We start from the raw sequence: 71,290 nt of genomic DNA, 5'->3' as shown, positions 1-71,290 counted from the left end.
TTTTAATTTTCCATTTAACATTCTTTTGTTTTTAATTCTCTATCTAGCATTTTTTTAATTTTTTTTCCTTATTTAACACTTTTTTATTTTTTATTTCCTTATCTAACACCTTTTTTTTTAAGAATGAAGAAAATAAAAAATTAAACTTTACAACAACATAAAAGTTGAATCTATAAACATAAATTAGTATTTATTTTTATTATTATTGATGATGTAATTATGTTAATTTCAAGTAAAAAATACATGACATAATTATAAAAAAACCAAGTTGAATAAGGACTGATATGGACATAAGAGAATAACATGATCAAATAAAAAAAAATGTTCATATTGTCAAACAACAGGACACATAAAGAACCTATCCCAATATTACTGGATTATGCACCTCTCGTCATTATTATGTTTCATTTCACACAAACTATTTAATGTACCATTGAAGAAAATATTAAATGAATGATCATCTTTCATTTATTTTTCTTTTTATGATCAACATATACTTATTTAGTATCGCCTTATATCTCTTATATTTATCTTATTTGGATTTTTTTTTATATTTTTTATCTTTATCTTGTTTTGTTTTGCCTTTATTTTATATTTTTTAGTTATTATTTATTTTATGCCATTCTTTATTTATTTCTATTTTTTTATTTATTTTATTGTTGTTGTTTTTATTTTCTAAACTTATTTATTTTTGCATTTTTTTTCCTTCTCATTTTTTAAGCATTAAGGGTAACATTTGCATTAGTTTGTTTTTAGGATTTTGCATTTAAGGTAAACACTTCAATATTATTTGTGTGTCCACTATTAATTAATACTAATTGACTTTTTTTTTATAATTATGTCCTGTATTTTTTACTTGAAATTAACATGATTACATCATCAATAATAATAAAAATAAATACTAATTTATGTTTATAGATTCAACTTTTATGTTGTTGTAGGGTTTAATTTTTTATTTTCTTCATTCTTAAAAAAAATAATTTTAAACTAAACATTTTAAATTTATTACTTTTTATTTTTATTTTTTAAAAATTCATTTCTTTATTCACTAATTATATTTCTAACTATTTTAAACATTAAAAATATTTATTTTTTAATGCATTCAAAATTAAAATTATCAAAAAAAATTAATTTATTATTTATTTATTTATTTATTTTTTGAAATGGTGCTAGATAGGGAAATAAAAAATAAAAGGGTGCTAGATAGGGAAATAAAAATAAAATTGTGCTAGATAGGGAAATTAGGTAGAATTTTTAAAAGCTAAATCGATATTCAACTTCGCCTAAAATTTCATATCTAGCACCATTTATAATTTTAATTTCCCATTTAACATCCTTTTGTTTTTAATTCTCTATCTAACACTTTTTTGTTTTTATTTCCTTATCTAACACCTTTTTATTTTTTATTTCCCTATCTAACACTGTACCTGAATGGAGAGATGGGGCCCAGGCACGGTCGGTTGACGTAGCATAATTGCTGACGTGTCGATCTTCTTCTCCTTCGGTCGGTCGTTCCTTCTTGGTGTCTCCTTCGGTCGGGCGGGGGAGGGTACCTGCGAAGGCACTCCGACGCTCAAGTAAGTATGAGATTCTAAGTGTGATTTAGTAAGTGAATGAAAACGTACCTTTCTCTGGCTTGAGCACAGTATTTATAGGATTGCCTAATGGGCTTTCTATCCCTTGGGCTCAGGGTGGTTATGGATAGGTCTTGCCAGTCGTGCTCCAGAATGCCCGGAGAACATATCTTCTCTAAGCGCGCTCTCCTTATTTTTCGGGGGTGTATCTTAACTACTTTGGCTTGTTACATAAATGCCCTTGCATTTATTATACATTCGGTCGGTTGGCCACGTCCGTCCGGTGTCTACCGGTACACTTGCCCCCCAGGCTCGAGGTGAATAAAAGTCGAAGAGTCGTAATGATTGATGTGCATTTCGAGGTGTCAGGCATTAAATGTAACGGAATGACGGGACGTTCACTTTTGGTCGGATGGGACAGAGATCGATCCGACGGTGGAGATCGAGTGACGGTTCGACTTCCGACTGGATGAGGCCGTAGGATGAATGTGCATCTGACGGCTGAGGGAAGAGGAGGAATGCTATAAATAGCGTTCGCATTTGGGTGAATTGTGTGTTTGTGTGAATCCAGCATCCGAGTCGCTCCGAGTGCCGAGTCCATATTGTGAACGTGTGTTGCCGAACGAGCTAAAGTTGCCGACCGACTGTGTGTTTCTGCGCGTTGAGGTTAGTTATGTCGTCTCAACATTCCTCAAATAGGATAGTGAATATAGAGTCATCTGGGAGTGAGGACTCTTCGTCCGGGAGTGGTGAGAGTACAAGTGGGTCGGGAGGTCCAACATACGACTAGGTGGACATTAGCGTTAGGAACTTTCCTACGATTTTTAGAAAACCGGACGACCTAGATAAGGTGATAGCGATGGCGCCGGTTGTGCGGTTTGGTTTACCCTCGGATATTTTAATAGCCGAAATATGTGGGTATACCGACCGGGTTTGCCATGGGAGGGAGAATGCGCTGGTAGATTTCTTCTATGTGTATACAACTTTATTTACTGATTTGAGAGTGACCTTGTCGTTCGATGATTTTACCATGGACGTGCTACGAATCCTTAACTTAGCTCCGACGCAACTTCACCCGAATTCATGGGCGTGTTTACAAGCCTTCCGAATGGTGTGTCAACTTTTTGAGTTGACACCCATGGCGGAAGTGTTTTTGTTTTATTATAGTACGTATCCGGTTAGTCCGGTAAGTTGGATTTCCTTGGTGAGCCGCCCGGGGAGTGTGTGATTCGTGGCGTTTACCACCTCTTACAAGAATTTCAAAGAGAGGTATTTTAAGATATTCGTGGAACCGGACGGCCGGGAGTATTTTTATACTACTGAGGGTGGAATGAGGTTCCCATTTCATTGGATGCAGAATCCCGTTGCCCTTAATTCTAATTTTCGTCCGGCCGTGTCGGTGCTGGGTAAGGCTGTAATGGCGATATTCGACTAGCTCCCGCATAAATTGCCAACAAGGGAAATAATTGCCTTATATGCGTCTCCGATCCCTGGGCGGATTTTATTGGTATGTGATTGCAAATTTTTTGTGATTGAATAACTTCATTAATAGTGTTTAATTCTTGTGTGTTTTGCAGAAATCCTGACACGGACGGACGCATCCTTGAACGAGTACATGAATAATTTGCGCCAACAGAGGAACCGACAGGGGGGTTCGCTTGAGACAAGTGGGGCGTTGGCCGCCCGACCGACTACCGTGGTGCCTGCTGCGGGGACCACAGCTGCGGCCGCAGCAAAGAAAAGGGGGCGACCCCCTAAGGGGAATCAAGAAGGCCAACCGGGGCCATCCCGAATGGTTGGTGAGCCTTTTTTATTGACGGCCGGTTTGGAGATTGCTTCACACCTTCGAACAGAGTTGACGGCCGAGGAGAATGAAGTGCTCTCCACCATCCCTACAACAAAGTTGATGGTGGAGACTTTAGAACTGCAAAGTCGGGTGCTCGTGGCGAGCCGAACGGTGATCGAGGAACTCGAGAGAGTTACGACCGTCACCATTCCTCGCTTGAAGAAGGAAGTGATTGAAGCAAACCAAGCTTCGAAGGCGTCGGCCGGGATGGTCGAGAACCTGAAAGGCCAACTGGAGGAGGAGCGGGCGGCCGTAAAGGCGTGTGAAGAGCAAAAAAGGGGTCTTGAGGTGCAATTGAAGGATGGGGCCGACCGGGAGGAGGCCCTCAAAGCTAAAGTGACAAAATGCCAAGACTTTATGCTCCGCATAAGTGAGGAGTATTTCCGGTTGGGCATCCAACAAGCGACCTGTCTGCATGGGGCACCACTGGAGGACGATCGGTATGATATTGAAAAAATAGTGGTGGATGGAAATCTGGTCCCGGCAAACCCGGACGACAACTCTAATGAGGAGGCCGAGGCGGAGACTCCTGGTCCACAGCCGGACGCCTCATTCGAGGAATTAATGAACAATGTTCCTTAAAAAATTGTTGGACCCGGCATGTGGGCAAGATACACTTGTATTTTGAGTATTTATAATTTAGGTAGTGCGTAGGCCGAACAAGTATTTATAATTGCTAAACATGGTTTGGTTTATATAAGTAGATTGATGCTAAAGTGGATGCCGAACGAGGCATAAACGATTCTAATTACGTTAAAGTAATAAGATAACTCGGATGCCGAACGAGGCATAAATGATTCTAATTATATTTAAGTAATAAGATAACTCGGATGCCGAACGAGGCATAAATGATTCTAATTATATTTAAGTAATAAGATAATCCGGATGCCGAACGAGGCATAAATGATTCTAATTACATTTAAGTAATAAGATAATTCGGATGTCGAACGAGACATAAATGATTCTAATTACATTTAAGTAATAAGATAATTCGGATGTCGAACGAGGCATAAATGATTCTAATTACATTTAAGTAATAAGATAATCCGGATGCCGAACGAGGCATAAATGATTCTAATTACATTTAAGTAATAAGATAATTCGGATGCCCAACGAGGCATAAATGATTCTAATTACATTTAAGTAATAAGATAATTCGGATGCCGAACGAGGCATAAATAATTTCGATGTATGAAGATTTCCGAATAAACCAACGTTGATTTGGATGCCGAACGAGGCATAAATAATTATTATATGAAAGAAAATAGGAGAGACGAGGATTCTGATTTATAATGCCTCGTTAAAACCTTCTCGGTCGTAAACCCCCTTGGGGAAAAACCGACCGGGCGAGGAAAGAGTGCACTTTTATTAATTCAACTGTAATAAAATTTGAGATGCGTGGCATTCCACGTTCTCGATATGTTCTTTCCAGATAAATGTTCTAAATAATAGGCTCCGCCGGCTGCTGTGTCTGCTATGCGGAATGGTCCTTCCCAATTGCTAGAAAACTTGTCGCCTTCCTTCCGGGCGTCACCTCACATTCGCCATACTAAGTCACCTTTATGGAACTGTCTTGATTTAACTTTGGAGTTGTACCGTCTGGCTGCTCTGATTTTGCATGCTTCCTCACGAATTCTACACTTGTCCCGAAGTTCGTTGATGAGATCTAGGCCGATTGAGAGGCTTTCTTAGTTCAGATCAAGATTAAGGGTTTGGCGGCAGAGAGAAGGTTCTCCAATTTCGACGGGGATCATAGCTTCAGTGCCATATGTGAGGTTGTATGGCGTTTCTTGTGTAGTCGTCTGAGGAGTGCAGCGATATGCCCATAAGACTTCTAAGAGTTCTTCGATCCAGTTGCCCTTGGCTGGGCCAAGACGTTTCTTCAGCTTGTTCAGAATGACCTTGTTGGCGGCTTTTGCTTGACCGTTTGTTTGTGGGTGTTCGACTGAACTGGCGATGTGTTTGATGTGGAGTTTCTCGTAAAATTCAGCTAACGTCCGGTCAGTAAACTGCCGACCGTTATCGGTGATGATGATCTGTGGGAGGCCGAAACGACAAACAATATTTTTCCATACGAAATTTTGGACATTGCGAGCGGTGATCGCGGTTAAAGGTTCAGCTTCAATCCACTTGGTAAAGTAGTCAATGCCGACCAGCAAGAATTTACATTGGCCTTTACCGGGGGCGAAAAGGTCAATGATGTCCATGCCCCATTGGACGAACGGCCACGGTGATAACATAAAATGGAGTTCTTCAGGTTTTTGGTGGGACAAAGTGCCAAACTCTTGGCATTTAAGGCATTTTTGGACGAAATTGGTGCAGTCGCCTTGGACGGTCGGCCAGTAGTATCTGGCCCGGAATACTTTGGCAGCCATTGTTCGCGCGCCGGAGTGAGTTCCGCAAATTCCTTCGTGCAATTCTCGGACGACATAGGAAGCTTTGTCGGGTGTCAAACATTTAAGGAGTGGTCGGGTATAACCTCGGCGGTAAAGGTCGTTGCCAATTAAGACGAAACGGGCGGCCTGCAGCTTCATGGTTTTGTCACCGAGAGGATTACATGTGTCGTCGAGTAAATATTGCTTTATTGGGGAAATCCAAGTAGATTCCGCGTCGGTCGATAGGCATTCTTGTAGGTCGATGCTTGGGCGTGCAAGCGTAACATGGATGACCGACCTATGCATTCCCTTACACTTCGTGGTTGCCAACCGGGACAGGGCCTCCGCGCGAGTATTGTGATCGCATCGAACGTGTTGCATGGAAATTTCAGAAAAGGTGTTCATCAACTGTTTGACTAAGTGATAGTATCGTTGTAGAAAGCTTTCTCGGACTTCATATTCGTCATTAAGCTGACCGATGACTAGCCTGGAATCACTTTTACAAATTAACTTAGTGATTTCCAATTCTTGAGCAAGGCGTAGACCGGCTAAAATGGCTTCATATTCGGCCTGATTGTTTGAAGTTTTGAAGTCGAATTTTAGGGCTTGCTCGATGACAATCTCGTCGGGGCCTTCCAAAACGACTCCAGCGCCGCACGACCTTTCGTTGGAGGAGCCGTCCACGTATAAGATCCACGATGAGTGTTCAGTCTCGGCTGAGGAAGGAGTGAGTTCGGCTGCGAAATCAGCAAGAGCTTGCGACTTGATGGCTCCTCGTGGTTGGTACTGAATATGGAATTCGGATAGTTCTATCGTCCATCCGATCATTCGTCCGGCTAAATCTGGTTTAGTGAGAATCTTTACAATGGGGTAATTTGTCTGAACAATAATACGATGATTTTGAAAATACATACGCATTCGTCGGGCGGTAATGATGAGAGCCATAGCCACCTTTTCGATCGTTTGGTATCGGATTTCGGGGCCATGGAGGGAGCGGCTGACGAAATAAACTGGCTGTTCTTCAAAATTAATTTCTTGCACTAAGACTGAACTAACGGCTTCATGTGAAACGACAAGGTAGACTATAATGGGCTCTCGGGCGTCCGGTTTCTGGATGACCGGCGGGGAAGATAGAAAAGTTTTCAATTGGAGGAAAATTTCCTCGCATACGGCCGACCACTCAAAGCGGGATGCTTTTTTCAATAATCGGACGATGGGTCTCGTTCGTTCTGCAAGTTTAGGAACAAATCTGGATAGGGCGGTGAGTCGGCCGATGAGTCTCTGAATTTCCTGAATGGAGTTGGGACTTCTCATTTCGGAAATAGATTTACATTTCTCAGGGTTAGCTTCTATGCCTCTATGGGTCAGCATAAAACCTAAGAACTTCGCCCCCTCGACGCCAAACGCACACTTGTCAGGATTGAGTCGCATCTGGTGCTGGCGGAGAGCCTGAAAAACTTCTTTTAGGTCAGCAATATGTTGCTTGCATGAGTCAGACTTGACAACGATGTCATCGACATAGACTTCAACATTCCTGTCGATCATGTCGTGGAATACATGGTCCATTAGTCTTTGATAAGTGGCCCCGGCATTTTTGAGTCCGAAGGGCATAACTTCATAGTAGAAATTATCGGAATCAGTCATGAAGGTTGTCTTCTTTCAGTCGGCTGGGTGCATTTGGATTTGATTATAACCTGAGTAGGCATCAAGGAAGCTGAGGATGTGATGTCCGGCCGCCCCATCCACGAGACGATCAATGGTAGGCAGAGGGTAAGAGTCTTTTGGGCATGCCTTATTGAGGTTCGTGTAGTCAACGCACCTTCGCCATTTTCCGTTTGCTTTCTTTACCATAACCACATTGGCTAGCCATGTGGTGTAATGGGCTTTCCGAATGAATCCAGCTTGTAACAATTTATCGGCTTCGTCACGTGCGGCTTGGCGTCGTTCCTCGCCTAGATGTCTTTTCTTTTGAGCTATTGGCCTAGCCTCTTTATACAGTGATAATCGGTGAGTGATGACTTGTGGGTCTACGCCAGGCATGTCAGCGGCCGTCCATGCGAACAGATCAGCATTTTTGACAAGTGTAGTGCCGATGGCCATTCAGTTGTCCGGCTTCAGTGAGGTGCCAATATGTGTAGCGTGGCGATCGTCGCGAAGTGGGAACGGATGTAAGTCTTCTCCTACCTCCATACGGGGATCGTCCATACGAGGGTCGAGATCAACAAGGGCTATCATTTGTCGACGAGACATGCGCCGTCCAGAATGTCGGGTCGGGGATCGTCCTCTTTCTTGCGGGAGTCGGTCGTCCGGATTGGTCGTGTAGAGCCGTCGAGTTGGCTCACTTTTCAAACTTGCGACATAACATTCTCTAGCGGTTTTTTGATTGACATGGATTGTTGCAATGTCGTTATTTGCCGAAGGGAATTTCGTGGCTAAGTGTGGGGTGGAAACAATGGCTTTTAATCTGTTGATGGACGGACGACCGAGCAGGATGTTGTAGGAAGTTTGGGCGTTAACAAGAAGATATCGTACGTTTATTGTTTTGTGGAGACCGTCTTCCTCACCAAAGGTTGTATACAAGTCTATATACCCCTTAGTGTCGACCCGTTCACCTGAGAACCCTACAATTTGTTCGTTATAAGGTTGAATATCTGCTTCTGGATGCGCATTTTCTTGAAGATTTCCCAGTATAATATATCGACCGAGCTACCTTGGTCTACCAATGTCTTGGCAATTGCGAACTTGTCAATTTCCACGGTGATTACCATAGGGTCGTCCTGGGCTGGATCTATAGCTGTGAAGTCGTCGTCAGTGAAAGTGATCGGAGGTATGTGTGGACGTCTCCTCGTAGTAGCATGAGCGGACTGGATGTCTCGGAGATGTTTCTTTCGGGCGGAATTTGAGCACCCGCCACCGGCAAAGCCCCCGGCTATGTAATTTGCTTCGTGGTTCGGTTCGCCCAAGGTAACGGGTCCAGCAATCATGTTGATGACTTCGCGGACTCATTGGCGAGGGCAGGCGTTTCGGTCGGGACTTGTGCTGCAAGCGCGTGTACGCCGAACGGGGCTTTCACTGCGTTTCCGCGAAGCCTGGCTATGGTCAATTCGGCGTTTGTAATCATTACGATATGACCGGTCGACACCACGGGATGGACGGTCGGTACTCCGTGGTGGGGATCTTGAATTCCTTGTCCTCTTGACGAACTGCCGCAAATGGCCAGCCTGGATGAGCTCTTCAATTTTGTCCTTCAACGCTTGACATCCTTCGGTCGTGTGACCGAAATTCCGATGGTACTGACAACGCTTAGCAGTATCTGCATTCGGTGGTGTTTGATACTGTTTTAGTGTCGGAATTAAATCCTTTTGGAGTGCTTCATCTAGGGCTCGTCCCCTCGGAACAATTAAAGGGGTGTAACTGTTAAACCTAGGGATTTGGCCTCCTTTATACCGGTCGGACCTTGGGGTGGTTCGAACAGTCCGTTCGGTCTCGAATTACCTTTCTTTTGTCGGGGTTTGATCTTTGAGGACTCCGGATCTGACGGCTTTGAACCGTTGGTGATAGTCAATGTGTTCCTCAATTTGCATGAATTTGGTTTTCCGAGTTCGAAGATCTTCCATGTCTTGAGGCGGCTTTTTGATGAGACTTTCGGTAAAACGGCTCGGCCGGATGGCCGAAACCAAATGGTGTAACGCGACTTCCTATTTGATCCCTCGAATATTCATGCATGCCTTGTTGAATCTATCTAAAAAGGTTCTGAGAGATTCACCTTTTTCTTGTTGTACCGCTAGGAGAGACATGGAGGACATGTGATGCGGTCGGCTGGTGGCATATTGAGTGGAGAATTTCGCGGCTAGGATGTCAAAGTCGTCGATGGAGTTCGGAGGTAGCTCTGTAAACCAGGTAAGAGGTTCTCCCTGAAGCGACGTGGGGAATACTTTACACCACACATTATTATTCGTGGTATACAAAGTCATTTGCGTCTTGTAAACATTCAAATGCTCGTCCGGATCGGTCGAGCCGTCATAGAGTTTAATGGCGAGGCCTCTCCATTTGTCAGGAAGTGGTGTGATGATGATTTCGTCTGTAAAAGGATGACCCCTTTTACTTGACTTTCTTTCGACTGTTTCAGCTCTGGAAGCAGGATTGGTGTCGGCCGGTGTAGGTATGCGAGAGGCGGTTCGGTCGGCCATATGGGATTGGCCTTCTCATTCGGGATTATCGACCTGTCGCTGGAGTCGTGCATTCTGCTCTCTCAATAAGGCGATTTCTTCCTCTTGGCGGCGTCTATTCTCTTCGTGTTGACGACGGTCTTCCATCCCCTTTTGCCGCAGTTCCTCCATTTGAGTTTGGAGGGTTTGAATCATAGTCATCTATTCTGCCATAGCGTCGTTGTTGTTCCTTGTCGCAACCATTATAGCTTTAAAAATTGAAATTTTGCCTCGGCCCCACGGTGGGCGCCAATTGTACTTGAATGGAGAGATGGGGCCCAGGCACGGTCGATTGACGTAGCATAATTGCTGACGTGTCGATCTTCTTCTCCTTCGGTCGGTCGTTCCTTCTTGGTGTTTCCTTCGTTCGGGCGGGGGAGGGTACCTGCGAAGGCACTCCGACGCTCAAGTAAGTATGAGATTCTAAGTGTGATTTAGTAAGTGAATGAAAACGTACCTTTCTCTGGCTTGAGCACAGTATTTATAAGATTGCCTAATGGGCTTTCTATCCCTTGGGCTCAGGGTGGTTATGGATAGGTCTTGTCAGTCGTGCTCCAGAATGCCCGGAGAACATATCTTCTCTAAGCGCGCTCTCCTTATTTTTCGGGGGTGTATCTTAACTACTTTGGCTTGTTACATAAATGCCCTTGCATTTATTATACATTCGGTCGGTCGGCCATGTCCGTCCGGTGTCTACCGGTACAAACACCTTTTTTGTTTAAGAATGAAGAAAATAAAAAATTAAACTTTACAACAACATAAAAGTTGAATCTATAAACATAAATTAGTATTTATTTTTATTATTATTGATGATGTAATTATGTTAATTTCAAGTAAAAAATACATGACATAATTATAAAAAAACCAAGTTGAATAAGGACTGATATGGACATAAGAGAACAACATGATCAAATAAAAAAAAAATGTTCATATTGTCAAACAACGGGACACATAAAGAACCTATCCCAATATTACTGGATTATGCACCTCTCGTCATTATTATGTTTCATTTCACACAAACTATTTAATGTACCATTGAAGAAAATATTAAATGAATGATCATCTTTCATTTATTTTTCTTTTTATGATCAACATATACTTATTTAGTATCGCCTTATATCTCTTATATTTATCTTATTTGGATTTTTTTTTTATATTTTTTATCTTTATCTTGTTTTGTTTTGCCTTTATTTTATATTTTTTAGTTATTATTTTTTTTATGCCATTCTTTATTTATTTCTATTTTTTTATTTATTTTATTGTTGTTGTTTTTATTTTCTAGACTTATTTATTTTTGCATTTTTTTTTCTTCTCATTTTTTAAGCATTAAAGGTAACATTTGCATTAGTTTGTTTTTAGGATTTTGCATTTAAGGTAAACACTTCAATATTATTTGTGTGTCCACTATTAATTAATACTAATTGACTTTTTTTTTATAATTATGTCCTGTATTTTTTACTTGAAATTAACATGATTACATCATCAATAATAATAAAAATAAATACTAATTTATGTTTATAGATTCAACTTTTATGTTGTTGTAGGGTTTAATTTTTTATTTTCTTCATTCTTAAAAAAAATAATTTTAAACTAAACATTTTAAATTTATTACTTTTTATTTTTATTTTTTAAAAACTCATTTCTTTATTCACTAATTATATTTCTAACTATTTTAAACATTAAAAATATTTATTTTTTAATGCATTCAAAATTAAAATTATCAAAAAAAATTAATTTATTATTTATTTATTTATTTATTTTTGAAATGGTGCTAGATAGGGAAATAAAAAATAAAAGGGTGTTAGATAGGGAAATAAAAACAAAATGGTGCTAGATAGGGAATTAAAAACAAAATGATGCTAGATGGGGAAATAAAAGTGTAAATGGAGTTAGATAAAGAATTGAGTCATTCAACTTCACACAATTTTTTTTTAATTTATTGATATGTTCTTATAATTTAAATGGATATACTAATAAAGTTGACTTGTTTAGTGAATTGTAGAGTTAAACCCTCAAGTGTAATTATTGTTTTGTTTTCAAAATTAGAAAAAATCATTGTTATAAAACAATTACAACGTAATTAAATAATTTAACTTTAAAAAAACTAGAAAAAGTTCTCCAATATTTAAATAAATGTTTACTTATTAGTGATTAAAATAAAAAATATTCTTGAAATATATATATATATATATTGTTCTATAGAAATCCACGGCTATATTAAACTTACTTTATTATCACATACAAATCCGAAACAGATTTCTTTGAAATCAGATTTTGATTTAGTTGGCCATGAATATGATTTGTGTTCAGAATTCTAAGACGAAAGAGAAAAACGTTAGGTAAGTGTAATTAATTGTAAAAATAAGAAGTATTCATTATATCTTCTTATTATGCTTGCATTATGTTTTACTAGCGAAGCGGACAAAATGTATGTCATTATTTATTTTTATAATTATTATATATTTATCTATATTTATTAAAATTAATTATAAATTTATAATAATTTAATAATAAATTAAATGTTATGAAATAGATAATTTACTGAATGGATTTTTTATCTATTTTTTTCATTTTTAATGTTACATTTTCAATAACCACAAATTTTTTTGATAGTGAGCATATGAGTACACATGATGAAAAGGAAAGAACATGGCAACCCAGAAGAAACAAGAGAAGATAAATGAGAATGAGAAGGAAGTGTCAAGCACATCAGCACAATGTTGTCGCCAAGCAATCTGTCGTCGCTGGACTGGCTCACATCCCATGTACCTGGTGAATATGTGGAGTTCTACTATCTCTAACTCATTACGATCTCATGTAAACACGATCATAATATATTTGAAAAACAAACCCAAACAAGAAAGTAGGGCAAGCTAGACATTTTTAAAACTTTCAATATAACTTTAGATTTAAATAATACAATCACAAACATATGAATCATCACACTTCATTCATTTTGTATTAAACAACCAAGTGTTTACAAATAATTCATGTTCAGTATCACCCATGCGAGAAATCCACTCAGATACATAAATAGACATTTAACTCTACTTATGGAAGACTAGTGCATTGAATTTAGACTCAAAGATCTGCACATGTCATATTATTTCTACTGTAATATCTCTCCAATACAACTATATGTACATATGAGTCAAATAAACTTGAATGACAGGATAAATCCATATGACGTGCTAGAACAATTATCTTTAAATAGTAGACTCAGTCATATGAACCTTCTTCGACTCTCACCACCTGATAATTTTCATCTATATCATTCGAATATACTAGTAGAGTCAGGATATACCTTATTCTTTTAGACGAATTCCTAATTCAATGCACATTCTAACAATCTTAAAATGGTATTTCCTTTCTTAAAAATATTATGTCTCGATCACACTTTCACATAATTCGTAGTTCATATCACACATCAGTATACCATTCATTCACACATAAATTTAGATCTATTAGAATAATATCTTTCCATATTATTACCGATATTATTGCCTCCATTATAGTGTATATATTCCTAGAATATCTCTTTTACCCAAATATATTGATACTGTAATTATTAGAATAATAATAGTAACCCTAGAATATCTTCTGGTGGGTTGTATTAATAGGGACCAAATTGATTGAATAAATCAGCGATTACAATTCCTTCATGGTATCAGACTAACCGATCCATTCTTCTCTTCTTCTCGTGTAATCGCCCAATGTCGACCGACTCCCAAAGTTCGAAATCACCAACCTTTCATCCTGCTTTCGTTGTTTCTAATATCAATAACCACATCAAAATCACTCTTGATACAAAAAACGTCCATTATGCACACTGGACAGAACTCTTTATCAACATTGCCAAGTCGTTTGACGTGGCCGACCATATCGTGCTACCCAAAGCAGACAAGCCAATTACCAAAGACGCCCAATGGGAACGTCTCGATGCTATTGTCAAACAATAGATATATAGCACCATTAGTACGGACCTTTTCCATACTATCATCACATCAGGAGCCACCGCCCAAGAAACTTGGGACCGCCTTGCCGACATCTTTCAAGACAACAAACACTCTAGAACCGTCTTTCTCGAACAAGAATTTGCTCGTATTCATATGGACCGGTACCCTACTGTTTCGGCCTACTGTCAGCATTTGAAGATGCTTGCCGACAAACTTGCAAATGTTGGATCATCGGTCAGTGACAACCGTCTCGTTCTCCAATTGGGGACGGGACTCTCGGTCGATTACGCCACCATTGCCACCCTCATTGAACAAAGTAATCCTCTTCCCTCTTTCTATAAAGCTCGTTCTATGCTTCTCTTGGTAGAAACACGTCGCTCTCGTGCTGTCACAACAGGCACTGCTCTTGTTGCATCAAAACAACCTGATCCACATCCTATCTCTAACACTCCAGCCACATCCACTGGTGCCAACACTCGACCACCATATGGTCGTGGTAAAGGCAATAAAGGTGGGCGCTCGGGTGGCAGTCGTGGACGAGGTCAGTATACTCCGCACCCTCGTGCTCCGCCTACCTCGTGGATGTGGTTGCCTTACAACCCTTGGGGTCAGGTTCCCAATTGGACACCACCGCCTTGCCCATATCCTACGAGTTCTTGGACACCACGACAACCATCAACCGCTTCATCTTCCCCTAGCATCCTTGGCCCTCGTTCTCAAGAAGCGTTCGTCTCCCAATCCGCACCTGCCGAGCCCTCAACCGGTATGTTTGTTCCTACGGATATTGTTGCGGCTATGCAAACACTCTCTCTTCAACCACCAGATGACAACTGGTATATGGACACTGGGGTCACCTCTCATATGACGGCTGACCAAGGTATACTCTCCTCTTATTCTCACTCGAGTCTGAATAATAATATAATTGTCGGAAGTGGTCACACTGTTCCAATTAAAGGTTTTGGTCACACTCTTTTACCTAACACAAACCCCCCTCTCACCCTAAATAAAGTCCTACATGCACCCAAACTTATTAAGAACCTCATCTCTATTCGCAAATTTACAACTGATAATTTTGTTTCTATTGAATTTGACCCGTTTGGTTTTTCGGTTAAGGATCACCATACGAAGAATCAATTGCTGAGATGCAATAGTGTGGGCGACTTATATCCTCTTCACAACACCCCTTGTCGTCCAAACTCCTCCTCGCCTCACGCTCTCACCGCCACCACAGCTACCACTTGGCACAATCGTCTTGGACATCCAGGACTTCCTAGTTTTAATTCTATGCATCGCACTCTTTTCCTTGATTGTAATAATAAAAGCCCAAGTCGCCATTGCCATTCATGTGAACTTGGCAAGCATATTAAACTCCCTTTTTTCCCATCTATGACTCATACTTACTCTCCTTTTGACATCGTTCATAGTGACTTATGGACATCTCCTGTCCGAAGTACCATGGGCCATCAATACTATATTCTTTTCCTAGATGACTTTACAAATTTCTTATTGACATATCCTATACAAAATAAGTCTCAAGCCTTTAATATCTTTACTGACTTTCACAAATACATTTGCACACAATTCACTAAAGTTATTAAAACCTTCCAGTGTGATAATGGAAAAGAATATGACAACCATTTTTTTCGCCGTCACTTCCTAGAGCATAGTATCCACTTTAGATTTTCATGTCCGCACACATCCTCTCAAAATGGAAAAGCCGAACGCAAAATCAGAACCATAAACAATATCGTGCGAACTCTCCTTCTCCATGCTTCTCTACCCCCCTCCTTTTGGCACCATGCTCTTTCAATGGCCACATATCTTCACAATATACTCCCGAGCAAAGCTAACCACAGTCTAACACCGACTCTCAGCCTCTATCTTCTCCACCCATCTTACACCGAACTTCGCACCTTCGGGTGCCTCTGTTACCCCCATCTTCCCACTAGTCGCATTCATAAGTTGGATGCCCGTTCCACACCGTGTGTATTCCTTGGCTACCCCTCACATCATCGAGGCTACAAATGCTACGACCTATCTACCAAAAAATTCTTTATCTCTCGTCATGTAACCTTTCATGAATCTATTTACCCGTTCAAAGAATTACAACCTCCATCCCCTCACTCTTACACATTCCTCGACACGCCTATTTCTCCTTACATCACCCACCACTTACACTCTAACCCAACTCCTCCCACTGCACCCACTCCCACGCCACCTACGTCTCCTATCCAACCTTTACCCCCTACACCACCACCCACTGCACCCACTCCCACGCCAACAAGTTGGGGTTGATTGCAATGAAACTTTTAGTCCAGTTGTCAAACCTGTCACCATCAGGACTGTTCTTAGCCTTGCTATATCCAATGATTGGTCTATCCATCAACTAGAAGTGAAGAATGTTTTTCTTAATGGCCATATCAATGAAACAATATATATGCATCAACCGCCAGGATTTCGTGACAAAGAAGAACCCGATCATGTGTGTCTTCTAAAGAAGTCCTTGTACGGACTCAAACAAGCTCCACGAGCTTGGTATCACTGTTTCGCCACATTCGTGTCCACCATCAGATTCACGCAAAGCTTATGTGACCATTCTCTATTCATTTATAAACAGGGTACGTCCACTGCCTATCTTCTCCTATATGTCGACGATATTGTCTTGGCTTCCTCGTCCGACGATCTTCGCACTACGATTATTTCAAAGCTTAAAAGTGAATTCTCCATGACGGATCTTGGTCCCCTAAATTATTTCTTGGGAATCGCCGTCACACGCCACTCTGGTGGTCTATTTTTGTCCCAACAAAAGTATGCAACTGAGATAATAGCTCGTGCAAATATGTCATCTTGCAAATCAGCTAACACGCCTGTTGATACAAAAAGTAAACTCTCGGCATCTTCTGGCCCGCCTGTGTACGATCCTCTTATTTATCGGAGTCTTGCAGGTGCACTTCAATATCTTACTATTACACGTCCTGACATCTCATATGCAGTGCAACAAATTTGTCTCTATATGCACGATCCAAGAGAGGAACATTTGCTGCCCTCAAACGTATAATTCGATATATAAAGGGTACTCCAACTCTCGGCCTTCATCTCTGTCAATCTCTGTCTACTCAACTCATAACATATACTGATGTCGACTGGGCTGGTTGTCCGGACACCCGTCGCTCCACTTCGGAATATTGTGTATTTCTAGGGGATAATTTGATTTCTTGGTCATCAAAACGCCAACCCACTCTCTCCCGTTCCAGTGTCGAAGCTGAATACAGAGGAGTTGCAAATGTTGTTGCTGAGTCCTGTTGGATTAGGAATCTACTACTTGAATTACATCGCCCGCTTCACAAAGCCACCATTGTTTATTGCGATAATACCAGTGCTATCTACTTGACCGGCAACCCGGTAAATCATCAACGAACTAAACACATTGAAATGGATGTTCATTTTGTTCGAGAAAGGGTTGCTAAAGGCCAGGTCCACGTTCTCCATGTGCCGTCTCGTTCTCAATACGCTGATATTTTCACAAAAGGACTACCACGCGCGTTATTTGTTGATTTCAGATCCAATCTCAGCGTCCGTGAACCTCCCGCTATGACTGCGGGGGAGTATTAGAATAATATCTTTCCTTATTATTACCGATATTATTGCCTCCATTATAGTGTATATATTCCTAGAATATCTTCTGGTGGGTTGTATTAATAGGGACCAAATTGATTGAATAAATCAGCGATTAAAATTCCTTCAAGATCTTTAAAACAATTCAAAATTATATAAAAAAAATCACACAAACACATATAATCAATGTTTCAAATATATGCATAATTAAAATTTACATATATCAATATAAAATTTTGAAATTTTTATACAATAAAAAAATTCTATGATTTTATATTGTTCAATAACATGTATTCTTAGAACTTACAATTTAACTAATATTTCCAAGACTTTCAAACTTCAAAATTCATCTTACATTCAAATTTCAACAATCAACTATTTTCATAACACCTATCAATTCAAAACAACACTTGTTTTACTTCACAAAACAAACCCTGCAAGAAAATTTTAGAACTTATAACCATGTCACATTCACATCTAGATTCTCTAACTTAGTGTTTTATTAAAAGGTAAAACTAGTTTTCCTTACCTAATGAGTACTCAGAAAGAGTTCTAATTCCTAAAAAAGTAGGAATAACATAACCTACACCACAAAGTTTTGATCAAACACTACAAGAAAATCATGAAATAGAAACCAATTTGTAAAAACCAAAATAATTAGTTGCAATAGTAACTAAATTAGAGACCATTTTAGAAACTAAAAAGAAATTTGGTTTCTAAATTAGTTTCTATTATTTTCTATTATTGTTAAATAGTTTCTAAATTGATATCTAATTAGCAACCAAGGTTTTTGCTACCAAATTTAGAAACTAAATAATTGGTAGTTAAACCATTAGTTGCTAATTAGATACTAATTTAGAAACTATTTAACAATAATAGAAAATAATATAAACTAATTTAGAAACCAATTTTTTTTTTAGTTTCTAAAATGGTCTCTATTTTAGTTCCTATTGTAACTAATTATTTTGGTATCTAAAAATTGGTTTCTATTTCATGATTTTCTTGTAGTGAAATATCTAAACAAATTATTAGTTACTCTTAATATTTTTTATGAAAATTACATATATTTATTAATTAATGTGTACTCTGGAATCAAATTCGATAGACAAGTTATACATTAATCAAGAAGTTTATTGATAAATCAAATTTGTTCTTATATTACAAGCTAAAATATATAACTTGAGAGAGATTCTTTCTTTCCTTATATTTTTATCTGCTGATTTGTTTATATAATTTAAAAAAAAAATTCAATTACCTCAACTTATTATATTTTTTTATATGTATGTTTGATCTTCTTAAATAGTTATCCCTTTCCATGTACACTATTATATATTAGAATTTAATGAAAAAATATTGACACTAATAATATACAATAATCAGATACTCAACTAATTAATATGACATACACTAAATTGATTATTTTTATTGATGAGAAATATATTTGTCTTTCAAAAGGTTAGCTCATGGAGATGGAAATGGTTTCTAGCAGAAAAACAGAGAAATGACTACCTTTTCTCTCAGTGAAACCCTAATCAGACTGAGTGCATTAAAAGGTGACACCTATAGGGCTTACGTTAGTGGTACTCAAGTTTTAGAGTTTAATCATCATACATATCTTACAAAGTCAACAAATCCCAGAAAATTAATCAAGAATTTTTTTGTATTAAAAAGAAAGTATGATTAAATCTCATACTTGTATAAAAGTAAATAAGTCATTATGTCTCATTCACGTGACTTTCTCCAGAAATTTTAAACAATGGGAAGAATCTCATCATTTTTCTTTGTATTTTCACACTAATTTCTTGATCCAAACCTCTAAACTCTCTTCTTTCATATTGCGCATTACAACTTTAGTATTAATTAACAAAGACATGAGACTCTCTTTTTCATTATTGTGATATTTGGTTCTGTAGTGAGTCATGGAAAATTTCAGGGTGAATACATAGATTTTTGCAATTTTGTGATGCATCTGGATAAATGGTTGACCAGAAAGGAAGGAGAAGATAGTTTTTTCTTTTTATTGTAGGAAGATGCAGAGAGATTACAAGAGTGCAGAGATATGATTGCTGCACAATATTTGAAGTGGTGAAGGTGATATAGATTGTTGAAGCGGTGGTGATGATTATTGCACTAAAGTCAATTCAATTAATGTTGACAGTGAATTCAATGTGTATGTGGGGTGTGCAGTGCATGGTCATCATCATCTCTGATCAAAGTGGTCACAACACAACACAACACACACACTCACCAAAGCATCTGTAAACTCTTCTCTATCCTCCTTTCCTAGAAGGAAACAAACCGTAAGACAGAAAAAATTAGAATGAAAGAAAAAAAAAATATATATTCAGAAGAGAAGTTATTTGTTGAAAATGTAATCAGTAAAAAATATTTATTTATTTATTATTATTATTATTATAAAAATAAAAAATATATTTAATCAATTAAATATTTCTAGTCAATTATGTTCATACAAGAATTTCAACCTTTATTTAAAAAAAAAAAGACGTAGCCAATGAAACTGTTTTACACCATTTTTATTTCATTAAAAGACAATATAATTAATTATGTTACACATAAATATAACATTTTCTGGATTTTTTAATTTCTTATATTTTGATTTTCAGGTTTATTCTCTATGTTTTCAGTTTTTCTTCAGCAAACTAAGTGTTAAGGTGTGCATGGATGAGAAATGAGGTTGAGCATATTTTGTGCCTCAATCACCTGCATCATTATTCGATAGATATTTTTGCTTACATGAAAACAGAAAGAGTCTGAAATTTGGCATGGGAAGGTTCTTGCTGTTGATATGGGAAGATAGAAGATGATGGAGGATGTAGTTTTGCTTATATAGATATTGGCTCGGTCCAATGGTCTACAATATATGTGCTGTTCATTTGAGTGAATACAATAATCATATAATAACTTTTAAATGTACAGATCTAGAGATAGGGGAAGAAACACATTTGAATAGTTATATGATACTTAGCCTTTAATAGAGGTATTTCTTAACTATGAAAAATATTACAAGTTCATATTTGCTAGAAGATACTCGTTCAAAAATCAAAGTTCAGCTGTGTGCTTGACTTTAATTTGTCTACATGTTAACTTACCTTTTTCAATCCAAGAGACATGAAACAAATATCTACTACTTTATCTTTTGGGGAAAGAGGAAAACAAAAGAAAAAATGTTTATCTTCTTCCTCGAATATACTGCACCGTTTTCTGACGCCAATACAACCGAATGGTGCACACAAGGGTGACCAGAGATAAAGGATGGGAACAAAAGAATAATTGATGACGAATAGAACAAGAAACATAGTAGCATGCTTTTACCACATGTCACCGTTGCATGGCCTTGGATGTACATAGTTGCAACGTGTCCAGAACTAGCAAACGTGGCATGTTGCGGTGACGACAAGATATTTGATTTTCTGAGAGAACTGTGAACTCAATGTACGTGGCAGTTCAGGGCTGTTGTTGTCTCAGCTCCAACATATCATGTTCAGATTAAGAGAATTCAAAGCTTATTTAGTGCAGACCACATGCGAGTTCTGAGATTCTAAACAACATTCTTGCCTTTCGTTCATCGCGAAGAAACTAGAGACTCTTTCGTTGTTCAGTTGGATTAAGCAACAAGATGAAGGTTTGTTCTTGTTTTCAGTGTAATTGACCTTTACCTGAGAAGAGGTTCTTTCTTTTCCATGCTGCTAACCTTCTAATAAGATCGAGTGGTTTTGTTTTGAAAGTTTGTTGTGTCGTTAGTGTAGTTCTTTGTTACTTAAGTAGTTAAGGTGCTTTTGGAACTTCTTTAAGGTTCAGGAAACGAGGTCCCATGTTCATGCACCTGGGGAAGAAGAGAAGGTTATGACAAGGAAGCAGAAAGCTGAGTCCAAGGCACATGAAGTGGAGCATTCTCCTAAGAAGGCCAAGGTGGAAAATGAAGATGGTCATGTCAACGGAAAAACTGTAGCTGATGTTGCAGATGAATATGATGAGTTTTGCAAAGCCACAAACGAGCACCTTCCTTTGGAGCAAATGAAAGAGATTCTGGAGGCTAATGGCCTTGATTCTTCTGGCTCTGATCTTGAAATTACACGAAGATGGTTGGTTCTGGTTTCAATAAGACCATTTCTTGAAAGTGGATTTTCATCTTTAATGTAATGACTCAATACAATGACCACATTTTTGTAACAGCCAAGACTTGCTGTTTTATGGTGCATTGGACAAGTGCTCTGTTTGCAATGGGAGTTTGGAGTTTGATGGCAGACGTTATGTTTGCAGAGGATTCTACAGTGAGTGGGCTAGTTGCATTTTCAGCACCAGAAACCCTCCAAGGAAACAGGAACCTATTAAGCTACCTGATTCTGTTCAGAACTCTCTGCCTTCAGATGTGAGATTTTGTTTTTCCTTCTTTTTGTATTTCATTTTTGTTGCTTGCATCCTAAGATTTTGTCTTTCGTTTTGCTGGCTTGTATTCCTATGTGTTTGCCACAGTTGCTAAAGAAATATCAGGACCCAAGTCACAGGCCACATAGGGATCTAGGCTTAGCTGAAAAACCGTTTACCGGGATGATGATATCTCTGATGGGTCGTCTTACTCGGACACATGTATGCACCACTGTCACTGTAGTTCCATTAATACCCTTTATAGATTGGATTTTGACATTCTGTTTTTGGCTACCAAGCATTATTGGAAAACAGCAATTGAAAAGCATGGAGGGAAAGTGGCAAACTCTATACTTGGTACTATATATTAGAGTTGGTTTTGTCATCCTTTGTTCCCAGGAATTACCATAACATGGCTTGTTAAATTTTGCAGGGGCTACTTGTTTGGTAGCTTCACCTGCTGAGCGAGAACGTGGTGGCACATCCAAACTTGCAGAAGCCATGTTAGTGTTGTTTAAGTTTTTTGGCAACGTTATTCCTTTGTCTTAATCCTCATTTATGAGTGTGATAATATCTTGGTTTTGTTTGGTTACAAGTTATGAACATTGCAATTACAAAAATGATCACACAAATAAAATGTACATAAAATCTAGTGTTAGTGGCTAATGTGCCACATTAGTAGTAATACAATATAGAATTCCTAGTTGATTATGAAGGTGTTTCTCTGTAGGGAGAGAGGTATACCAGTGGTTAGGGAGGCTTGGTTGGTTGACAGCATTGAAAAGCAAGAACCACAGCCTTTGGAAGCTTATGATCTTGCCTCTGATCTTTCTGTGTATGGCAAGGGAATTCCCCAGGACAAACAAGATCCTGGGGAGGAGGCTATTGAATCACTCTCAGCAGAAGTAATTAATTTCCTCTTGCACACTTCATGCCTTTTTTATTAAAGTGAATTCATGAATAACACATTGAGCACACTTTTATTTGTGTTTGATTAAATTTGTTCCAAACAGCTCAAACTTTATGGGAAGAGAGGGGTCTACAAAGATACCAAGTTGCAGGAACAAGGTGGAAAGATATTTGAAAGAGATGGGATATTATACAACTGTGCCTTCTCCCTTTGCGACCAAGGACGAGGACTGAATGAGTACTATTACGAACACCAATTTCACTTCTAGTCCATATTGACATATATAGGATAAATTTACCTAATTTGTTGGTGTTAATTTGGGGCAGCTACTGTATCATGCAACTGATCGTTGTCCCAGAAAATCGTTTGCATATGTACTTTAAGAAAGGGAGAGTTGGCGATGATCCAAATGCAGAGGAGCGATTGGAAGAGTCGGACAATGTGGACAGTTCTCTGAAAGAGTTTGCGAGACTCTTCGAGGAAATAACAGGAAATGAGTTTGAACCTTGGGAAAGAGAGAAGAAGTTCCAGAAGAAGCCATTGAAGTTCTACCCCATAGACATGGTACAATACATTTATTCTCTCTTAAATTATTTGCCCATGCCTCCTCTTTTAGCTAACACAGAACTCTGAAATTGAATAGGATGATGGAGTTGAAGTTAGACACGGAGCACTAGGTCTTCGGCAGCTGGGGATAGCAGTAACACACTGTAAACTTGAGCCAATGGTTGCAAATTTTATGAAAGTTTTGTGCAGCCAGGAGATTTACAAGTAACTATAATATCTGATCATTATGATGCATGGGATTATTACGCAGTTTCAAAATAACATACACTGTTTTCAGGTATGCATTGATGGAGATGGGTTACGACTCTCCGGATCTTCCAGTAGGAATGGTTACAAATGTTCATCTAAAAAGATGTATGTACATGGGCAGTTTTTACTAGTTCTCTAATGTCGCTCAAGAAACAGTACTGACAATTGACCCTTGTCAGGTGAGGACGTTCTCTTAGAATTCATAGACAAGGTGAAATCATTGAAAGAAACTGGGCTTAAGGCTGAGGCTGTTTGGACTGATTTTAGCCAAAGATGGTTCACTCTGATGCATTCCACAAGGCCTTTCAATTTTAGAGATTATCATGAGATTGCAGACCATGTAAGCACAGTTAGTCACTAACTTGATTGGTTCAATTCGACCACTACCTCAAACGACCAATCTCTTATTTTCCTAGGCTGCGGCTGCCTTGGAGGGGGCGAGAGACATAACCCTCGCTTCTCACCTCATAGGAGACATGACTGGCTCAACCATCGATGACCCATTATCAGAGACATACAAGAAATTGGGTTGCTCAATTTCTCCCCTGGACAAAAGTTCAAATGATTATCAGATGATTGTGAAATATCTTGAAACTACTTATGAGCCGGTCAAAGTTGGTGACATAGTAAGATTCTGACTTTTTGCTTTGTGTGTTTAATGTAACCATTCACATATCTTCTCGAGTGTTCACTTCCAATGAACTTCAGGATTACGGGGTGTCAGTGGAAAACATTTTTGCGGTGCAAACAGGTGGTTGCCCTTCTTATGAAGACATAGTTAAACTGCCAAATAAAGTTCTTTTATGGTGTGGTAAGATACGCAAGCATTTCCTTAAAATTGAATTTCCTTAAAATTGAAAGGGGAAAAGCAAAAAAGTCTTATTTGATTAGCTTGATTCTTCTCAATGACTGTACATATTTTATGATGCAAGGATCACGAAGCTCAAACCTTTTAAGGCACTTGCACAAGGGATTCTTGCCAGCAATATGCTCACTACCGGTTCCGGGTTATATGGTATTTTAAATAAAAATAGTTATTCAAATGTAATGTTTGTGAGAATTCACTCATCCCTTGTTACGTACTTTTGGCAACAGTTTGGCAAAGCTATTGTCTGTTCCGATGCTGCAGCAGAGGCTGCAAGATATGGTTTTACTGCTGTGGACAGGCCAGAAGGGTTCTTGGTTTTGGCCATTGCTTCTCTAGGGAATGAGATTACCGAATTTAAAAGCCCACCCGAGGTATCCAAAATGGACTTGTTATCGACTTTCACTAGGAGCATTTCTTAATTTGTTTTCTACGTTACCGACTAGGAACAATTATTTTGTTTTCAACACCATTGACACAGGATACTTCATCTTTGGAGGAAAAGAAGCTTGGAGTGAAAGGGCTTGGGAAGAAGAAAACAGATGAATCAGAACACTTTGTTTGGAAAGATGATATTAAAGTTCCTTGCGGTAAACTAGTTGCCTCAGATCATCAAGATAGCCCCCTGGAATATAACGAGTATGCTGTCTACGATCCTAAACAGGTATATTACCCATTTTGCTACAGGAGTGGACCAGATTATCAATCCTAGAACATTTTTTATTATTCTGAGATCCGTGGACTTTTTGCTTACCAGGCACGCATAAGCTACTTGGTGGGAGTGAAGTATGAAGAGAAAGGTGTGGAGATTGACACGGCTGAGTAACGGGACCAGAAAGGATGAAAGAAAAGCTTTTTTGTAATTCGCAAGTTCAAAACTACCATCTTGTCTGAAAGGTGTACCGGTGGTTTATCTAGTTAGTAAAAGTTCTTATCTATGTCATTTTGATGTATATTTACGTGTGACAAAATAGGCTGTATGTTGTGTCACATTTTGATGTAAGTCAATGACCAGTAGCTTAGGTTAAGAAAAATATTTTGTCCTACTCATGACGGCAATAGAGTGGAATTACATCTAGTATGTCGTTAAGTCTTAGTTGACTACTCTTCAGTCGGTATGAATGAGATCATGAGTAGAAGAAATGGTATAATTACGTCCTTTGTATAACTTGACTGCATAATCAATGACAATTATGATTATAAAAGGGATCTAATCTACAGCATTATGAGTCACAAAACCAACATGGATATTCTTGTAAGTTTGTACCTCTAAATAGCATTTGGCCACAGAGTAAACTTGTATGAAACATACCACGGAGAAATGCACCCAATTGACCTGACGCCCTGCATATTTAATGAGCATTTATAAGCCGCAAAATAACAGCAACCTATAACCAAAATAACAAGGCTGAACACTACACCTTAAAACGGGCATGCCAATTAATAATTGTTTAGCTTCATCTGCCTGAATTTGCGAAGTCGTTAATATACCATTTCAGCATCCAATAAAGTGCGTGTTCTTCCTTTCTGTGCAAAAGACGGGGCAATTATCAAGTCAAGGATAAAACAGGCAGATGATGGCGGTTACCGAATATGCCTTTTCCCTAATATCCCTCATCTTTTACCAAATCACTTATTTTACTTTAAAAGGTCATTATGTTTTATATAGATGCAATAAAAACATTTTGGTGAAGGCATGCCTGCACTCCAGAATTTTAGTTAGCTAGTTATCACAACCAGAGAAACAAAGTTACCCAATTTAAGGGAGTCCAAGCAAAGAGTACTGAACAAACACAAATAACATATGGACATGCCTAATCATCATTAACGGGTCAAAGCTGTATTGGTCTAACCAAAATTTACACTTGGGTGTTGCCTTGAGGCTTCATGTGGGACAGTACAACGCAAAAACAAATCTTGAATCGGTATTTTGCTTTCCACTATCTGTGCATTTCACAGTATTACAATAACAGAACAACAATTAACAGATGCCCTCTACCACTTGCAGGAGCAGTTCAACATCCATCAATGATACATGACAACAGGAGGAACCTTAAACCTGTCCTCAAGGAAGGGTATTGGCCTGTGTCCATCAACAAGGTCCCTATAAAACGCATACTCAGCCTCATAATCATGCAAATGAAGCTCAGCCTTCTGGTTAGTGTGGTAATGATGCTTGGCAGAGGTCGATTTCCCGAACCCATAAATGCTAACCCTATCACAAATACCCAAAGCCAGCATCACAGCCTGCATCCCAGAAGAGTAATGAAAAAGAGCCCCATCGTGAGCCTCACCCCACTTCTCCAAGCCCTTCCCACTCTCCTCCACGAACCTCTTCAACGAATAATACTTCACAATCCGCGCACACAACACATCAAACCTAGGATCAGTGACCAACAAAGGAGCCTTGTGAGAAGCATTGCACACAGTGTAATCCAAGAAATGCACGGCTTGGCAAATGTACATGACAATCGGAACATGGTCACCATAAGGGTGACAAAAACACCCTGCCCTTCTAGCACATAAATGCAGAATGTTACTGTTCATAAATGATATACTAGTTTTCTTCCCAACCTTGGTCTCAAAATGATCAACCCTAGCATTGTTCAACCTTATCACAGCCTCATGTGCATCAATTTCACTTCCATAATCCCTATTCAGTAAAATCCCACTGTTCCCAACAACAGCACAAGAAGAATACTTTCTTTTGTCATTGGTGACTACTTTGTTGAGCGAATCAATTGGAAGCTTAATTGACCGAGTCAACTCGGACATGATACCGGGTTGGAATCGTCGCTTCCTGAACCAATCGTGTAGAACCTTCCGGAAGTCGAGCCAGTACCGGTAGAAAAGGGGCGACCGGAGCGTCGCCGGGAGGTTGGAAGCGGTTCCGCCGCCGCGGTCGTGGTGAATGAATCTGCGCCAGGAGACGAATGTGCGGTGGCGTGCGTGGCTGCCGAAGTTTCCGTCAAGGAGGTTCTGGATCTCCTGCTTGAACTTCTCTTCGCCGATTTCAACGGCGGCGTGGTGGAGGAGCGTGTCGTTGAGCTGCAGCGGCGGAGGGTTGCGGATCCGGACGCGGTACTCCAGCTCGATGGAGAGGATGCCGCGTCGGAGGACCGCGCGTGAGGTGAGCATAGCGGCGAAGACGAGGAGAAGGAGGAGCGCGAAGAGAGGCCGAACGGTGCGTTTCATCGGAAGACTACTCTTGACGGAGAAGTTAGGTTTCACAACTGCTAAATGTGGAAAAGAAAACGAACCAATGATTGGTTTTAGGGTTTCGATTTCAGATCCATCTTTTTCTTCTGTGACCTTATGCATGGATGAAAAAGAAGAAGAAGAAGAATGAAAGGTTGGATCTTTTGGGTTTTGTTAGAGTTGATGATAATGCATGGGGAATGTAATGTGGAAGTTGAAACTCTTTCTGGGTCAAAAAGTTATTGCATTCATCATTGCAGATTTGGTTATTGGAATAGAAAGTGGGAATGAAGCTGTGAAATTGAAGCCATTATGAAGAAGTGAAAAGGGTGAGAAATAGGAAGAAGAGCATGAAGAATATGTAGTTGTAGATGCTGAACATTGTGTGAGTGTGAAGGCATGTAACTAAAAAGAGTGAAGGAGGAAGAATCAAACCAAACAAAAACAAAAACCCTAATAAGAATCTAGATTATTAAAATGTGTGTGGTGTGTGGGGAAGGAAATGCATTAGTGTTTCTGGGTCATGTCTAGTGGGCACTATGGGAGAATGATAGTGTGCTTTGCAAGTGAGTTTTAATGGAGAAAAAGAGATGAGGGGTGGGTCCATGTGTTGTTACATTCATTGCTCATAGTCTCATAGATCTACCATTCTAGCAATGCATGGATACAACATTGTAGATACTTAGATAGATCAATCATCAATGTAAATGTTTATATGGTTGCATTTTGGATTTGGTTAATGTGGAATTTACCCATAGATCTCTTCATCAATGTAAATATAATTGGTTCATTTATGAAAAGCTATGTGATTTGCAACTGTTCACATGTTGCCAAAAATGGGCATCTTTTTTTTCTTGGTAAACTCAACTCTCCATGGTGTCATAATTGAGTGATGTTCTGCCATTGGGTTAATTTTTGGCACCTCAAATGGGTAATGAAGAAAGAGAAAGCTTAACATTGGAGAAGAAAGCAAAGTGACAAATGAAGATCTACTTTCTATTTTCTCTTTCATTTAATAATTCTCTACTTAATTGAAAACTTCAACTCACCTTTTTAGGTTAAGAATATAAGGAATAAAATTACTTTTCTTTTAAGTTACTATAATCTATTTATACATTAATTTATTGGGGCCATTTAGATTGTTTAAATAGGTTTAAAGTTAGCTTTCAAAAAGCAATGGTTTTAAAAAAGTTCAAAATCTAGGCATCAAATTGTTCTAATATTTTTCTCATTTTAATTTTAAAATATAAAAGAAAAACTTTTCAAATAAATATTACTTTTATGCTCTTCAATTATAATAAGCCTTCAGATATTGTTCAGTTAAAGTATATTTTATTTTGTTTTAAATTTAGTTTTACAATATTTTTTTTATAAATAAAATAAATTTAATTTTTTATTTTAATTTGTATAATTAATTATTTAATTTCGTCCTCGCATTGAGGTTGTTATTTGTTTTTTAAGTGTTAATAATGTATTCTTTAACACATTTAATATTTTTTCCATTTTTAAATTTATTTCTAGAAGTATGAAAAGTGTTCTCTAAATAACACGTCGAATTATTAATACATTTTAACAAATAGAAATATTAAAACTTATACGATTTTAGGACCCTAAAGTGAATTGTATTTGGTTTTAGAAAATGAAATGAGTTAAACAATTTAGTTGGTATGTTTTAAAATTTGTTCATAATTATTTAATTCGCTTAACTAATTGAATTTATCTCAAAAAATAGCAATTTGTTCATATTTGCATAATTGACTTAACAAATTGACTTGACATAGCGAATTCAATTTATCTCAATAAATAGCAATTCGTATTCGTTTGTATTTGCATAATTTGACTTGACAAATTGAATTTGTTTTGACAAATAACTTACAGAACTTATTTTTTTTATAATAAATTTTGTTCATCGCAGTATAATTTTACTCAAATAAATTATTTTTAAAGAAAATATGTTTCTTATATTAATATTTATTATACATTTGCCAATCATTTATTGTACTAATAAAAAATATTATTCACAAGAAATAATTATTAATAATCAAATAAATACAGTTACAAAAAATTCAATTTATCATAAAATGGTTAGAAAACTAATTTATGAGTTAAGATGTAAATTAGTGGTTATTGATTGGTAGTTATATGGATTATATCTTTATGCACATGTATAATATAAATATTAAGTTACAAAATCATCATTATGAATTATAATATTTAGTATATGGATAATCTAAAGCATGTACATTAAAATAATAAGAGGTTAATATCTGATGACAAAATTATACTTCATTCTATGAAATAAGTGTATAATAAATTATTTTGATCTTAACGTTAGTTGTCAAATTAAATGAAATTTAAGGTTTTGATGTTTAACCACAACTTATAATAAATTAAGTGTTAGTTTTATATGGAAGTTATCAAATCTTAGATTTTACATTGTTGATTCTTAATTTTTTTTCTTAGAATGTTTTTATGTATTGATTACATTATGTAAACTTTACATGTTTAACTTGATACTTTTATAAATGTTCTATTTTTGCTAATTTATTCAATGCATTTGCGTTTTGTTTAAGAGTTGTGGGAATTGTGTGTTGTTGACATCTAAGGAAATGATAGTATATCCAATATAACATCATGCACAAACTTGAAAAGATGTTAGTTCATATGTTTTATATTGAAAGTTATAATTACAATGTTATTTTTTTTGGAAATATTAGGTATATATTTGATTTGACTTTTGTATAGTTTTTGTTTGGATAATTATATAAAGTATATGTACATAATATTTATCTTAATAAGAAGAGATTATTATTACGAAGTTAACTTTAAGCCTAACTCAACCCCATAAAACCGGCTCATAGGATTGAGGTTTGCACCCACTTATATACAATGAAAGGCTCTAATCTCTAGTCGATGTGGGATCTTCAACACAAACACTCGCTAGGATAGGCTCGAAATGACTCTGATACCATATTAAGAAGTGGACTTTAAGCCTAACTCAATCCCATAAAACCGGCTCATGAGGTTGAGGTTTGCACCCACTTATATACTATGAAAGGCTCTAATCTCTAGTTGATGTGGGATCTCCAACATATCCCTCACGGCGAGACTACCTATGACTTATTTATTTTTAATTTATATGTTCAAACTATATATCATAAATACTTTTCATTAATTATTTTATTATTATTAAATTAATATTATTATTTACATTAAATAAAGAAGTTAAGTATTGTTATAGAAGAAGTATGATGTAAAAGTAATTATTTTGTTCATTAGTCTCACACTGGTTAGAAAGTTGAGGTTAGAGACAATTTAAATATAATTTTTTCTTTATCTTTTGAAACATTTTTAAGGACAAAATCATTCTAAGTTTCAAAGTGGACAATACCTCATATGCGGTGATTAACCCTAATAATGCTATTTTAACGAACTAGATATCGAAATATTGAAAATTATTTAAATGCATTTTTTTCTTTCGCGTCGTTTGTGGAATGAAAAAAAAATATCCTTATTTCCTTAATCTTTGATTGAAATGTTTATTTCAATACATCCAATAGTCTCACATCACTTACAAGTCGAAATCTACATCTTCATTCCTTAACCCTTTAAGACGCTTTTTAAATTATTTACTCTAACGAACTTAAAATTCAAATAATAATCCAAATTTTTTATATATTAATTAAAAAATATAATTATTTTCTTAAATGAGAATATATATAATAATAAGTTATATGTTCTATGCTAAAACTTATATAGTTAGTAATAAACTATAAAAAAAAATAAAAAGGTGAATATTAATTATCTTATGTTATATTGGTAAATTAAAATAAAAAAAAGGTGTTTTATACTTATTGACACAAAATAAATGTTGAAATTTCTAACTATAATTAATTTATGATTTGATGAAGATATAAGAAATATTCTTTTGGACAAAATTTAATGTAGTATTATAGTCATTCTTGATGTAATTCTCTAATTAAATTTAAAATTTAGTTTTGATAATATGCAAATGCATTTAATAAAGTGTAAATTATTACAGTAAAACTTTAAATTTGATTAGAAAACAATATGAACAATAAGGTGTAAAGTTTGTCCTATTTTTTCTTTAATGAAACCTTTTATTGTGAACATTAAAATGGTCAAAATTTTCAAAACTAATACTATAAAAATATTGTTTACTCAACTAATGAATAAAAATATTAATAAAAGGTACATTGGAAAATATTTAAAATTAAGGTGAATTATATTAATATTTTTTTATTTTTTATCTAACAAGTGATAAATACAATGAAGAATTTACCCTTTTTTTTTTCTTCTTCTTTTTCAATTGTTATTTGAACAATTTCACCCACAACATTTGTACAATTTAGTATTTTAACTCTATTATCTTTCTGCTTTTGGATACTTGTGGAGTAAAGAAAAAACTGATAAAAACATTAAAAAAAATGTTCCAACAAACAAAAAAATGTAAAAAAAAAAAACCTATTTATAACCATTAAAACTAGGAAAATTCTCCCTCCACCCCAATGCCTTCCCCATCACCTTCATATTAATTCCAAAAAATTGATTTTAACATTTTTAAATTTTTTAAATAATCCTGAATAAAACATAATCACTATACATCCCTTCTTAGCTGTAGCAGTGTTTGAGAGAGCACTTCTGAAAAAATTTATTATATTCAACGTTCCAAAAAGTGTGAAGATAATTTTATTTTTAATTTTTAAACCTCGTTGATTTTTTTTTTAGTTTTGTGAATTCTAAGAAATGAATAAGTGAACTAAAGACAATCATCACAAATAAAAACACCATCAAACTTATCTCAACCACAAATTTATCACCAGCCACCATAATCAACTAACATCAAATCACTTGAAAATGGAATAAAAAACATCACATTTTCACTATACTCAAAAAATAATTGTTGAGATTAAAATAATAATAATAATAATAATAAAATATATATATATATAAAGACATACAAGAAAGACATGAAAGGAGCAGGAAAAAATTATCTTAAAACTATCATTATTATTAATGAAATATGTTGAAGTAAAAAACATTACTATCTCCCATTAATATTGAAAAATTAATATTTTAAAACATTTTATCTAATATTCAATATTATAAATTTTCGTGATTAAGTTAATATATATAAATTAATATAAAGTCATCTGGTAAGAGTCATGTGACTCATGTGATGACTTTAAAAAAAATACAAAAAATAAAATACAAAGGCCAAAGTCGTGCACCCAGTGACTATTTCAGAAAAAAAATTTACATATTTTGATAAATAGAATGCTACCATTCTCTTAAAAAAACATCTCTTAAGTACATATTTAGGTAAATATATAAAAAGATTTATTATTTATAAAAATATTATTCGACACAAATTGAATTGTTTATATAAAAGGACATGCAGATTTACTAAAAGAAAACATTTGAGTTTTGAATTACATTATTAATTATAAATAATTATAAAAAAAATGCATGGGGAATAAGAAAGAGTAAGTAACGTCCATAACTGAAACCTAGGGATTATTTACAACACTGCCACCGCATTCTCAGTTCCTTCCTTCTTCTATCGTTCAAAAACCAGTTATAACTGCCACACCCTCTTTCTCTCTGCAATTTCTTCTCCTCACTCACATCACAGAATTTGGTTGCTGCAATGGCGCGAGTGAACCTGGACGGAAAAACGATACCGATGCTGGCGATTTGCATGATTGGCGGCGGCGGCTTCATCGGATCGCACCTCTGCGAGAAGCTCATGGCGGAAACCAACCACAAGGCCGTGGTGGTGGACGTCTCCTCGGATAAAATCATCCACCTTCTCGACAGGTCTCTTCCCTGGGCGCACCGCATCGAGTTCCACCAACTCAACATCAAGAGCGATTCCCGACTCGAAACACTCATCAAATCCTCCGATCTCGTAATTGCTCTTCCCTTTCCAGTGCTTTTTTTCACATTTTGAATACTCTTATTCAGCTGGCTAAATGTTCCTTTGGTTTCGAATGTGATCAATTAATCTGTAAAACATATTACATATAACTAAAGTTTTAAATAATGTATCATCAATACGGTAAGATATGGCTGATGCTCAGGTTTATTCTCAGCTACATATTTCGAGAACTAGTTTTTAATTCCTGTTCTACAGATAATAACCTAGTTCATCCAAAATATTTAAAAAATGTTTTGCGACAATGTCAATGTTTTTGGAGTCTATATGATTGCAATGTATCTCCAATCGTGTACATGTTCGATTTTCCATAATATCAAGATATGTAATGAAATTGTGACTCAAAAGTGATTGCGACCAAAGTTTAAAATCTTCGCATATAATATCTAAAGGAAAATTAAAGTTTGGGAGAGGACCATGGTTCCCTGTATGATAACATAGCTTATTATTTAAAGTAGTTATAGTTTTAATTTGTGTCACTATTGTAAATAGCGGACAATTATGAATAATAAGTGTAGTTGACGCGGCTGCAGTTGTTGTTGCAACTCAAGTCTTGACTTTGGGACCATAATTGTTGATTGTGGTTGCAATTTCATGGTAATTCCTGAGATTGTGGAAAATTAGGAACTAATTTGGTTAAATAAATTGTAATTGAAGGTCGTGCCTTGAATTTTCTGTTGTAATTGCGCCTGCATATTTTTTTTCTTGAAACCTTAATCACAATGTTGTAATGTCACAATTCTAGGTGTTATGAAAAGTTACGTATATATTGACGGTGCCATTGCAAAATCACAAATATGAACCAATGTGTACGTGTAGTTGTAGTGGCACTGTAGTAGCAATTGACAGCTAACTAAAACCTGGTAGGATTGATGATTTGTCATTTTTATTTGAGATTGAATTTTTGTTTGTTGTAGACGATCAATCTTGCTGCAATTTGCACGCCGGCGGATTACAACACACGCCCTTTGGATACCATATTTAGCAACTTCATTGATGCGATTCCGGTGGTGGGTTTTGAAGATCGGGTCGTTTCTTGAAATGGTTTCTCTTAAAGTTTATGTGTGTATATGTATGTAATTGGGTTGTTCACGTGATGCAGATTAAGTATTGCACTGAAAACAAGAAACGTTTGATCCATTTTTCTACGTGTGAGGTTTACGGGAAGACTATAGGAAGCTTTCTCCCAGAGGAATTTCGAAAGGTATCTCCTTATGTTTGTGCCCCTTGTTAGAATGCAAATTCATACGCTTATTCTTTATGTAAATGAATATCCACCTCTCGTCATAGCAAGGTGTAAAATTAGGAGTTAGTCATTAGGGTTTTAGGGTTTAGAGTGTAAGTCATTTGCTTCTTTTTTTCATTTTTCATATATTATAAAAAGGAAATAGTGTGACTTATTGGTTTAATCATTTTTAGAATTAAAATGAATTTGCATGATGCAGGACCCCAAATATTTTATTCTCAAGGAAGATGAAAGTCCTTGTATTTTTGGTCCAATTGATAAACAGAGATGGTCTTATGCCTGTGCAAAGCAAATGACTGACAGGCTAATATATGGTACACGGTGACCTGGATTTGTCTTTAGTTGATGATCTTTATGATTAAATTATTTCCTTCTTAACTTACTCATCAGTACTAAACTATAGCTGAGCACGCGGAGAATGGCCTCCAGTTCACCATTGTGAGACCTTATAACTGGATTGGCCCAAGAATGGACTTCATTCCTGGTGTGGATGGCCCAAGTGACGGTGTCCCACGAGTCTTAGCTTGCTTCAGTAATGTAAATCAGCTAGTCCGTTTTGTTTTCTGCAAATGTCTTCATGAATCATGATCTTCGTAAACTACTGTGTTTCATAATGCTTGTTGTTCCAGAGTCTCTTGCGAGGGGAGCCTCTCAAACTTGTTGACGGTGGGGAATCACAGAGAACCTTTCTCTACATTAAGGATGCAATTGATGCTGTTGCGTTAATGATTGTAAGTTTAGATAGTTCAGAAGTGAACTTCAATCACCCATGTTTCTGTATGAACTTGGACTAATGTACATGCCAACATGACACAGGACAACCCTGAGAGAGCAAATGGATATATATTTAATGTGGGAAACCCAGACAACGAAGTATCTGTGAAGGAACTAGCTGAGCTTATGATAAAGGTAGCCCCAAAGCTTCAATTCTAACTGTTCTACCTTTTATACTTGGTCTGTAAATATACTCAAATTTTCTTTCACATTAAGGCTTATGCAAAGGTGTCTGGTGTACCTGCCTCTAGTCTGTCAACTGTAAATGTGAGTGCACAAGATTTCTACGGTAAAGGCTATGATGACAGTGATAGGCGCATCCCTGACATGACAATTATCACCAGGCAGCTTGGTATTCAATCATTACTCTTTTAAGGTCTTATTCAATAGAATCTAAACATTCATCTTAAAATGTATTCTTCTGGGTTTCAGCTTGGAAACCAAGGACACCTCTTGATGAACTGTTGGATGTTACCATCCAATATCAACACCGAACATATTCACGTGCCATGGAGAGAGAACTTTCAAAACCGTCAAATTGACCACAAGTTTTTTTTGGAGATTCAGTTTATTTTTTATGTAAACACGCCACTGCTATGAGATGCAGAAAAATGTACATGCTACACTAATTGTGAGGTTATAAATCACAAATCAAGTGTATATCTATAGGTTTTTGAATGAAAATTCCTCCCTTCCCTCCATTTTCACTTCAATTTACTTGTTTGTCCAAACTTTCTTATGTACACACACCGAGTATAAAAGAAGATAGAGTAAAAAGATATTATTTCCAATTATTTCACACATTTACATTGAAATGCATTCATCTCTCTTAATACGGCAAGTCGTAGAGTTAGCAATGTGTTCAGAGTTTACTCATCTTTGATCAATGAATTTTCATGCATTGATTGAATCAACAAGTATACTTATGGTAAGATCCTCTATAAAATTTCATACCAAACATGACAGGAAAGCACCTTGAAATTTGTTTTTACGCTTCATAATCTCAAAACCCAATATAAGGAAAGGAAGTTCCAAACAATGGAAGTGAGCTTGTCTAGTTACGACAAAATTAATGTAACAGAAAAGTACCATTTCTAAGATGAAGTTATGCAACACCAACTATGTAAGCATTCCAAGAATCTTGTTGCTGAAAAGTTGTTGCCTCTTCATATTTTACATTCTTTCCCGCACTAAATCCCTCTGTTTTCATAATTTTTGTGCTGTCTGGCATATCTCGAACCCAAAAGTGAACAGATCGAAATCCAGCCTCTTCCAAGCAATCCCTAATCTCAGGCAACGTCCACCTGAACAATCAAATAAAGATAACAATTGAACAATCACACTTCTTATGATGTTAAAACAACCAGAAATAAACAATCAAACCAGGAATACACTTGAATAACGAGAAATATTCAGTATAATTCTCACCTCAAAAGCAGAAAATCGTTTTTAAATTGAAGGTGGAAAAAAAATAAAGAACTTACAACCGCCAGCTGTATGAAAATGCATGGCGAAGTTTTCTTTGTTCCTTCTTCAAATGGAAATGGAGGCTAATCCTTGTCTTCCGTTGAATAATATCAAATTCAGCTTGCTCCCATACATACTACAGATTTTATTACAAAGTCCATATTATATATAATATTTCAAGGAGAATATTCACAACTTCAATATTTGATAGTCAAAGAAATTCAGTAAGATAAGAATAAACTTGTTTTCATGTACTAATAACATATAGATGCCATTGTATTGGGAAAACATAAAATATTCTTGTCCTTGTCCCGCTGGTTAAGAGGTTCTAGCACCTCAAATTTAGTGTCATCTATGTTGTATCATAATCATGCAAAAAAAAAAACTACAAAGGTCAGTGAAAATCTACACTCAGTGGCAGAAGAGAAAAGAGAAAAGCTAAAAGAGAACTGAAATTTGAAATTTAACAGTGAAATTCTGAAATACTTGTAAATGCAATAGGTCAATCATGAAAAATATAATGAGTGAAAATAAGACAAGGGTAAGATGTGGGGGAAATTGAGGATCATGTCATGTGTCAACAAAAATGTATACGAGTGGAACAATTTTAGTAAATAATGTTATACTGTTTATACAATGCATCAACTATCTATCCGCGCTGTGTTCCTCATGCAGATGTGTTCAAAATTTCTTTAAAAGTTTATCCAAGTGGATCAAATCCACAATAAACCTGAAAGGCAAATCCACATAGATTGTGGCAACATCACCATGTTAGTCTAATGAATTGTTACAAAATTAATATCAACAATATTATACCGTGAAATTATGAAATCTTCTTTGAAGGCTCAACTTGTGCTCTGAAGATGTACCCCCATATAAATCCATCACAAAAATTCCACCTTTAGTTGACAAGGCTTCACGAGCATGCTTGAAATACAAAACCAGTTCTGCTCGTTTATGTAAACAACAGCAGCTGTAGTTAAAAGCGCACACAATATCTCTTCCAGGTAATGTTACGTATGTCTTAGTACACGTATCATCTTGAGCAACAGAGCCTGTGGGATCATCAGATTCCGGCACACCAGCCTGCATATTTTCTTCATTCTGTGCCAATGAAATGTTGCTTACCAGCTTCTGAGGATCCATGTTCACAAGCTTAGACTGAAGAGGTTGTAGGACATTCCCATGAAAGAGGGATATTCTTGAAAATCCATCAGCACCAAGTGAAGGTATGTTGTTTTCCATACACCAATTAAGTGCTTCATCGTCCAAATCTAATCCTACTGCTGTCCTTCTTGAATCACTGCGGAGCCATTCTGTACTGATAAACATAAATCACAGACAGGTAAGTAGACTAGGTCTGACAAAAAATATCGTCAGACATCAAAAAGAGAAAAGGATTTACAGTGTATTAGGAACTGCATTACGAAACCATATAAGCAATGATGCAGAAGCTACAGTATGTAGCACGAATTGAACGTGTGTCTTTCCCTCACTAAACACAGTTCCAGACATGCACTAAATGAATTAAAACACCCGTTTAAAATAGATTTAACTAATATGGATTTAGAGCTATATATGAATCAGCTCTGACTGTAGGATACCAATCTATGAAGTTCAGACACAATTCTTCAATTCCAGGTCTCCATGTCCAACACTTGTCCAATACCAACAAATGTACATTGATTGTTCTTTAAGATTCATTAGGGTGAAATCACCACATCCAAAATATTATTCGATTTAGAGTTCAGTGTCTCTCCTTCATGATTTTGTTCTTAAAAAAATCTAAATGAATTAAAGGAGGAAGATATATATAAATTATGATCCTAGCAACCCTTGAATGATGTAAGATTTTTAGGGTGTATCGGAACAAAAAACAAATAAGAATTTTATTTGCACATAAATAACAAAAGAGCATAATTTACACAAATTCAAGGTAATAGAGGGCAAGTGAACATAACCAGTTGAGTTTGTCTGTAATATTAGTGATAGTGAGCAGTGTCTTCTCTCTAAACATGTTAACATCGGATAGACAAATTCAAGTCTTCAACCTAGACCAAAACCCCATTGCAGTACTCAAGATTGTGTTGACCACTTGGGATCTAACTAACAAAATTCTTACTCTAGTTCTTGACTTTCGTAAAATGCCCTTCATTTTACTCTTATTTTTCAGTACAAAATGAAGTATAAAAGAACACTGTACATTCCACTGTCACGGCACCCTTGTATGAGTTCGTAACACAATTCCAAACACACTAATGATCGAATATTTGTAAAGTCAGATACCAAAGGGAGGAATGTGTAATGTGAGGGACCCCAAAATGTGATGCTAAGAATCTTAAGGACTAACAAGAATTTGCTACTTCAACTCATCAAACGAGATCACAATTTAGAATGTCCATGAAAGAGTATCAATAACTTAAAAGAGGCATGAAAATAAAGGAGGATGTACCTAAGAAACGCAGTGCCACAGAAATCTTCTTGAAGATGAAGGGCTATCCGTCCACCCACGTACATGAGAAAGAACTTTTGCAAATAACTTATGTCTCCTTTAGGAGACTGCACAAACACAAACAAAAAACAAAAAAACATGATTCACCAAGTCACATTGTGAACTTCTCAATCAACACAACACATCACACTATAACCCATAAATTTGGCACAAAAACTAACAAGTTTGAATCTTGTACATTTCATCATCCATCCCAACAACCAGCTAAACCAAGCATATGCCCATTGACAAAGATACAATCTTTTTAAGTTGGGAACACAAACCTGCACAGATTGTTGGTAAAGGAGGAACTTTGAAGGCATATCCTGCGATTGGTTTTCATGATTTATGGTTGCTTCATCATCAGCAGCATCGTCTTCTTCTTGTTCCTCATTGCTGTCATCACTAGCTTCTTCACCAGAAGGTGAGATTCTTGGAGTGTCATCAATATCTTGGTCTTCTTGAAGATAGCTGAATGAGCCTCTTCCACGGTTACGCCTCTCCTGCCTCTGCTTCTGCTTGTCTCGTTTACCCATTTCGCCGCCGAAAACTGAAACCCCAACTGTCTATAACGTCATAATTTATATTGATGTAAATAGTAACGGTTTTATTTTATTGGTTGAATTTTTCTTCATCGTCTGAAAAAGAATAAAATCATAAATAAAAAAAATCCTTTTTTAATCTTTTATTTCTTAACATTTTAAATTACTTTTGTAAAGACTATAAATGCTTTTTATACCATTTCTCTTAGTTCTTTGACCAAAATTTTATTAAACCCACTATTAAATTTAAATAAAAAATTAGCTTTTATTTTAGATAAAAAAAGGGTTTAAATTAAATGAAAAAAATAAAAAAAAATTACAGATATGTTTAAAATAATTTATTTTTCATTTAATTTAAATTTAAATTTCTATAAATCTAAATTGTACACTCTTCTAAAATTATGCATTTCGTGATTAAATTACACTATATATTGGAAATGCACTTAAGAGTAGATGAGGAAAAAAATTCAAAATCTTAATCTATGTAACTTTCTATTTTTCATATAGAAGATTCTATCTCTTTTATCATTTTTCTAAGTTTGAGAAAGCTTTATTCTCCATTTGTCTAAACCAACTTATATGTAGAAATCTTTTGACAATATGAATAACTAGAGGTGTAAGTTGAAGTTTTGGAAAACTATCCACTTTAAACTTGCATATGTATGAATGATATAATGTTAGATTACTAATAATGCATATGATAAGTTTTTTCATTGAACATACTTAATATAACTCTTTTAGAATATTTCAAGATGTAACGATTTAAGATATAATTAATAATTTTTGCAATTTTGGAATTGCAATCTATGTATAATTTATTGATGATGAGTCTTTAAGTTAAAAATGTGCAACGATGTAAATAATATATATATATAAATAAATTTTATTATATATCATTATTTGAATTAATTCATAATATTATAACTAAATTTGATATGACTCGAGAAATATTAATTCAAGATAGAGTTAATAATATTAACTATCTTATTCTTAGATTATAAAAATTATATATATATATATATGAATAAATTAAGAACCTCAAATTTTAAAATATTAATTTATATGATTACACAATTAAGTGACATGCGAGTTGTTTAATTTAAATTTGATTAGTGAAACACAAAACTTAAGTTCTAAAATAGTGTCAATGTAATACATAAAAAGATTTAATTAGTAAGGCAAAAATTACTTTATATTGTTAGTTAAAAAAAAACATTTTCTCTAATTTTAAATTATTGGTTTAACTAATTTATTCTAAAACATTAAATATATTGTCCATTATGATATTTAAACATATAGTATTTGATACAATATTTCCAAGCTTAAAACCATAGAATAAATTGAAAAAAAATGAATGTTTTTCCACAAGTGTAAAAGAGTAGTATGTTTTTAAACATGTTTTAACTCCTGATTCAGTTCCTAAACAAACATTCGTCAGTCTAAAATCTTAACATTTTAAAATTAATTAGTATTATTAAAATAAAAGATATTTAAAATTAGGATAATTACATTTTTTAAATATAATTTCATTCAGTAATATATTTATTATTTAATATAAATAAGCTGATTATATGTGTTATATTTGCTTTTTCATTCAATAAATCACTTTTAATATTTTAGTTTTATTTAAAATAACTATATTTTACTTAAATATTATAATGTTATATATATATATTAATTTTGATACTATAATATTTAATCATTATAAATAAATTGGTAATATATCATAAACAATAATATTTTTTTCTTTAATGACAAGATAATAAAGTTTTATTTATATTTTAAAAACTAATAATTATTTTAAGACCCAATTTATTTAGGTTTAAGTAAAATTAATGAAATAATATTTTGAATAAAGTAAGTTTTATGATATCATGTAGTCAATTTCTCTCTTTTTTTCATCTTCTATGAAGTTAGATTGTTCCACTATGGTTTGTATCAACTTTTGGGATAGAAACTTCCACATGGATTAAGCTGGTGTGATATTTGGATACCCAAGTTTTTAGGTTTTTGCGTTGTTAAAGTTTAGAAGTTAGTTTAAAAGTTCTTGTTGTATTTTGCACTATTTTGTAAGTTTTAAGTTTTGATATTTTCAAGTGAGTGATGAGAGTTAGACTTGTAGCTAAGTTTAATTTTTTTTGTTTAGATATTTGTTGAAAATTGTTATATTTGTTAAAAGTTGTTGTTAAAATGGTTGACATTATTAATTTAAGTCAATTGGATTGATTTAAATCATTCTCGCGTCAATTATACATTTTGATATTAAATATGCTAAGGTAACAAAAATATTTTCAATAATTTACATCAATATTTTAATTTAACATAATATAAATGTAAATAAATGAAATATACATATAAGAGTGAGAGAGAAAGAGAAAGATATGAAAAAGAGTATTATTCAATGCATTAAGTGTAGAATATAGAAAATAATGGGGTATTTGTAGAATCCAAGATTGCATAATGCAAGTTACATGCAGTTATAACTCTTATACCTAACACCCCCTTAAATTAATGGTGAGATTTAGCAATGATCATTAATTTACGTGAGAAGTTTACTAAACGTATTGTCAGTTAAGGGTTTTGTGAAAATATCAACGATTTAAAACGTATGACCATGAAAAAGGTGTAATTGTTTTTGTTGAATAGCATCTCAAACAAAATAGAGGTTTAATTCAAAATGTTTGGTTTTAGAGTGCATGATGGGATTGGAGGCAAGAAGGACTGCACCAAGATTATCTAATCGAATTGTTGGAATGGTTGAAGGAAGACAGAGTTTATATAGCAGATTTTGAATCCACTTGAGTTCAATTAAACCAACAACAATGTTGTGATATTCAACTTTAGTACAACTGCGTGAGATGACTTTTTGTTTCCTTGAGAGCCATGCAATAGGACTGGATTCGAGATACACAACAAGACCTGAGGTTGATTTTCTATCATCTGGATCAGAGCCCCAATCAGCATCAACAAATGCGTTGAGGGAGAGATGTGAGGAACAACGAAGATGAATGCTATGAGTAGTAGTTCTAGCTAGATAACATAAAATCCTCTTGACAACTTTCCAGTGGTGGTGTTGAGGATTATGTATGAATTGACAAACTCAATTAAAATTATGGGTGAGTTATGGTCGAGTAATGAGGATATATTGAAGAGATCCAACCATAGATCGATATAGTGATGGATCATCTATAATAGTTATGGCATTTTTTTTGTCAAGCATCGGTGTTGGTTTAGGCTTTGAAGAAGCCATGTTGTTTTTTTGAAGAAGATCAAAAATACATTTTGTTTGGGAGAGATGTAGACCCCCATCAGTTGTCTAATGAGCTTCTACTCCCAGAAAGTAATGAAGATGCCAAAGGTTCTTTAAGCTAAAATGTTGACAAAGAGATTTGATGAGCAGTTGAATGACATTGTTTGAGTTCCCTATGATGAGAATATCATCTACATAAATTAAAACAAAGAGTATGAGATCATTTTTATAATGAAGTATCACTTTTGGTTGAACTAAAACCAAGAGAAATTAGAGTTGCACTTAACTTGTGAAACCACGATCTTGGTGCCTGCTTCAATCCGTAGAGAGCTTTGTTGAGCTTATAAACAATGTTAGAATCATCAGTTTCAAACCCGGGAGGTTGAATCATGTAAACAAATTTCTCCAAATCCCCATACAAAAAAGCAGTGTTTATATCTATTTGATTTACAGTCCAATTGAAGTGTAAAACAATGGTGAGAATTATATGTATCGTTACAGGTTTTATAACGGGACTGGAAGTTTCAAAATAGCCAAAACTTGGTTATTGATGGAAACCTTTGGCAACAAGATGGACATTGCTCCTCTGGAAAGAACCATCGGCATTGTAGATTTAAAAAATCCATTTGCAACCTGTTGAACTCCAGTAGGAAGAGAGGTTTGAACCCACGTGTTATTGGTTTGTAAAGCAACAATTTCTTCTTGCATGGCTGATAACCATTGAGGATGTTTGTTAAGCATCTTTGGTTGACTTGGGTAATACAAAAATATTGTTAGCAGTGAAAATTCATGGTTTAAAAACTTTTGCCTTGGCTCGTGTTATCATATGATAAAGATTTACTCATCATTATGTGAGGTGTTAACGGGAAAAGTTGTGTCAGGTGAGTGGGTATGCTAATCGATGCTGAAGAAGGTGAAGTGGGATGCTAATCGATGCTGAAGACGATGAAGAGAAAGGTTCCACATGGTGTTGCTGAGTGTTAGAGGAAAGGGACAAATGTTCATCATTGGTGTGTTGAATATCAGAAGAGGAAGAATGCTGAAAGATGGTTAAGATAGGGGTAGAAATGGATGAACTAGGAGTATTAGATGAAACAAAGGAAAAAGGGTTAGAAGAGAGAGCATATGGGTAAACATTTTCATAAAAAATAACATGACGAGTGATGTACATATGACCAGTAGGTGATAAGCAAAGATAACCCTTGTGATTAGAAGCATAGCAAAGAAAAACACATAAGGATGAACGAAAACTCATTTTATGTTGATTATAGGGTCTAAGCAACAGATAACATGCACATCCAAAGATTTTGTAGAAATTATAATCTGGTTCCCTTTTAAACAATAGTTGATAAGGACTATGATTCTTTATTTTTGAAGAAGGTAAAACATTTATAACAGATACAACTGTAGTAAAAAAATAGCCCCAGAAATTCATGGGTAAAGTAGAGTGTGCAAGCAAGGTTAAACCTATATCAACTATATGCATATGTTTACGCTAAACTAAACCATCTTGTTCATGCGTGTGAGGGCATGTTAAACGATGGTTTATACCATGAGAGGAAAGAAAAGATTTAAAGCATAAAAACTCTTTGGCATTGTCGGTTTGAATGCTTAAGAGTTAAAAACCAATTTGTTTCTCCACGTATAACTTCAAGGATTTGAAAACAGTTAGAGCTTGTGAATTGTTGTGTATTAAGTAGAACCAACATATCTAGTGTAAGCATCCACAAAAGCAATATAATAACAAGCACCATTAGTAGCAGGTGTAGACGAAGTGCCCTAAATATCTATGAAAACAAGTTGTAAAGGTTTGGAATATAAAGTTTGAGAGACACTAAAAGGTTGTTGATGAGATTTTCCAGCAACACAAGATTCATAGAATTAACGCTTAACAATCTAAGGTATATTACACTGTTTAATAATTTGTTGAATCACTTTAGATTGTGCATAACCAAACAATACGTGCCAAATATGATATGTAGATAAGCATGGTGTAACACTACAAGAAAATTATTAAATAACAACCAAATTTAGAGATAAAAAATAATTAGTCACTATATTAACTAAATTAGAAACTAGAAAATTATTGGTATTTAAAGTGATTTCTATTATTAATAAAAATTTATAAAATAATTTCTAAATTGGTATCTAAATTAGGTACCTAGGTTTTAGTTACTAATATTTTAGATTCTAATTTGGTCTCTAAAAGACTAATAGAGACTAATTTAGAATATAAAGTAGTAAGTAGCTAAAACCTTGGTAGTTAAGGATTAGATACCAATTTAAAAACTATTTTATAATTTTTTATTAATAATATAAACTACTTTAGTTTATAAAATGGTCTCTAATTTAGTGAAATAGTAACTAATTATTTTGGTCTCTAAAATTAGTTTATATTTAATAATTTTCTTGTAGTGTAATATCAAAGGTGTAAGCAGAACAATCAGTAGTATGAACAAGATTGGGAAAGATATAAAGGACATCCTTAAGCTTCTCTTGGAGGAGGATTTCGTTTGTTCCCTGATGTTTTACAAGACAAGTATCAACATGGAAGTCAAAAAATACATTGTTATCACGTGCAAACCTAGAAACACTCAACAAATTTTTTGAGATAGTAGGAACATGAATTAAATGCTTTAAAGAAAACACATTATTTGTAGTGAGATCAGTATATGTAGAGTACAACTTATTTGATAGGTAACTATGAACCATTACCTATAACTTTTTCAGAACCCTGTGAGCAGGTGATGAGAAACACAACTATCAGGGTACCAACATGGATCATGAAGACTAGTCGGTGTCCCAAGAATCGATGGTTCATCATCATCACTAAGGGCAGTGTGCCCAATTTTCTCGCATATTTGACATTACACCCGTTAAGAAAAGGTATTGGGTGGCACCTTGTTATAGTTCTTGGAGTTGGAAAAATGTGGTTTGGAAGAGAAATGTTGTTTACCCTTACTAGAGGTGTAATTCGAAGAAAACAGCTTGGTGCAAGTATAATTTGTATTTGAAAATGAAAGAAGGAACATAAGAAACATTTTCCTGTAGAATTTCATCCACAAAATGTTTGGCTTTTTCGATACATCCTTCCTTGAGCAAGGAAAATAGATTCAATGTCTTCCACCGTATATGGGTCAAGACAAGATGTTACTAGCGTGATGAATGGATCATATTCATCGGACAATCCATCTAGTATGGCTTTAATGTGATCCTATGTAGAATCTGGGCACCCAACAACAACTAAGTTGTCCACTATTTTTTTGATTTCAAGAAGGAAAGTAGCTATAGAACGGTCTTTCTTGGGGGTGTGCAGGAGTTGTTTGTGTTTCTTGATTTGAGCTCTTGTTTGTGTTTTTTTATTTAAGCTCTTGTTTGTGATGCATAATGAGTTTAGAGTTTACTCCAAACTTGATGAGAAGAATCCAAGCCAACCATTTTTGTAAGAATACCGGAAGTCATTGAAGCCAATAGCCATGGAAGAGATAGAACCACCTTCTACAGACATGAGGCGTGAAGGGATACACGATCCTTTCAAGAAGTGTAAAAGATCCATCCATGCTACTTAGAGTTGCAGTGACTTGTTGTCTCCAAACTAAGAAATTATCAGTGTCAAGTTTCAAGGGTATGAGAGTAAGAAAGGTATGAGGAATAAGGGTCATAGTTTTGGAAGAAAAATTTTCAGAACTAGTAAGAATGGATGATGATAAAGTCATGCTTTGTATACCATATAAAGATGTGAGAGAGAAAGAGAAAAATATAAAAAAAGAGTACTATTCAATGCATAAAAATGTAAAATACACAAAAGAATAAGATATTTGTAAAACCCAAAACTGCATAATTATATATGCAGTTATAACTACTATTCCTAACAATAATACGTGTTTTTTAAGGAGTAAATATTCCATTTGATAGTTAAAACGTTCATCTTGAATAAAATTTTGATGTAAATGATTATTGAGTAATGAATGATCTTGCATCTAGTAAGACTTCAAAGAAAAGTTCACATTATACTTAAATTACTATATAACATGTTTGTGTGTAGTAAGTATGAGACATGTTAAAATGAAATTTAGCATGGATAAATGTGTCTTTGAGTAACTTATTATTTTTGCATCTAAATCCTTCTATTATTTCTGAATAAAAATGAATTTTGAGCTATTAAAAGTTATTATTGTTAGCTACTTTAATTAGGAGGTTACAACTAATATTATTTTAAAATTTGAAACAACCAGTGAAGCCCTGAAAAAATCCATAACAAATCACACAGAAAGAAAAATAAAATGTTTATTGTTGAACATGATAAGTTTATGAAAAGTAACTGGACCCATCTACATGCACATTTTCACATTAAACTATAAAAAAAATAAAGAATGAAACGCAACGCATTACGCAGGCGAGACAGGGTTCCCTGCACTCAACCTACGCACGCAATAGCAGACGCAAACAGCACAACCGTTGGATAAAGATCAAACAGTTATTGTTTCGTATGAATAAATCAAACTCAAAATACGAATCTGAAACACAGACCGTTCGATCTTCATCCAAGGATTCCAATTGACGAATATACATAAACTCGCGAATTCACGAAGTCCGATTCCTTGAGAAGGAAGGTTCGACGGAAGAACCTTCTCTGACTCGCCCAACCAACCCAAACGCTTTCTCATTCCACGCGCATCCTTTTCTTCTTCTTCTTCATCAGATCATTCAGAACCCCAAAAAAAAAAATTCACCGAAGAAGAAGAAGAAGAAAATGTATAGCAATTTCAAAGAACAAGCAATAGAGTACGTGAAGCAAGCGGTGGATGAAGACAACAAAGGTAATTACGCCAAAGCGTTCCAACTTTACATGAACGCGTTGGAGTACTTCAAAACGCACCTCAAGTATGAGAAGAACCCTAAGATCAAGGAGGCAATCACGCAGAAATTCACCGAGTACCTGCGTCGGGCCGAGGAGATCCGGGCCGTTCTCGACGATGGGCCTAGCGTCCCACCTTCTTCCGGGGATGCTGCCGTCGCGACCAGGCCCAAGACCAAGACCAAGCCCAAGGACGGCGCAGGCGGTGACGGAGAGGATCCTGAACAGGCCAAGCTCCGGGCCGGGCTCAACTCCGCCATCGTTAGGGAAAAGCCCGACGTGAAGTGGAACGACGTGGCGGGGTTGGAGAGCGCCAAACAAGCTCTTCAGGAAGCGGTTATCTTGCCCGTGAAGTTTCCTCAGTTTTTCACCGGTGAGGTTTTGACTTTTTAGTTTTTGATTATGCGATTGAGGGAACGGTGATGTTGTAACCTGGGACTTGAAATTTGAATTTTCTGTTGTTTGGTGGAATGGTTTGGTTGGTTCAGGTAAACGACGACCTTGGAGAGCGTTTTTGTTGTACGGACCACCGGGGACGGGTAAATCGTATTTGGCCAAGGCTGTTGCAACAGAAGCTGATTCTACGTTCTTCAGGTGGGTTTATTGGTTTTCAGATGTTTAAGCTTGATTATGGATGTGTTTGGGTGATGTTTTGCAAAATTGATTTTGGAGTGATGCGATTTGGATGTTTCTGTGTTAAAAGCAAGTTACCGGCAAAACTTTGTGTTTGTTTGGTTTCATCTTGGATTTTCCACAATCATGTTGAGATACCACCAGTTAATGTGATTTTAGATTAATTTGTGTGTTTGGTTTCACGTTGAGGAATTTATTATGGGTCTAGTATTGATCATGAGTTGAAACAACTTTGGATAGTTTTCGCATTTGGATAAAAATAATTATACTAAGTTTTAATAATGCTAACCTGCTTTTATAATAAAAATATCTAAATGTAAATCTCTCCACTTTACAATCAGTTTTACCACAATCAATTCATCAAACTATCAAGTTTGTCAACGTTGATCCAAACACTCACTTAGTAATTCAATATATTTCTTTTAATTCAACAAGAAATTAGCTGAAGTTGCTTCAACTCAAAAGCAATTCTAGATCCAAAATCGAATCCTTAACATCAAACCGAACATGTGAACATTAAATTAATTCACATTAGTTGAAATTTCAACATGATTTTGTGAGAACAGAAGTCCCACATAAGAGAAAATTTACTGTGGTGCACTTCCTTGTTACAAATGGAACATAGTGTTGTCATAGTAAGACACACCAAAATCATTTCCTTTTCTTTTTTCTACCTTAGTGCTTGAGAAAAATGAAGAGAGGAATTTTTTTTTTCCTTGAAGGTTCTCACAGAACAGTGTTATTTTTCTCCTTGGATTTAGAGAGAAGGGTATTGCATTTCTTCTTAAAAATTACATTGTTGTCTATTATATGTTATGTACATCTTTTCATCTTTTATTTTAGTTGAGTTCCTATGTTGTTACTCTGGTACTTAAAGTGCTATCAGAGTTTGGTTGCTGATTTATATTGCTGCTATTGATTCTGGAATAGTGTTGTGAATAAATCTTAGTAAGTTCTATGATTGCTACTAGTCTAATCTTTCACAGAAGAAAATAATTATTCCTCTTACTGGTAAAAGGTGTGGTAGTGTGACTGTGTATGTTTAAAAAGGTTTTGACAAAAGAAAAGCTTGATATTTAAGTGTCTCCATTAGTGACCTACTTCTTTTTCATAGGAACTTACTTGGTGTGTTGGTTAATGGTACTATTCATAGCGAAAAGTCGGTTAACTATGACAGTAAAATATGAGATAGTGATGTTCAATGAGAATAATTTCTCATTGTGGAAGTTGAAGACTAAAACAATTTTGACAAAAGACAATTGTGGAGATGCAATTGAAGAAAGACCCATGAACATCATGAATCAATGGTGGAAAGAAATTAAGACAATGTTATCGCAAATTTGCACTCAGCAATGAGAAATGTGGTTTTGTCTAGCATTGCGAAAAAGACTACTGCTAAGGAGAGTTGTGACACTCTAATCAAATTGTGCGAGGTTAAGTCACTTCACACAAGAATATTCTTGAAGAGAAAACACTGTACTCTTTGAATGAGTGAGTATACATCAATGATAGACCATATCAACAATTTGAATGTTATTTGTGTAGCTTTCAGCAAAAAATTTAACATAGTTGAAAATGAATGTGTAAAGCTTCTACTTTTGAGTTTACCTAATTTGTACGATAGAATGTGGCTCTAGTAGAAGTCAAACTCATGGTGGATCAAAGTTTCTAAGTAAGAAGAATATCAAATGCCATTGTGGCAAGAGAGGACACAAAGAAAAATTGTTGACATAGGAAGATTGGAGGAAAGAACTCTATGGCTCTAGTAGAAGTCAAACTCTTGGTGGATCAAAGTTTCTAAGTAAGAAGAATATCAAATGCCATTATGGCAAGAGAGGACACACAAAGAAAAATTGTTGACATAGGAAGATTGGAGGAAAGAACTCTATAGCATTAACCTCACAAGGTTGTGTTGCAAGTACCTCAAAAGATGAAGATATTCTAGTTAACGAAGCAGTAATAAGTTCTAATGGTGAAAAATCAGTTACATCATAGGTGGATAGTGGAATCAGGTGCAACTTGACACTTGACTCCACATCGGGATAGATTTTACACTTATGAATTGATCTCAGGTGGATTTGTGTTCATGGGAAATGATCATGCCTTAGACGCACTTGGAGTCAGTACTGTCAAGATAAAATTGTATGATGGTATTGTATACACAGTTCAAGGGGTATGACATATGAAGGACTTGGAAGAAGAATCTATTGCTAATTGGGAAATTAGATGACCTTGGGTGTAAGATCCATATTGAAGGTGAGATTTTAAAGGTGGTGGGAGGAAATTTGGTACTGATGCAGAGAAAATCATGGCAAATTTATACGTGCTTTTAGGAGATATGTTGCAATAAGTATATACAACAGTTGGATCAACAAGTTAAGAAGAAACAATAATGATGTGACATTACAAACTTGATCATATGTTAGAGCAAGGTTTGAAAATCCATGTGGAATGTAATCTCTTACTCAGCCTCAAAGAGGTTACTTTACCTTTCCATGAGCACTATGTGATAAGCAAACAACATAGATTAAAGTTGGCTAACGTACTACTAGAAACAAACACATACTAGTAGACTATATTCATTTTGATGTGTAGGAATCACCAATATTATCCCTTGGAGGAGCAAAATGTTATGAATCATTCATTGGTAGTCCATCAAGATAAAGTCATATGTGCTTCCTGTATTCAAGGAATTCAAAGCACGAGTAGAGCTTGAAACTGGGAAAAGAATCAAGTGCTTAAGGACAATTAATGGAAATAAATATATAGATGGAGATTTTTTAGCATTTTGCAAGCAAGTGGGTATTGCAAAGACAATTTTATGTTCCACATACATCTCAACAAAATGTTATGGTAGAGTAGGTGAACAAAACTGTTATGGACAGACAAGAGCTATGCTAGAACGAGAGTGATCAAGCCTTTCTAGATAAAAGCAGTTACAAGTTACAACTGTTTGTTACGTGATAAATTGATCATTGTCAACAATTGGTTTGAAGACATTGATGGAGATGTGGAAAGACAAACCAACTCGTTGTTCTTTCTTACATGTATTTTGTTGTCCTGTGTCCGTGATGTTTAACTCCCAAGAAAGAACAAAGTTGGATCCAAAATCTATATTCTTGGACTATGCTAACAATATGAAAGGGGTATCGCTAGTGGTATCTAAGTATCTACAAGGTTGTTGGTAGCAGAGATGTAGTTTTTGAAAAAATTGAATTGCAAAATGAGCATACAAATGATAGGTATAGAAGGGACATTGCGCAGATAGAGAAGAAACTTTCAAATGATTCTTCTCAGTTAGAACATGAGCATGAAGAACAAAAGCCAAATGAGATTAGTAATGGAGGGCTCTGATGATCAACATGAGAAAAAGTTAAACCATCTTAACACTCACAATATGTTATGACAAACCATGATGCGTATCGTCTTCTAAATGAAGGAAAGCCTTCAACTTTTCAAGAGAATGTGAGTAGTTAAGATGCTTCTTTGTGGATGATGACAATGCAAGAAGAAATAGAGGCTTTTCTTAGAAACAAGACATGAACACTTGTTGAACTTCCAAAAGGTCGAAGGCTTTCCTAGTATTTCCTAGTAAACCAAAATTAGAAAGGAAAAATAGTTTCTCCTTTAAGGTTTTCCTAGTATTTGCTTTTCTTATTTCCAAGAGATAGTGCTATTGTTTTCTCCTTGAAGCGACAGAGGTATTGCAATTTTTCTTTCCTTTAGTAAAGCTACATTATTGGTTAATGTCTATTTTACTCCTTTTTCAACTTTTATTTTAGTTGTGAGTCTTTATGCTGTTACTCTGGTTTCTAACAGATCTTGGATTATCCAATGCGAAATGAAACACACACTAAGTTTGGTTTATGAATGTGTGTCCATACGGATGATTGCACATCATCAACATTGTTATTGTTAAAATTTTCAATGAGTGACATTGCTTTGCACATATTCTTGATTATGATTGATTTAGTTCCTCGTGCTTGTGCATGCAAATCAAACAGTTATGTCTTCAGTGATTTTATATGGAAAAATAAGGTTGTAAACGTGAGTGCTTAGGTGGGCATTTTTTTGCAGCATTTTTTAACTTTTGAGTTCTTCTCCAGTGTTTCTTCATCAGACCTGGTTTCAAAGTGGATGGGTGAAAGTGAAAAGCTGGTTTCAAATCTTTTCGAAATGGCTCGTGAAAGTGCACCATCTATCATATTCATTGATGAAATAGATTCTTTGTGTGGTCAGCGTGGAGAGGGTAATGAGAGTGAGGCTTCAAGACGAATTAAAACTGAAGTTCTGGTTCAGATGCAGGTAATAAATTTATGGTGTCAAGTCGGTATGGGGATATGTTCATTAGATCAATATTTTTTAGTTTACATCTGAATTGCATTCTGCGGAACTAGTGAAGAAGCTTGTAGACCGGTTTAGGATGTTGATGAATTATCCTTACTTTATTAGAAGAACAAGGTTGAACTAATTAAGGTTCATCTCCTTATCAATAGTTTTTGGGTCTCTTTTGTTTCCTTTAATAAGCCATCTAGAGCTATGTGACACATTAACTTTTGATGTTGGGATGTCTTTAAAATATCTCATTAAATCATTTTTGTCTTAGAATATTTTGTAAAATCTTAGAATATTAGTTTGTTGCTTCTTTGGGTTAGTGGCCTTTTCATATTAGCTGGAGTAATACTATCTATACTAGTCCTATTTTTTTTAATAATTATTGTTTTATAATAGCTAGGACTAGTGCAGTGAGTTTATGCCTAACAACAGTAACCAAGAAGGACATAAAAGGAATTTTTAAGAAGAATCATATGACAAATAATATCTTTGAAGATTTGGTCTTTAATTGAGTTGAATGATATTGTGTGATTCATGTTTTATGTAGAAAGGACTGTTATACATGATGTATTCTACAAATTTCTCATAGTATTCCACCATTGTGCAAATTGCCTTATATCTACATTATCTTCTTTTTTGTATTTCCTTGTTTCCTGAAATTGTGACTCTTGACATAAATTATTCAATATTTTAGTCGTGTGAACATTTGCAGTTGTTTTTTTTTTGGCATCCATAATCACTTGACTGGCCAGGCCTAGATTTGGTTATAGTATTACTACCCTTTTTTTTACTGTAAAAGAATCTGTAAAGTAACATATTGGATGATTTTTAGCCATATAGAAAGTTGCACGCACTTTTTGATTAATGACTCGAGTCTTTGTCATATTTAGCTTTTTTTTATTAGGCTGAACACAGTAGCTAGTATCTTTTTTTTCAAAAAGTAGTGTTCGAACTATCCCCTCCCCCTGTAATTAATGTTATTATGCACCCTTATTGTACTAATTCAGAAGATTCAAGGTTTCCATCATAATGTAGGTTTTCCACTTTATTTACGTTGTAGGGTGTAGGACACAATGATCAGAAGGTTCTTGTTCTAGCAGCTACAAATACACCTTATGCTCTAGACCAGGTAAGAACAAAATAGTTCTGGTTACTAATTCTTTTCTGAGTCAACGGGATACTATTTTGATTAATCGAGTTGTTATTGTAGGCAATAAGGCGACGTTTTGATAAGCGAATATACATACCCCTACCAGATTTGAAGGCTCGCCAACACATGTTCAAGGTATGGGCATTATACACGATGATGTTCATCGAAGGATTGGTCTTATTATGTATTGTGAACCTAGCAAACGGTCTTACTATGCCTTTTTCTTGGTTGATAAATTGAACAGGTTCACCTAGGAGATACTCCCCATAATTTGACCGAAAGCGATTTTGAACATTTGGCTCGCAAGACAGGGGGGTTTTCAGGTTCAGATATATCTGTCTGTGTAAGTTGGACTTCTATGTGAAATACCTGGTTACAATGATAATTTTTATTTAGATGAATTTCAAGGTAAAGGTAATTGTACCTATTCTACAGGTGAAAGATGTTTTATTTGAACCTGTTCGCAAAACCCAAGATGCCATGTTTTTCTTTAAGAATTCTGAGGGTATGTGGATTCCATGTGGACCAAAGCAACAAAGTGCAATACAAATTACAATGCAGGAGCTTGCTGCGAAAGGACTTGCTTCACAGGTATTCAAGCTGATGCAGATTTTGATCACAGTAGGACTCCAAAATTTCATTTTCTAACTCATTATTGAAGAGTAATAATTTTTATGTTCCTGTTTGCTCTACAGATCCTGCCACCACCTATATCGAGGACAGATTTTGACAAAGTACTTGCTAGACAAAGACCCACTGTAAGCAAGGCCGACCTCGATGTTCATGAGAGATTCACAAAGGAGTTCGGAGAGGAAGGATAATTCTGACGGAATTTTTCTTCGACTATCTGCACTAGTTTAAACATGTTATGATTTGTAATTTACAGAACTATTGGATCAAGTGAAATGCATAATTTTACTTCTCATAAATTGTGTATAAAAACAGTCTGAAATTATCAGAAAAATAAATTTCATGTGAATATGTGGTGATGGTTACTCATGTTTGTCTGCATTTCAATGTAGGATTCTTTTTAGGTTTGAGTGTTTTTTTCAAATTCTAGGGGAGTTGGGAATTTCAGCTGCTGTGCTTCACCAAGCTGTAACAGACAGACTAATTTAACCATAAAATATAGTTTTCAACAGATTGTTCAACCAGATGTGAGATTAGTTTACACTGCAAATTACTCCTAAAAGAGCATGTAAATTGTATAAGGTGTGATTCACCTATGTGAAAACATTCTTGGCAAGGTTTCTTGACAGAGTTAGAAGTCAACAACAGAAACAGATAACTTTTCAGTCACCTCTTTGTTTCAATCACATGATGATTTGAAGTAACGTGTAACCTGTCAGGTTACGATCAGTTCTAAGTGTGAGGGAGGTGATCAGCCAAATGGACATATAAATTCAAAATAGTTTGTGATGCAGATGAAAAACTAGTGTTAAGCAAGAAAACCTCAGTAGAAGGATTCAATCATTTCTACTTGGTATGCCAACGTAAATCTGGACACGTTTGTTCGGATTCTTAGTGCTGCTTTTTTTTTACTATTAACTATTTTCTGATATGAATATATGAATTTTATAATTTTTCTTATTATTTAACTTATAAAAGTAGTTTATTTTTCTTAATGATAGAACTCTGAGTTTTTTTGACAAAATTGTAGTTATCTTAAGACAAAATTGTGTATTTACATATATGATTGAATTATTTCAAATTAAACCGATTCTTTTTTTATTGAACCGGTTTGATTTGGATTTTGCATTTTTTTTTTTGAAAAATCAAACCAATCTGAACCAATGAAAATAGATTGTTCTGGATTCTTTTTTTTCAAAATCTGATCTAACTCATAAACACCTATAGCAGAAACAATTGAATAACGGAGTATCTTTGGAAGAAGCATGCAGTAAAGAACTATAGTTTGTTTTTTTTCTTTCTAAAAGACTCTATTGTACTGTAGCTTTTGGTATCTGGGTGAGCATATGCCATTTGTGGTTGCTAATAACACTCTCAAATTCAGACAAATGGAAGACCCATCGTCCTTTTATGTTTTAAATATTGGACAATTTGTGTTAGTTCTCTACAATGCAGCTGTGAATGATACAAGTTTGAATCCAATAATTGCTGTTTATAATTCGTCCAAATGCTGTTAGTTCGTTAAATATATATATATATATTCATCTTATCTCCTTTTGTGAATGTCATTTTACTTTCTAAAGAATCCCACCAAGTAATAAACAGAAAAATATAAAGCCGGCAACTGAATTTTTTATATGTCAGGGCAAGTGAGTTTGTCAGTTTTGGCTATAAAATGGACGAATCACCAACCATAAAATTAGTCACCATTTTCACATTCAGCTTTCTATTCTGGACCCTTTCAGTGTATCATGGGGTTTACCAAAGTTTTAGGCTATTCCTCCCTTCTCCTTTTCATTTGGTATACTTTGGTAAATGGATCCACCCCGAAGGTAAGGAGCATATTCACTTGGACTTGATGCATGCATGGTGTCTACGAGAGTTGCATGCATGCACAGCCTCTGAGCTACAATAGAAGCTCTAAACTAACTCTTGGATTTGCTTTGATACAGCATCATATAATTTATATGGGAGATCATTCACACCCTAATTCAGAATCCGTAATCAGAGCAAACCATGAGATATTAGCTTCAGTTACTGGAAGGCATGTCACCCAATTTGAGATAGAATTCATGGAATTAATTCTAACTATCAGTGTTCTTCTAATTTTAATTTATTTGGAAAAGGACTAATTTTGGCCAAAATGGACTTCCTGTGTACATTTCTTTCACCTTTTCAGTCTGAGTGAAGCAAAGGCAACAACCATCCACCATTACTCTAAAAGCTTTCAAGGCTTCTCAGCTATGATTACACCTGAGCAAGCTCATCAACTTGCAGGTATTGTATTCAAGTGTTATATGCTTCTGTCTTCATCTTTCCACTATATTGGATAAGGAAACAATGAGGACTAATTCACTATTTTGAAAATGGCTTCTCAATTTAAAATATGTGGCTCCAATTTGGAGTTGTATTTGCTCAAGTTTCAGAGTGAAAAAACATATTCTATATGGAATCCACCAACCATTTACTTGCTCAGGCTCTGAACAACGTTTTTGAATTGTGTTTCAGAACATAAATCTGTAGTGTCCGTTTTTGAGAGCAAAATGAATAAACTCCACACAACACATTCTTGGGATTTTCTTGGATTGGATACTATCTACTTGAGCAATCCTAAAGCATTAGACACCGCATCCGAAGTCATTGTTGGCGTCATTGACTCTGGTTAATACTTTCTTTTTACACTCTTTTTTTCTGTCATTTTGATTAAAAATGAGTGACTCAACAACATTGGTTTTCAGGAATCTGGCCAGAATCGGAAAGCTTCACCGATCATGGAGTAGGTCCCGTGCCCAAAAAATTCAAAGGAGAGTGTGTTGCTGGTGATAAGTTTACACTAGCCAATTGCAACAAGTAAGAATTCAAAATCCATCATAGACTGCTTTTAAGATGGATTACTATATTGAAGTAAATAAATTATGCATTTGAAGCTGTTAAAGCTTAATGTAAAATCAGTCACATGTTTTCACCTAATAGTTTAAAATATGTGACACGCTATTAGGATGTCTATGACAAAGTGGTCTAGATTTCTACTTCTAACTTTGCCAACCTAATTCTTCTAATAAGAAAAACTAGATTTCAGCACAAGGTAGATGGACCAGTGTATTATCCATATTATCCACGCTTTCAAAGTTCATAGCATTCTCTTACATGAATGAATGTGTTCAGATTCATCATACAAGTATTCATGTTCCCACACCCCATAGGCTAAACTTTTTCGATAGCAGGTTTATGGCAGAAACTTGTGCTATGCTATAGATATGTACAGATTGTCATTTGATAACTATGTCACTCACCTGGAGTTTGGATTTTTCAGGAAAATTATTGGTGCTCGGTTCTATTCAAAAGGGTTTGAAGCAGAAAATGGTCCTCTAGACGGTTTTGGCAGTAAGATATTTTTCCGGTCAGCTCGAGATAGTGATGGACATGGAACACACACAGCTTCCACAATAGCAGGGTCCACTGTTGCTAATGCCAGCTTATTTGGCATTGCCAAAGGAACAGCTAGAGGTGGTGCCCCAAGTGCTAGACTTTCCATCTACAAGGCCTGTTGGTTTGGGTTTTGCAGTGATGCTGATATTCTTTCAGCAGTGGATGATGCTATCCATGACGGCGTTGACATACTATCTCTTTCTCTTGGTCCTAATCCTCCCCAGCCAATTTACTTCGAAGATGCAGTCAGTTTAGGAACATTCCATGCCTTTCAAAAGGGTATTCTTGTTTCTGCTTCAGCTGGAAACTCAGTTTTTCCACGTACTGCCTGCAATGTTGCTCCTTGGATCCTCACTGTTGCTGCTAGCTCTATAGACAGGGAATTCAGTTCAAATATCTACCTTGGTAACTCAAAGGTCTTAAAGGTGAAGTCAATAACGAACTATTTTCTAAATTTTAACACTAATATACATCTAATGCATATCAACCTTAGTTACGAAATTAAGAATGGTTCATAAATGCCATCAGGGTTCTTCTTTGAATCCAATAAAAATGAAGCACTCGCATGGTTTGATATATGGAAGTGCTGCTGCAGCTGCTGGAGTTCCAGCTATAAATGCAAGGTATTCTCTTTGTTATTTGGCTAAGCACAAACTTTGTTGTTGCTAAATGTTTTTAAGTCCAAGACATCTAGAGTGACATGATTGAATTTTTAATCCTATTTCCTTGATTTCTCCATGTAACAGCTTCTGCAAGAACAATACTCTGAATCCTACCTTAATCAAGGGTAAAATTGTGATCTGTACAATCGAGAATTTCAGTGATGATAGACAAGAGAAGGCTATACAAATAAGGCAAGGTGGGGGTGTTGGAATGATACTTATTGATCATAATGCCAAAGATATTGGTTTTCAATTTGTCATCCCAAGCACTCTCATTGGTCAGGATGCTGTAGAAGAGCTTCAAGCATATGTAAAGACAGATAAGTGAGTTTTAAAAGTTTGTCAAATAGAGAAACAAATCTCTAATATCAAAGTTAGTCACACTTCATTGTCAGAAGATTGATCCATAAAACATCGTACACTAATGCTTTATTATGTCAGGAATCCCACTGCAAGAATCATCCCAACAGTAACTGTAGTTGGTACCAAACCAGCACCAGAAATGGCAGCTTTTTCTTCCATAGGGCCAAATATAATAACACCAGACATTATTAAGGCAAGTTTCCTTAGACTCATTGGACTATATGTTTGGACTGCATGGACTGGATTCTTCCTAGTTAACCTTTTTTTGTTGACACTGAAAGAATATAGAGGACATAGATACTCATGTATGATAACTATAGTGTGCTATAATCCAACTCTGCAGCCAGATATCACAGGACCTGGAGTGAATATTTTGGCAGCATGGTCTCCAGTAGGAACTGATGCCACAGTTGAACAACGACCTGTCAACTATAACATCATTTCAGGAACATCAATGTCTTGCCCACACATAACTGCAGTTGCAGCAATTATAAAATCTCACCACCCATCTTGGGGTCCTGCAGCCATAATGTCTTCAATAATGACAACAGGTAAGTTTTTCATGCTTCAAAAGTTCCCGGCAACTACCAAAGTCATGAGAATAGATGTTTATTATTGTGATCACCGTTTTTTCCCAATGTTACAGCAACAGTTACGGATAACACACACCACCTCATAAGACGAGATCCAAATGGAACTCAAACCACACCATTTGACTATGGATCTGGACATGTTAACCCAGTTGCATCACTCAATCCGGGATTAGTATATGAATTTCATTCCCAAGATGTTCTCAATTTTCTGTGCAGCAATGGAGCAAGCCCAGCACAACTTAAAAACCTCACTGGGGATCTTACTCAATGCCATAAACCTCTTACAGCTTCCTACAACTTCAATTATCCTTCAATTGGTGTGTCCAACTTGAATGGAAGTTTATCAGTTTATCGTACAGTTACTTATTATGGTCAGGAGCCAACAGTGTATTCTGCAAGTATTGAAAATCCATCTGGTGTGAAGGTTACAGTTACTCCAGCAGAATTGAAGTTCGGGAAACCTGGGGAGAAGATAACTTTCAGGATTGATTTCTTCCCTTTCAAGCAAAGCAATGGAAACTTTGTGTTTGGCTCCTTGATATGGAATAATGGCAAACATAGGGTCAGGAGTCCTATTGGTCTCAATGTACTCTCTACTTAATGTGGAGTGCTTCTTGGTCCTTACCATTATTGAGTTTACACCTAAGAAAATGCATTTATTTATATCACTTTCATTTCTGCAATAAAAGAAAGGTTCAACTCAAACAAATATTGTCAGGTGCCTGTGATCATCAGTGCAAATGTTCTCTGAATCATGGAAAAAATAATTAGTATTGTATTGCCACTGTATCATTGTGTTTTTTCTGGATGGTTAACCTTTGTCAAAGCCAGGTGATTTTTATGTAAGCACAATGTGTTTGTTGTGGTTAAACTTTGTCTAGTTTTTGAAAGGTTAGTGTAGGCCCTTATACCTGTAATGTAACAATTATCATCAACGTGAAGCAAGAAGCATATTGCCTTACCATAATTACAAATAAAATTTATTGTTTCAATTATTAAGAAGTAAACTTTAAGACTAAATCAGCCTCATAAAACCGGCTTATAAGGTGAGGTTTGCACCCACTTTTATACAATTAAATGTCATTATCTCTAGTCGATGTGGGATCTCCAACACACACCCCTCACGCCGAGAATGACAACTTGTGTATTAGAGAATAAAATACATAGTGATATAAGAAAAAGACTAAGACCTAGTTGAAACAGAAAATGAAAGTTTGGTCAAGCAAACAAAGTTCAATAACTTAAAACAGAACAACTAAATATGTTAATAACATTGTCCGTTTTTTTTTTCTAAATTTGGTATGGAAGTGAAATCAAATCTTACTTGAATTAATAACAATACTTTGAATAAGAAAATATGTAAAGCACCTTTTAATAGCTGAATATCACATGAAGTACAAGCTCCAATGTTGTGAACTATGGTTCAATTTCTTGCAGGAAGGGTTGTTTACATGTTCGACCAATGTCTTCTGACATGATTGACTCTCAAAGAAGACACATGAGAAGAAACAGTTCCAAAGTACACTGAATATTTCTCCAAGCTGTGTTCTTGACGTTTTTAAACTGTTATTGTGATTTTCAATTTTCCATTTTGGTTAAATTTTTCTCCTCTTTATTACCCGAAAACAAAGGATATAAAGATTTAAGTTAAAATGAATATAATCCAAAGTGAACACAAATTTTTAATCAAACAAATTTCTTTTACTGTAATAAAGTGGACACTTTTAAGGAATAATTTAGAAGAAAAGCATATTTTATCTAAAAGGAAACTAAAAATCTAGATAATTGGAAGAAATTATCAAGCCTTATCTTGAAGAACTTCTTAGTGTTGAATCTTCTTTGGTTCCTTTGATTGACTTCATCGAAACCATTATCTGTGCTTTGGAATCTTAGTTTGTTCATTCTTTGAGATCACCGTTTTGTACTTCTTGAATCCTGAAAGTCGACATCAGTAAATTCAATTAATACTTAGCGGATTTTACTTTTTTCCAGCACCATAGCTTTTGTTTTAAAAGAAAAAGAACATTGAAATGAAACTTGTGCACTGTAAACATAATTTGTATTAGTCGCAAATAATGTTGTTGTGAAAGATACTAATATGAGTCCAGCAAATGATGATCATGTTAAATTTAATTTATGGGTTTTAAAATTAGTAGTTACTATAAAGTAGTAGAACGAGAGTTCAGATAGGTTAAAAGTTGTGAGTGAAATTTTAATTATGTTGTTAGTGGGGTTTTAAGGCTAAATGAAAATTTTTCTATAAGAGCTTTCTAAAGCCTATAAATAGGATGTTCTCTCGGTTGTAATATGCACCACAGAAAGAAATATAATAGAGAAATATAAGAAGAAGAGTTTCTCTTTAAAGAAAATCCAAGTGTGAGTGGTTGTTTGTTTTTCAATTTGGTATCAGAGTCAATGACAAATGTGACGGGTCAAATACCGCTACCATGGTTAACGAAGGCGACCATATATGATAACTTGAGCATTCAAATTAAAGCTCTTCTCAGTTCTCAAGATGCTTGGGAGGTGGTCGAAGAAGGTTTCGAAGAACCAACAGATACTGCAGGTTACAAGGCAGCTCAAACCAAGGCGTTGAAAGAGATGCGATCAAAAGATAAGGCGACACTATACATGTTGTTCTGAGCGGTTGATGAGTCGGGCTTTGAGAAGATTACTAGTGCAACTACTTCAAAAGAAGCGTGGGACATCTTTAAAAAGGTGTTCAAAGGAGTTGACTAAGTTAAGCAAGTGCGTCTACAAACTCTTCGTGGCAAGTTGGAGAGCATGAAGATGATGGAGTCGTAAAGTGTATCTAACTACATTACACATGTACAGACTGTGGTGAATCAACTCAACCGAAAAGGTGAAACGTTGACCGATGCACGAGTTGTGGAGAAGATTTTAAGAACATTAACCGATAATTTTGAGAGTATTGTGTGCGCAATAGAAGAGTCAAAGGACCTAACGACGCTCACTGTTGACGAGCTCGCCGGTTCACTCGAGACACACGAGTAACGGAAGAAGAAGAAGGAGGAGGAAACACTCGAGCAAGCACTTCAAACCAAGGCGTCAATCAAAGACAAAAAGGTACTCTATCATCAAAACTCTAGAAGTAAAGGGCGTGGCCATGGAAGTCATGGAAATGGTCGTGGTGGTAAAGGCACCAGTCATGAAGGGTACTATAAGGAGAAGGAACAGTTGAGCCAACCAAATTAGCGTGGAAGAGGACGTGGTCGAGGAAGAGGCGGTCGATCAAATTACTCCAATATCAAGTGCTACAAATGTCACAAATATGATCACTATGTGAAGGATTGCAACTCCGACAAATGTTATAATTGTGGTAAAGTGGAGAATTTTGCAAAAGATTGTCGATCCAATATAAAGATAGAAGAGACAACCAACCTAGCCTTGGAAGACGAAACAAATGAAGGTGTTCTCTTGATGGCTCAAAAATGAAGTCAACATTAACAATGACACTTTGTGGTACCTCGACTCGAGAGCAAGCAACCATATGTGCGGTCACGAGTACCTATTCAAAGAGATGCAAAAGATTAAAGATGGTCATGTGTCATTTGGAGATGCATCAAAGGTGGAAGTCAAAGGCCAAGGTACGGTTTGTTACTTACAAAAAGATGGCTTAATTGAGTCACTCCAAGATGTTTATTACGTCATACCTCAAGATCAACATTTTGAGTATGGGGCAACTCACAGAGAAAGGTTACTCGATATTTTTAAAAGATCGGCTACTACACTTGAAGAATAAGTAAGGGCGTTTGGTTGCTCGAATCGAGATGGCAAGAAATCGAATGTACAAGCTGAATTTAAGAAGCATACAAGAAAAATGTTTGCAAGTCAACATAGAAGATAAGGCATCGCAGTGGCATCTCCATTTTGGTCACCTACATCATGGTGGTCTAAAATAGTTAGGGAAGAAGAATATGGTGCACAGGCTACCCAACATGGACTATGAGGGAAAATTTTGTGAAGAATATATGCTCAGCAAGCATGTGAGAACCTTGTTTCCAAATAAGGCTCAATATTGGGCTAAGCAACCTCTCAAATTGATTCATACCGACATATGTGGGCCAATTACTCCAAAATCCTTCAGTCGTAAAAGGTATTTCATACGAAAAACTTGGGTTTATTTTTTTAAAGAAAAAATCCGAGGCATTCGAGGTGTTCAAAAGTTCAAAGTGATGGTCGAGAAGGAAACTGATAGACAGATCAAAACTATACGATCTGATAGAGGTGGCGAGTATACTTTGACGACTATCATGGAGTATTGCGAGGAGCAAGGCATAAGGCGATTTCTAACCGCACCCACTTCTCAACAAAATGGTGTGGCGAAGAGGAAGAACCAAACCATTCTCGACATGGTTCGATAAATACTTAAGAGCAAAAAGATGCCAAAGAAATTTTGGGCATTGTATTTTAGATTACGTAATTCAAAAATCTTAAAATTAAACTTAAATACATCTTTAGATTATACAATCTAAAAATTAAAAAATATATAATTTATAATATATTTTAGATTATATAATTTAAAAATTCATTAATATATTTTGAATATATTTATAAATTATACAAAATATATTTATGGATCTAAAAATATATTTCAAAAGTATTTCTAAATTATACATTCAAAAAATTTAAAGCATGGTTTAAATCTTTCTAATACTCCATAAATGTGCCGAAAGAAGCCTTGGGGTTCAGAAAGTAATTTCCTGAACCAATGCAGTATGTTCATTTTAAATTGGGTTCATTTTAACATGGCAATTGCTTCCTATCCCCAATTTTTTTAACCTGCACCCAACACAGTTTTAAATTTCCGAAAATGTCCTTCATTCTGAAAATAAAATCCAAAATTGAAAATAATATATTTTGAAAAAATAAATTTGAAAAAGATTATTATGTTCTGGAAATAAAAATCCAGAAACAAAAGTTAAAATCCCATTTCGGATAAGAAAATCTGTAATACAAAAAATTTATTTTGGAAAAAGAAAATCTGAAAACATATTTCGAAAAAGAGTGTCTGGAATGTATTTTTATATGTACCCATTTTATTGAAGGACCTTTTTGTCTTTCAACTAAAATTGGGTGCATTGGTGCAGGAAGCACTTGCCTAACAACATGTGCAAAAATCTGGACCAAATCCATTACTCAAGTGCTTCCTCTATCATTTTTGTTCCTTTCACTCTATCTCTCATTTTTTTCATACTTTTAATGAAAAAGTTTAAACTTATTTTTGTTCATAAAAAAAATAATTTCTTTATAACAAATAAACTTAAAAGAAAATATTATTTTTTAATTAGTATCAATATACAGAAATTATATTTAAATAATATTAATTTAGATTGTTTATATGTATTATAAGTAAGTACAAGATTGTGTCTTTAAAAAAACAGACAAGAATATTTCTCAAAGAGTTATATATAGAGACTGAAGTGATATTCAAATAGAATTTACACTTTATGAGTTAAAGTAACATTGCTCATTATAGAAATGAGAAGTATTCAGTGTAATTAAAAATTAATGTTGACAGAATATTTTATATAACTATAAATTATTAAGAATCATCATGATGAATCGGTGCATACTAATTCATGATTCTGAATATTTTAAAAATTTCCTTTTCTGGGTAAGGAAAAAAAAGTTCTTTTGTTTCTGTCTACAGTCAAATAATTGGATCGACCTACCTACCTACCTACGACCAACCAAATAATGTTTGCATAATTTATCCATTTGAATCAAACATTTAGATGTTGAAAAGAGAAGCAAAAAGGTCAACAAAATGTGGATGCTTCAATGGAACTGTCAACTGTGACCAATTGCTGTGCCAATTGATCTTTTGCCTATTAACAAAGAGATTGAGAAAAAAAAACCACAAAAATAGTGAGAGTCAAAATTAGTTATTTATCTAATCTATTTTTTTTATATGTCTTTTTCTAATCTACTTCACAACTGGAATAGTGAAATACACCAATTTATATATTATGGGTGGTTTGATAATGGTCCAATAGTGAATGGCTGATAAGCCTAACAAACACTCGCTAGGATAAATTCGAAATGACTCTGATACCATATTAAGAAGTAGACTTTAAGTTTAACTCAATCCTATAAAACTGACTCATGGAGTCAATTTTACACCCACTTATATACTATGAAAAGCTTTAATATCTAATCGATGTGGGACGTACAATATAGGATTAGGATTCTCAATATATCAGAATTCGTTTAATTTTTTGTTTAATCTAATTGATGTATACATTTAATTTGATAGGTGAATTTGAGGATTTTAGAATGAAAAAAATATTACTTTTGACAACTCTATGGTAAAATATACCGATTTACAATCTTTTAAAATTTATCCATCTCTTCACGTTTCCTTCTATTTTGAATAGTTATATTATAGAATACCTTATTGTTAGTTGTTAATATATCGATACTCCTTAAAAATATAAAATATACTCTTTTAGTAATAGATTAATCCTTCAAATTTAATTAATAATAGCGTGATGACATTATTAAGATTTATGGTCTTAGTTAGAAAATAACTAATTTAATAATCAAAATTCTTAAATTGTGTAGTTTTATTCTGATGAGATGTTGAAATTTTTTTTTATGAACATAATTCATACAGTATTTTAAATTAACAATTGTGGATTAATATATGCTTCTTGGATGTGACTTTTTCTGGACAAACATTATTTTAACATTAGAAAAGTGGATCTTAAGCAAGCAAATCAATTCCCTACATCCCAGCATACAGGTTTTACAGCCATTAATGAGGGATGGAGCAGGAAGAAAAATAAGGAAAGACACAAGTTTGGATGAGTATATATGGAGAAAGCATAAAAAAATTTACAGGACCAATTCAACAAACTTTTCTCTTTTCTCTTGGTATTAAATACAAAAGCATGACAAATTTTAATGCCACCATAATGTAATCAATTAAGTTAGGCATATAATTGATTGATAATGTTGTACAAAATATGTGATTGGAACTTGTTTTAACTTCCACAATCAATTATGTAGAAACATGATCAGTTTTTTTATATGTTTTTTTATTATAATAATATTACAATGTTTTTAAGCAACATTGATAAAGCAAATGGTTTTCGAATAAAACAAGATTTCGAATAAAACAAGTTTACAAGTGAATGATTTAGAAAAAATGTTATTTTTACTATAATTATTAGAGATAAAATTATTGGTGGTAAAATATATGTATGAAAAATGGATTTGATTTTGATAAATTATAAAAATATATGTTAGTTGTTTTATTTCTATTTTTTTATTATCCTTTTATGAAAGATAACCATTGTGCATTTTTCATAATTTATGAATAAAAATTGTTAAAATAAGGTATGATTACCTTATTGGTTCCTACATTTAGTGTTAATATCCAATTTAGTACCGTGGTTTTTCAAAAATTCAATTTTGTTCCTTTATTTTTTAAAAAGTACTTAAATGGGTCATTTCTGTTAACTTTTTCTCAACGACGTCAACTGGTGCTTATTTGACAGAAAGAATTGTTGATGTGGACTGTGAATTAAAAGAAAAATGAGATTTGATGTTGTGTGAGATGGCAAGTAAGGGCTTTGGCATAGATTAGTAAAATTTGGGAGTTAGGGTTTCTCTCATTCTTTCAATCATAATCCCAAAAGAATAAATATCATTGGAAACCAAAAAGTTACCTCATTTTTTAGCAATTGCTGATGAGAATCACTTTGAGAACCATCCAGTTGCGTTTCACACCTTAGTTGTTCAATTTTCTTGAATCAGATAAAATAGGAACAAACCAAACCAAAGTGAGCAAAATGAGACCGACTCAGATGGAATAATCAAAGAAAAAGCAAGGGGAAGAGATGCCCATATGCTCAAAATGAAAGCTTTCAAAAGAATCTAATGTCAAAGACACTGACAAGCAATGAACACTTTTATTCCTTAATGGTTAGAGAGAGAGAGAGAGAAATTGTGTTCGTGTTAGTTTGTTTGGGGGAACGGAACAATGTTTCCTGAATCAATCAATTCCATAATCTTCTCTCGTGCAACATCTGAGTCTATTTCTACATGAGCACAAACAAATATCGTTTAACTTCCACTTCAGTTACAATACTCACAAGTTAAAGAACCTTGCGCAACCTCTCACTTTATCAATCAAAGCGTAGTGGAACAAAATTCTCAATAACATGTTGTGAACGAAAGCAGATATGGTTTCCAAATTTGTGAATAATTGATACAACCAGAGAAGAAAAAGTGGGAGTTGAAGAAATTGAAAGATGTGGACATTGTTATGAACCATTGCACTTGCTAATCTTTTTTAAGAAACTGAAAGAGGTTAACAAATGGGAGAAATCCTAACCTCCAAATTTTATCAATTTTTGTCAAAGTCCTCCATTTGTCACCTCAAACAATGTCAAATCTCATATGTCTTTTAATTCACTATCCACATCAACAATTCTCTCTGTCATATAAATAACACTTGATACAATTGAGAAAAGTTAACATAAAGAACCAATTAAGTACTTTTAAAAAAATAAAGGAACCAAATTGATTTTTTTAAAAATCATGTAATCTAGAAACTAATAAATAATTATACCTTAAAATAATATATATGTATTGCTTATGTTATGATATCAAACTCAACAACTCTTTCTTAGATTATAAATGCAATACATTAATTCTTGTTCAAAGTCAATATTCATTAACACAATAATCTCGTGTAAACATTTTTCATAAATATAATTTATTATATTTAGAATTTATTTATTTAGAAAGTTAAACTATTTATATTAAAATTGTTTAATTATTTATTACAATTAATGTATAATAATATATATTTATTTGTTTAATCTAATCCAAACTCTACAATATTATATTAAATCATTTTAAACAAATAATGATAATTCAAATTAATATATACACTTTTATAGCAATTTTTTTATAATTACTTTATGATATAACTATTATTATTATTATGTAAATTTAAATATGGCACAAAATTATTATTTTTTATATATTAATAAATATTAAATATTCACTCAAAAAGTATCCGTAGATAGCACATATTGGAAGACTTACATACAGAAGCATGTAATGTCACTGTAATATAACCAATGAAGTAAATATAATCAAATTGAAAATTTTCACAATTAATTATTTAATTTAAATTAATTATCTAATTTAATTAATATAGTATTAACTATTTTTTACTTTTAAAATTAAATTTTATTTAATGATTTTTTTGGTAACGATAGTTGCATGTGATAATTAACTAACTTAATTTTTTTTACTTCTTTTTTACTAAATATAATAAGATAGTTATGATATTCAAATTATTTTAATTTTAAAATGTAATTAAATTTAAATATAAATATGAATATTACACAAAATAAATAAATACATATATATTATTTAAATAATTTATAATTTAATATTAATTTTTATTTTAATAATTAATCATTTAAAAAAATTGCTTTAACATCTCTATAGAGTTCGAGGAGGACTTAATAATTTTTTATTAACTTTTTTGATAAAAAATAAAAAAGAAAATAATTTATTTAGATAAATATTCGAGATAATGCTAGAGAGTTAATCTATGTAGTTATATAAATAATTTTTTTTTTAAATATCATAATAAATGATAATTTAAAAATAAGAAATATATATATTAATTTTAATAGTTTTCTTCATTTTTTTTATTGTTATTATATTATTATAAAAACTATTATATATTATTATATAGAGAAAAACAATTTATTTTAATATATTATATCTGTATATTAATTAAAAAAATATTTTTCTATGTGAAACAGTTAATATATATATATATATATATATATATATATAATCTAAACTATTAATATAAAATAAAATTACCATTTTTAGAATGAGTTATCTTATCTCTTCTCTTACGAAATTGAAAATATGATCATACACATTTAAGATGTTATGTTTTCAAAAAAGATGTGTAAAAATTGTATTGGTTGAGTATTAATGTAAGATAAAAGAAAAAAGTGTGATTGGAAATGAGAGGCTGCCATGAGTGATAAACACTTATCCGTTGGAAATGATTGGCATTTCATTCATGCAAACGTCAACCTTTCACATTTTATCTATTTAATTTCGGTACCTATTTTTTGTTGTCCTATTAATTTAGTTTGCTAAGGCTTCTTCACCTTTTTACTTTGCTGAAAAAAAACAAAAAACAAAGTTCAAATAAAATAAATAAATATATTTAATAGAAGATTAATGATGGTAAAAAAAATAAAAAAGATTTTAAGAATGTTTCAACTTTTAAATAAAAACAAAATAGTACTTTATATCATGTACAATAGTTCTGTAAATCTTACGTTATCTTAGTTTAAAGTTCTTCTAAAATTTTTAAATTCTAAATCATAAACACGTATTAATTACGTAAAAAATAAAATAAATAAAAAATCAACAAATTAGCCATAAATATCTAGATTAAAACTAACAATATATAAAATTATTTTATAATATATAATATATATGTAATTAAAACTACATATATCTAGACTAATATTAATAATATATAAAAATATTTTATAATATATAACTACTGTAAAATTATTTTTATAAATTAAATTTATAAGATTAAATTATGTTTGGTTAATATAATATCAAGTTATTTATAATTTATTATATATTTATGAAACTATTCGCTGTTGGAACGGATTTTATAATGTTTAATTCTTCAAGTCATTCTTTAATTTTGATAGTTTATTTACCTTGATTTACCTATTTATTTCTTTATTTTACTTTCAAAATAAATTTTTCATTTCTTTTCTTTTCCATACGCATTCTCTGTCCACATTCATATTATAAGATCCGAAATGAGTCTTTTGACATTGTAAGTTGTCAATACAATTGGTACAACGTTTTGTTGGTATCATAAATAACTTTAGAGTCAGCCCTTTGATAAGAAAAGGGAGAAAAAGTAAAAAAAATAAAAAATTATTTTAATAATATTTAAAAAAATCATAAAAAAAAATAATTTTAAAAATAAAAAATAATTAATTGTTATGGTGACTAAATTTTAAACAATATACTACAAATTTTTATTTTTAAATTAATTTCTATTCTTCTTAATAATTTTTAAATTAGTATCTAATTAGTAATTAAATTTTTTTTAT

The 71,290-nt window shown here is 34.4% G+C and overlaps 6 protein-coding genes across 7 annotated transcripts; 4 read left to right on the top strand and 2 right to left on the bottom strand.

The window, feature by feature from the left end:
- Positions 1-20,753: 20,753 nt before the first annotated feature.
- On the bottom strand, positions 20,754-28,282 carry LOC137824167 (Glycosyltransferase family 29 (sialyltransferase) family protein). The gene is made up of 3 exons (XM_090296999.1): positions 26,405-28,282; positions 25,973-26,078; positions 20,754-25,895 (listed from the first exon to the last, which is right to left on the bottom strand). The coding sequence occupies exon 1, from the start codon at positions 27,870-27,872 to the stop codon at positions 26,577-26,579; it is 1,296 nt and encodes a 431-aa protein (XP_090153125.1). The 5' UTR covers positions 27,873-28,282; the 3' UTR covers positions 20,754-25,895; positions 25,973-26,078; positions 26,405-26,576.
- LOC137823972 (poly ADP-ribose polymerase 3) lies at positions 21,019-25,705 on the top strand. 2 transcript variants are annotated; one of them, XM_068629411.2, is made up of 18 exons: positions 21,019-21,217; positions 21,388-21,677; positions 21,769-21,964; positions 22,069-22,182; positions 22,260-22,317; positions 22,394-22,463; positions 22,691-22,865; positions 22,974-23,107; positions 23,197-23,434; positions 23,514-23,641; positions 23,715-23,791; positions 23,866-24,026; positions 24,103-24,312; positions 24,395-24,497; positions 24,619-24,701; positions 24,782-24,925; positions 25,033-25,215; positions 25,309-25,705. In XM_068629411.2, the coding sequence occupies exons 1-18, from the start codon at positions 21,212-21,214 to the stop codon at positions 25,375-25,377; spliced, it is 2,439 nt and encodes an 812-aa protein (XP_068485512.2). In that variant the 5' UTR covers positions 21,019-21,211; the 3' UTR covers positions 25,378-25,705. The 2 variants fall into 2 exon arrangements, with proteins under 2 accessions (XP_068485512.2, XP_068485590.2); XM_068629489.2 differs by having other exon boundaries at positions 21,042-21,217; positions 21,394-21,677; positions 25,309-25,629.
- A 5,011-nt stretch (positions 28,283-33,293) lies between the features above and the next one.
- Positions 33,294-36,441, top strand: LOC137827923 (UDP-D-apiose/UDP-D-xylose synthase 2). The gene is made up of 9 exons (XM_068634302.1): positions 33,294-33,681; positions 34,626-34,718; positions 34,811-34,912; positions 35,154-35,268; positions 35,358-35,491; positions 35,584-35,685; positions 35,771-35,863; positions 35,945-36,080; positions 36,161-36,441. The coding sequence occupies exons 1-9, from the start codon at positions 33,421-33,423 to the stop codon at positions 36,268-36,270; spliced, it is 1,146 nt and encodes a 381-aa protein (XP_068490403.1). The 5' UTR covers positions 33,294-33,420; the 3' UTR covers positions 36,271-36,441.
- Positions 36,442-36,606: 165 nt separating this feature from the next.
- On the bottom strand, positions 36,607-40,273 carry LOC137827914 (S-adenosyl-L-methionine-dependent methyltransferases superfamily protein). Its single transcript, XM_068634293.2, has 5 exons — positions 39,971-40,273; positions 39,648-39,754; positions 38,012-38,516; positions 37,213-37,331; positions 36,607-37,032 (listed from the first exon to the last, which is right to left on the bottom strand). The coding sequence occupies exons 1-5, from the start codon at positions 40,220-40,222 to the stop codon at positions 36,834-36,836; spliced, it is 1,182 nt and encodes a 393-aa protein (XP_068490394.2). The 5' UTR covers positions 40,223-40,273; the 3' UTR covers positions 36,607-36,833.
- Positions 40,274-47,868: 7,595 nt separating this feature from the next.
- LOC137838591 (protein SUPPRESSOR OF K(+) TRANSPORT GROWTH DEFECT 1) lies at positions 47,869-55,449 on the top strand. Its single transcript, XM_068647854.2, has 8 exons — positions 47,869-48,709; positions 48,825-48,930; positions 53,076-53,274; positions 54,365-54,433; positions 54,515-54,589; positions 54,699-54,797; positions 54,890-55,045; positions 55,150-55,449. Exons 1-8 carry the CDS (start codon positions 48,232-48,234, stop codon positions 55,273-55,275), a joined length of 1,308 nt encoding a protein of 435 aa, XP_068503955.2. The 5' UTR covers positions 47,869-48,231; the 3' UTR covers positions 55,276-55,449.
- A 1,360-nt stretch (positions 55,450-56,809) lies between these two features.
- Positions 56,810-60,930, top strand: LOC137822963 (subtilisin-like serine-protease S). The gene is made up of 10 exons (XM_090297336.1): positions 56,810-56,916; positions 57,037-57,128; positions 57,264-57,361; positions 57,593-57,745; positions 57,823-57,934; positions 58,398-58,938; positions 59,042-59,136; positions 59,260-59,499; positions 59,617-60,089; positions 60,185-60,930. The coding sequence occupies exons 1-10, from the start codon at positions 56,836-56,838 to the stop codon at positions 60,730-60,732; spliced, it is 2,433 nt and encodes an 810-aa protein (XP_090153462.1). The 5' UTR covers positions 56,810-56,835; the 3' UTR covers positions 60,733-60,930.
- Positions 60,931-71,290: the final 10,360 nt, after the last annotated feature.

The sequence above is a fragment of the Phaseolus vulgaris genome, chromosome 11, assembly GCF_051622355.1.
Source record: "Phaseolus vulgaris cultivar YP4 chromosome 11, ASM5162235v1, whole genome shotgun sequence".
In the NCBI taxonomy this organism is placed as follows: domain Eukaryota; kingdom Viridiplantae; phylum Streptophyta; class Magnoliopsida; order Fabales; family Fabaceae; genus Phaseolus; species Phaseolus vulgaris.
This window is presented reverse-complemented; position numbering and strand designations above follow the sequence as displayed.

What these genes read in the sequence shown, in the direction of transcription:
- LOC137823972 (XM_068629411.2), top strand. An exon ending in TACCGGTTCCGGGTTATATG is followed by an intron (nt 24,702 to 24,781) that starts GTATTTTAAATA and finishes TTTTGGCAACAG; the next exon opens with TTTGGCAAAGCTATTGTCTG. An exon ending in AATTTAAAAGCCCACCCGAG is followed by an intron (nt 24,926 to 25,032) that starts GTATCCAAAATG and finishes CCATTGACACAG; the next exon opens with GATACTTCATCTTTGGAGGA.
- LOC137824167 (XM_090296999.1), bottom strand. Translation starts at nt 27,872, where the DNA reads ATGCATAAGGTCACAGAAGAAAAAGATGGATCTGAAATCGAAACCCTA.
- LOC137827923 (XM_068634302.1), top strand. Translation starts at nt 33,421, where the DNA reads ATGGCGCGAGTGAACCTGGACGGAAAAACGATACCGATGCTGGCGATT. An exon ending in TCATCAAATCCTCCGATCTC is followed by an intron (nt 33,682 to 34,625) that starts GTAATTGCTCTT and finishes TGTTTGTTGTAG; the next exon opens with ACGATCAATCTTGCTGCAAT. An exon ending in GACTGACAGGCTAATATATG is followed by an intron (nt 35,269 to 35,357) that starts GTACACGGTGAC and finishes ACTAAACTATAG; the next exon opens with CTGAGCACGCGGAGAATGGC.
- LOC137827914 (XM_068634293.2), bottom strand. Translation starts at nt 40,222, where the DNA reads ATGGGTAAACGAGACAAGCAGAAGCAGAGGCAGGAGAGGCGTAACCGT. An exon ending in TTTACCAACAATCTGTGCAG is followed by an intron (nt 39,755 to 39,970) that starts GTTTGTGTTCCC and finishes GTGTTTGTGCAG; the next exon opens with TCTCCTAAAGGAGACATAAG. An exon ending in TGTGGCACTGCGTTTCTTAG is followed by an intron (nt 38,517 to 39,647) that starts GTACATCCTCCT and finishes TATGTTTATCAG; the next exon opens with TACAGAATGGCTCCGCAGTG.
- LOC137838591 (XM_068647854.2), top strand. Translation starts at nt 48,232, where the DNA reads ATGTATAGCAATTTCAAAGAACAAGCAATAGAGTACGTGAAGCAAGCG. An exon ending in CTCGCCAACACATGTTCAAG is followed by an intron (nt 54,590 to 54,698) that starts GTATGGGCATTA and finishes TAAATTGAACAG; the next exon opens with GTTCACCTAGGAGATACTCC. An exon ending in CGAAAGGACTTGCTTCACAG is followed by an intron (nt 55,046 to 55,149) that starts GTATTCAAGCTG and finishes TTTGCTCTACAG; the next exon opens with ATCCTGCCACCACCTATATC.
- LOC137822963 (XM_090297336.1), top strand. Translation starts at nt 56,836, where the DNA reads ATGGGGTTTACCAAAGTTTTAGGCTATTCCTCCCTTCTCCTTTTCATT. An exon ending in GTTCCAGCTATAAATGCAAG is followed by an intron (nt 59,137 to 59,259) that starts GTATTCTCTTTG and finishes TCCATGTAACAG; the next exon opens with CTTCTGCAAGAACAATACTC. An exon ending in GTCTTCAATAATGACAACAG is followed by an intron (nt 60,090 to 60,184) that starts GTAAGTTTTTCA and finishes CCAATGTTACAG; the next exon opens with CAACAGTTACGGATAACACA.